General features: G+C 36.4%; 1 protein-coding gene across 1 annotated transcript; it reads right to left on the reverse strand.

Moving 5' to 3' along the window:
• Window positions 1–26917: 26917 nt before the first annotated feature.
• LOC132695920 (uncharacterized) lies at window positions 26918–55110 on the reverse strand. The gene is made up of 3 exons (XM_060660485.1): window positions 55076–55110; window positions 27623–28669; window positions 26918–26939 (listed from the first exon to the last, which is right to left on the reverse strand). The coding sequence occupies exons 1-3, from the start codon at window positions 55108–55110 to the stop codon at window positions 26918–26920; spliced, it is 1104 nt and encodes a 367-aa protein (XP_060516468.1).
• Window positions 55111–72089: the final 16979 nt, after the last annotated feature.

The following is a 72089-nucleotide window of genomic DNA, read 5'->3' on the forward strand; positions in this document are numbered from 1 at the left end:
GATGCCTTAACCGACAGTCCAAGGCTAAATCTGTTTGAAAGTCCAACTATTTTTGGTGATGTACCATGCGTTGAAATATAAGGCCATTATATTTTTATAAATTTATGTACTCAGTCGCCATATTTGAGAAAAATTTCTGGGCTGAGCTGATAATTAAAAAATATATATTTCAAGCAAAACCATGGTCGTTCGCAGTAGGTAGGTTTCGAACCTACGCTGCCATAGAGAATCTGATTTCTAGTCAGATTAACCGACAGACCAAGGCTAAATCTGTTTGAAAGTCGAACTATTTCTGGTGATGTGCCATGCGTTGAAATGTAAGGCCTTTATATTTTTATAAATTTATGTACTCAGTCGCCATATTTGAGAAAAATTTCTGGGCTGATCTCTTAACTAAAAAATACATATTTCAAGCAAAACAATGGCCGTTTGCATTAGGTAGGTTTCGAGCCTACGCTGCCATGGAGAATCTGATTTCTATTCAGGAGCCTTAACCGACAGACCAAGGCTAAATCTATTTGAAAGTCTAACTATTTCTGGTGATGTGCCATGCCTTGAAATATAAGGCCATTATATTTTTATTAATTTATGTACTCAATCCCCATATCTGAGAAAAATTTCTGGTCTGAGCTGTTAATAAAAAATATATATTTCAAGCAAAAGAATTTCCATTTGCAGTAGGTAGGTTTCGAACCTACGCTGCCATAGAGAATCTGATTTCTAGTCAGACGCCTTAACCGACAGACCAAGGCTAAATCTGTTTGAATGGCGACCTATTTCTGGTGATGTGCCTTGCGTTGAAATATAAGGCCATTATATTTTTATAAATTTATGTACTCAATCCCCATATTTGAGGAAAATTTTTGGGCTGAGCTGTTAATTAACAAGCATATAATTCAAGCTAAACAATTTCCGTTTGCAGTAGGTAGGTTTCGAACCTACGCTACCATAGAGAATCTGATTTCCAGTCGGACGCCTTAACCGACAGACCAGGGCTAAATCTGTTTGAAAGTAGGACTATTTATGGAGATGTACCATTTGAAATATAAGGGCATTATATTGTTTTAAATGTATGCACTCAATCCCCATAATTGACAAAATTTTCTGGACTGAGCTGCTAATTACAAAAATTATATTTCAAGCAAAACAAATGGTCGTTTGCAGAAGGTAGGTTTCGAACCTACGCTGCCATGGAGAATCTGATTTCTAGTCAGATGCCTTAACCGACAGACCAAGGCTAAATCTGGTTGAAAGTCGAACTATTTCTGGTAATGTGCTATGCATTGAAATATAAGTCCAATATATTTTTATAAATTTATGTACTCAATCCCCATATTTGAGAAAAATTTCTGTGCTGAGCTGTTAATTAGAAAATATAAATTTCAAGCAAAACAATTTCCGTTTGCAGTAGGTAGGTTTCGAACCTACGCTGCCATAGAGAATCTGATTTATAGTCAGACGCCTTGAACGACAGACCAGGGCTAAATCTGTTTGAAAGTAGAACTATTTCTGGTGATGTGCCATTTGAAATAAAAGGGCATTATATTGTTTTAAATGAATGCACTCAATCCTCATAATTGACAACATTTTCTAGACTGAGCTGCTAATTACAAAAATTATATTTCAAGCAAAACAAATGGTCGTTTGCAGTAGGTAGGTATCAAACCTACGCTGCCATGGAGAATCTGATTTCTAGTCAGACGCCTTAACCGACAGACAAGGGCTTAATCTCTTTGAAAGTCGAACTCTTTCTGGTGGTGTGCCATGCGTTGAAATATAAGTCCATTATATTTTTATAAATTATATTTCAAGCAAAACAATGTGCGTTTGTATTAGGTAGGTTTGGAACCTACGCTGCCATAGATAATCTGATTTCTAGTCAGACGCCTTAACCGACAGATCAGGGCTAAATCTGTTTAAAAGTAGAACTATTTCTCGTCATGTGCCATTTGAAATATAAGGGTATTATAATATAAATTAACGCACTACATCCCCATATTTGAGAAAAATTTCTGGGCTGAACTGTTAACTAAAAAATATATATTTCAAGCAAAACAATGGCCGTTTGCAGTAGGTAGGTTCCGAATCTACGGTGCCATAGAGAATGTGATTTCTAGTCAGACGCCTTAACCGACAGACCAGGGCTAAATCTGTTTGAAAGTCGAACAATTTCTGGTGATGTGCCTTGCGTTGAAATATAAGTCCAATATATTTTTATAAATTTATGTACTCAATCCCCATATTTGAGAAAAATTTCTGGGCTGAACTGTTAACTAAAAAATATATATTTCAAGCAAAACAATGGCCGTTTGCATTAGGTAGGTTCCGAACCTACGCTGCATATAGAATTTGATTTCTAGTCAGACGCCTTAACCGACAGACCAGGGCTAAATCTGTTTGAAAGTAGAACTATTTCTGGTGATGTGCCATTTGAAATATAAAGGCATTATATTGTTATAAATTTATGCACTCAATCCCCATAATTGACAAAATTTTCTGGGCTGAGCTGCTAATTACAAAAACTATATTTCAAGCAAAACATTGGTCGTTTGCAGCAGGTAGGTTTCGAAAATACGCTGCCATGGAAAATCTGATTTCTAGTCAGACTCCTTAACCGACAGACCAGGGCTAAGTCTGTTTGAAAGTAGAACTATTTCTGGTGATGTGCCCTTTTGAATATAAGGGCATTATATTATAAATTTATGCACTACATCCCCATATTGTAGAAAAATTTCTGGGCTGAGCTGTTAAATAAAAAATATATATTTCAAGCAAAACAATTTCCGTTTGCAGTAGGTAGGTTTCGAAACTACGCTGCCATAGAGAAACTGATTTCTAGTCAGACGCCTTAACTGACAGACCAGGGCTATATCGGTTTGAAAGTCGAACTATTTCTGGTGATGTGCCATGCGTTGAAATATAAGGCCAATTTATTTTTATAAATTTATGTAATTAATCCCCATATTTTATAAAAATTTCTGGGATGAGCTGTTAATTAAAAAATATATATTTCAAGCAAAACAATGGCCGTTTGCAGTAGGTAGGTTTCGAACCTACGCTGATAGAGAGAATCTGATTTCCAGTCAGACTCCTTAACCGACAGACCAGGGCTAAATCTGTTTGAAAGTAGGACTATTTATGGAGATGTGCCGTTTGAAATATAAGGGCATTATATTGTTTTAAATGTATGCACTCAATCCCCATAATTGACAAAATTTTCTGGACTGAGCTGCTAATTACAAAAATTATATTTGAAGCAAAACAAATGGTCGTTTGCAGTAGGTAGGTTTCGAACCTACGCTGCCATGGAGAATCTGATTTCTAGTCAGACGCCTTTACCGACAGACCAAGGCTAAATCTGGTTGAAAGTCGAACTATTTCTGGTAATGTGCTATGCGCTGAAATATAAGTCCATTATATATTTATAAATTTATGTACTCATTCCCCATATCTGAGAAAAATTTCTGGTCTGAGCTGTTAATAAAAAATATATATTTCAAGCAAAAGAATTTCCATTTGCAGTAGGTAGGTTTCGAACCTACGCTGCCATAGAGAATCTGATTTCAAGTCAGACGCCTTTACCGACAGACCAAGGCTAAATCTGTTTGAAAGTCGAACTATTTCTGGTGATTTGCCATGCGATGAAATATAAGGCCATTATATATTTATAAATTTATCTACTCAATCCCCATATCTGAGAAAAAATTCTGGTCTGAGCTGTTAATTAAAAAATATATATTTCAAGCAAAACAATGGCCGTTTGCAGTAGGTAGGTTTCGAACCTACGCTGTCATAGAGAATCTGATTTCAAGTCAGACGCCTTAACCGACAGTCCAAGGCTAAATCTGTTTGAATGTCCAACTATTTTTGGTGATGTACCATGCGTTGAAATATAAGGCCATTATATTTTTATAAATTTATGTACTCAGTCGCCATATTTGAGAAAAATTTCTGGGCTGAGCTGATAATTAAAAAATATATATTTCAAGCAAAACCATGGTCGTTCGCAGTAGGTAGGTTTCGAACCTACGCTGCCATAGAGAATCTGATTTCTAGTCAGACGCCTTAACCGACAGACCAAGGCTAAATCTGTTTGAAAGTCGAACTATTTCTGGTGATGTGCCATGCGTTGAAATGTAAGGCCTTTATATTTTTATAAATTTATGTACTCAGTCGCCATATTTGAGAAAAATTTCTGGGCTGATCTCTTAATTAAAAAATACATATTTCAAGCAATACAATGGCCGTTTGCATTAGGTAGGTTTCGAGATTACGCTGAAATGGAGAATCTGGTTTCTATTCAGAAGCCTTAACCGACAGACCAAGGCTAAATCTATTTGAAAGTCTAACTATTTCTGGTGATGTGCCATGCCTTGAAATATAAGGCCATTATATTTTTATAAATTTATGTACTCAATCCCCATATCTGAGAAAAATTTCTGGTCTGAGCTGTTAATAAAAAATATATATTTCAAGCAAAAGAATTTCCATTTGCAGTAGGTAGGTTTCACACCTACGCTGCCAGAGAGAATCTGATTTCTAGTCAGACGCCTTAACCGACAGACCAAGGCTAAATCTGTTTGAATGTCGAACTATTTCTGGTGATGTGCCTTGCGTTGAAATATAAGGCCATTATATTTTTATAAATTTATGTACTCAATCCCCATATTTGAAGAAAATTTTTGGGCTGAGCTGTTAATTAACAAGCATATAATTCAAGCTAAACAATTTCCGTTTGCAGTAGGTAGGTTTCGAACCTACGCTACCATAGAGAATCTGATTTCCAGTCAGACGCCTTAACCGACAGACCAGGGCTAAATCTGTTTGAAAGTAGGACTATTTATGGAGATGTACCATTTGAAATATAAGGGCATTATATTGTTTTAAATGTATGCACTCAATCTCCATAATTGACAAAATTTTCTGGACTGAGCTGCTAATTACAAAAATTATATTTCAAGCAAAACAAATGGTCGTTTGCAGTAGGTAGGTTTCGAACCTACGCTGCCATGGAGAATCTCATTTCTAGTCAGATGCTATGCATTGAAATATAAGTCCAATATATTTTTATAAATTTATGTACTCAATCCCCATATTTGAGAAAAATTTCTGGGCTGAGCTGTTAATTAGAAAATATATATTTCAAGCAAAACAATTTCCGTTTGCAGTAGGTAGGTTTCGAACCTACGCTGTCATAGAGAATCTGATTTATAGTCAGACGCCTTGAACGACAGACCAGGGCTAAATCTGTTTGAAAGTAGAACTATTTCTGGTGATGTGACATTTGAAATATAAGGGCATTATATTGTTTTAAATGAATGCACTCAATCCCCATAATTGACAACATTTTCTAGACTGAGCTGCTAATTACAAAAAATATATTTCAAGCAAAACAAATGGTCGTTTGCAGTAGGTAGGTATCAAACCTACGCTGCCATGGAGAATCTGATTTCTAGTCAGACGCCTTAACCGACAGACAAGGGCTAAATCTCTTTGAAAGTCGAACTCTTTCTGGTGGTGTGCCATGCGTTGAAATATAAGTCCATTATATTTTTATAAATTATATTTCAAGCAAAACAATGTGCGTTTGCATTAGGTAGGTTTGGAACCTACGCTGCCATAGATAATCTGATTTCTTGTCAGACGCCTTAACCGACAGATCAGGGCTAAATCTGTTTGAAAGTAGAACTATTTCTGGTCATGTGCCATTTGAAATATAAGGGTATTATAATATAAATTAACGCACTACATCTCCATATTTGAGATAAATTTCTGGGCTGAACTGTTAACTAAAAAATATATATTTCAAGCAAAACAATGGCCGTTTGCAGTAGGTAGGTTCCGAACCTACGGTGCCATAGAAAATGTGATTTCTAGTCAGACGCCTTAACCGACAGACCAGGGCTAAATCTGTTTGAAAGTCGAACAATTTCTGGTGATGTGCCTTGCGTTGAAATATAAGTCCAATATATTTTTATAAATTTATGTACTCAATCCCCATATTTGAGAAAAATTTCTGGGCTGAACTGTTAACTAAAAAATATATATTTCAAGCAAAACAATGGCCGTTTGCATTAGGTAGGTTCCGAACCTACGCTGCATATAGAATTTGATTTCTAGTCAGACGCCTTAACCGACAGACCAGGGCTAAATCTGTTTGAAAGTAGAACTATTTCTGGTGATGTGCCATTTGAAATATAAAGGCATTATATTGTTATAAATTTATGCACTCAATCCCCATAATTGACAAAATTTTCTGGGCTGAGCTGCTAATTACAAAAATTATATTTCAAGCAAAACATTGGTCGTTTGCAGCAGGTAGGTTTCGAAAATACGCTGCCATGGAAAATCTGACTTCTAGTCAGACTCCTTAACCGACAGACCAGGGCTAAGTCTGTTTGAAAGTAGAACTATTTCTGGTGATGTGCCCTTTTGAATATAAGGGCATTATATAATAAATTTATGCACTACATCCCCATATTGGAGAAAAATTTCTGGGCTGAGCTGTTAAATAAAAAATATATATTTCAAGCAAAACAATTTCCGTTTGCAGTAGGTAGGTTTCGAAACTACGCTGCCATAGAGAAACTGATTTCTAGTCAGACGCCTTAACTGACAGACCAGGGCTATATCGGTTTGAAAGTCGAACTATTTCTGGTGATGTGCCATGCGTTGAACTATAAGTCCATTATATTTTTATAAATTTATGTAATTAATCCCCATATTTTATAAAAATTTCTGGGCTGAGCTGTTAATTAAAAAATATATATTTCAAGCAAAACAATGGCCGTTTGCAGTAGGTAGGTTTCGAACCTACGCTGATAGAGAGAATCTGATTTCCAGTCAGACTCCTTAACCGACAGACCAGGGCTAAATCTGTTTGAAAGTAGGACTATTTATGGAGATGTGCCGTTTGCAATATAAGGGCATTATATTGTTTTAAATGTATGCACTCAATCCCCATAATTGACAAAATTTTCTGGGCTGAGCTGCTAATTACAAAAATTATATTTGAAGCAAAACAAATGGTCGTTTGCAGTAGGTAGGTTTCGAACCTACGCTGCCATGGAGAATCTGATTTCTAGTCAGACGCCTTTACCGACAGACCAATGCTAAATCTGGTTGAAAGTCGAACTATTTCTGGTAATGTGCTATGCGCTGAAATATAAGTCCAACATATTTTTATAAATTTATGTACTCAATGCCCATATTTGAGAAAATTTTCTGGGCTGAGCTGTTAATTAGAAAATATATATTTCTAGCAAAACAATTTCCGTTTGCAGTAGGTAGGTTTCGAACCTACGCTGCCCTAGAGAATCTGATTTATAGTCAGACGCCTTGAACGACAGACCAGGGCTAAATCTGTTTGAAAGTCGAACTATTTCTGGTGATGTGCCCTGCGTTGAAATATAAGGCCATTATATATTTATAAATTTATGTACTCATTCCCCATATCTGAGAAAAATTTCTGGTCTGAGCTGTTAATAAAAAATATATATTTCAAGCAAAAGAATTTCCATTTGCAGTAGGTAGGTTTCGAACCTACGCTGCCATAGAGAATCTGATTTCAAGTCAGACGCCTTTACCGACAGACCAAGGCTAAATCTGTTTGAAAGTCGAACTATTTCTGGTGATTTGCCATGCGATGAAATATAAGGCCATTATATATTTATAAATTTATGTACTCAATCCCCATATCTGAGAAAAAATTCTGGTCTGAGCTGTTAATTAAAAAATATATATTTCAAGCAAAACCATGGTCGTTCGCAGTAGGTAGGTTTCGAACCTACGCTGCCATAGAGAATCTGATTTCTAGTCAGACGCCTTAACCGACAGACCAAGGCTAAATCTGTTTGAAAGTCGAACTATTTCTGGTGATGTGCCATGCGTTGAAATGTAAGGCCTTTATATTTTTATAAATTTATGTACTCAGTCGCCATATTTGAGAAAAATTTCTGGACTGATCTCTTAATTAAAAAATACATATTTCAAGCAATACAATGGCCGTTTGCATTAGGTATGTTTCGAGATTACGCTGAAATGGAGAATCTGATTTCTATTCAGAAGCCTTAACCGACAGACCAAGGCTAAATCTGTTTGAAAGTCCAACTATTTTTGGTGATGTACCATGCGTTGAAATATAAGGCCATTATATTTTTATAAATTTATGTACTCAGTCGCCATATTTGAGAAAAATTTCTGGGCTGAGCTGATAATTAAAAAATATATATTTCAAGCAAAACCATGGTCGTTCGCAGTAGGTAGGTTTCGAACCTACGCTGCCATAGAGAATCTGATTTCTAGTCAGACGCCTTAACCGACAGACCAAGGCTAAATCTGTTTGAAAGTCGAACTATTTCTGGTGATGTGCCATGCGTTGAAATGTAAGGCCTTTATATTTTTATAAATTTATGTACTCAGTCGCCATATTTGAGAAAAATTTCTGGGCTGATCTCTTAATTAAAAAATACATATTTCAAGCAATACAATGGCCGTTTGCATTAGGTATGTTTCGAGATTACGCTGAAATGGAGAATCTGATTTCTATTCAGAAGCCTTAACCGACAGACCAAGGCTAAATCTATTTGAAAGTCTAACTATTTCTGGTGATGTGCCATGCCTTGAAATATAAGGCCATTATATTTTTATAAATTTATGTACTCAATCCCCATATCTGAGAAAAATTTCTGGTCTGAGCTGTTAATAAAAAATATATATTTCAAGCAAAGGAATTTCCATTTGCAGTAGGTAGGTTTCGAACCTACGCTGCCAGAGAGAATCTGATTTCTAGTCAGACGCCTTAACCGACAGACCAAGGCTAAATCTGTTTGAATGTCGAACTATTTCTGGTGATGTGCCTTGCGTTGAAATATAAGGCCATTATATTTTTATAAATTTATGTACTCAATCCCCATATTTGAGGAAAATTTTTGGGCTGAGCTGTTAATTAACAAGCATATAATTCAAGCTAAACAATTTCCGTTTGCAGTAGGTAGGTTTCGAACCTACGCTACCATAGAGAATCTGATTTCCAGTCAGACGAATTAACCGACAGACCAGGGCTAAATCTGTTTGAAAGTAGGACTATTTATGGAGATGTACCATTTGAAATATAAGGGCATTATATTGTTTTAAATGTATGCACTCAATCTCCATAATTGACAAAATTTTCTGGACTGAGCTGCTAATTACAAAAATTATATTTCAAGCAAAACAAATGGTCGTTTGCAGTAGGTAGGTTTCGAACCTACGCTGCCATGGAGAATCTCATTTCTAGTCAGATGCCTTAACCGACAGACCAAGGCTAAATCTGGTTGAAAGTCGAACTATTTCTGGTAATGTGCTATGCATTGAAATATAAGTCCAATATATTTTTATAAATTTATGTACTCAATCCCCATATTTGAGAAAAATTTCTGGGCTGAGCTGTTAATTAGAAAATATATATTTCAAGCAAAACAATTTCCGTTTGCAGTAGGTAGGTTTCGAACCTACGCTGCCATAGAGAATCTGATTTATAGTCAGACGCCTTGAACGACAGACCAGGGCTAAATCTGTTTGAAAGTAGAACTATTTCTGGTGATGTGACATTTGAAATATAAGGGCATTATATTGTTTTAAATGAATGCACTCAATCCCCATAATTGACAACATTTTCTAGACTGAGCTGCTAATTACAAAAATTATATTTCAAGCAAAACAAATGGTCGTTTGCAGTAGGTAGGTATCAAACCTACGCTGCCATGGAGAATCTGATTTCTAGTCAGACGCCTTAACCGACAGACAAGGGCTAAATCTCTTTGAAAGTCGAACTCTTTCTGGTGGTGTGCCATGCGTTGAAATATAAGTCCATTATATTTTTATAAATTATATTTCAAGCAAAACAATGTGCGTTTGCATTAGGTAGGTTTGGAACCTACGCTGCCATAGATAATCTGATTTCTTGTCAGACGCCTTAACCGAGAGATCAAGGCTAAATCTGTTTGAAAGTAGAACTATTTCTGGTCATGTGCCATTTGAAATATAAGGGTATTATAATATAAATTAACGCACTACATCTCCATATTTGAGATAAATTTCTGGGCTGAACTGTTAACTAAAAAATATATATTTCAAGCAAAACAATGGCCGTTTGCAGTAGGTAGGTTCCGAACCTACGGTGCCATAGAGAATGTGATTTCTAGTCAGACGCCTTAACCGACAGACCAGGGCTAAATCTGTTTGAAAGTCGAACAATTTCTGGTGATGTGCCTTGCGTTGAAATATAAGTCCAATATATTTTTATAAATTTATGTACTCAATCCCCATATTTGAGAAAAATTTCTGGGCTGAACTGTTAACTAAAAAATATATATTTCAAGCAAAACAATGGCCGTTTGCATTAGGTAGGTTCCGAACCTTCGCTGCATATAGAATTTGATTTCTAGTCAGACGCCTTAACCGACAGACCAGGGCTAAATCTGTTTGAAAGTAGAACTATTTCTGGTGATGTGCCATTTGAAATATAAAGGCATTATATTGTTATAAATTTATGCACTCAATCCCCATAATTGACAAAATTTTCTGGGCTGAGCTGCTAATTACAAAAATTATATTTCAAGCAAAACATTGGTCGTTTGCAGCAGGTAGGTTTCGAAAATACGCTGCCATGGAAAATCTGACTTCTAGTCAGACTCCTTAACCGACAGACCAGGGCTAAGTCTGTTTGAAAGTAGAACTATTTCTGGTGATGTGCCCTTTTGAATATAAGGGCATTATATAATAAATTTATGCACTACATCCCCATATTGGAGAAAAATTTCTGGGCTGAGCTGTTAAATAAAAAATATATATTTCAAGCAAAACAATTTCAGTTTGCAGTAGGTAGCTTTCGAAACTACGCTGCCATAGAGAAACTGATTTCTAGTCAGACGCCTTAACTGACAGACCAGGGTTATATCGGTTTGAAAGTCGAACTATTTCTGGTGATGTGCCATGCGTTGAAATATAAGGCCAATTTATTTTTATAAATTTATGTAATTAATCCCCATATTTTATAAAAATTTCTGGGCTGAGCTGTTAATTAAAAAATATATATTTCAAGCAAAACAATGGCCGTTTGCAGTAGGTAGGTTTCGAACCTACGCTGCCATAGAGAATCTGATTTCTAGTCAGACGCCTTAACCGACACACCAAGGCTAAATCTGTTTGAAAGTCGAACTATTTCTGGTGATGTGCCATGCGTTGAAATATAAGGCCAATTTATTTTTATAAATTTATGTAATTAATCCCCATATTTTATAAAAATTTCTGGGCTGAGCTGTTAATTAAAAAATATATATTTCAAGCAAAACAATGGCCGTTTGCAGTAGGTAGGTTTCGAACCTACGCTGCCATAGAGAATCTGATTTCTAGTCAGACGCCTTAACCGACACACCAAGGCTAAATCTGTTTGAAAGTCGAACTATTTCTGGTGATGTGCCATGCGTTGAAATATAAGGCCAATTTATTTTTATAAATTTATGTAATTAATCCCCATATTTTATAAAAATTTCTGGGCTGAGCTGTTAATTAAAAAATATATATTTCAAGCAAAACAATGGCCGTTTGCAGTAGGTAGGTTTCGAACCTACGCTGCCATAGAGAATCTGATTTCTAGTCAGACGCCTTAACCGACAGTCCAATGCTAAATCTGTATGAAAGTCGAACTATTTCTGGTGATGTGCCATGCGTTAAAATATAAGTCCATTATATTTTTATAAATTTATGTACTCAAGCCCCATATTTGAGAAAAATTTCTGGGCTGAGCTGTTAATTAAAAAATATATATTTCAAGCAAAACAATGGCCGTTTGCAGAAGGTAGGTTTCGAACCTACGCTGCCATAGAGAATCTGATTTCTAGTCAGACGCCTTAACCGACAGACCAGGGCTAAATCTGTTTGAAAGTAGAACTATTTCTGGTGATGTGCCATTTGAAATATAAATGCATTATATTGTTATAAATTTATGCACTCAATCCCCATAATTGACAAAATTTTCTGGGCTGAGCTGCTAATTACAAAAATTATATTTCAAGCAAAACATTGGTCGTTTGCAGCAGGTAGGTTTCGAAAATACGCTGCCATGGAAAATCTGATTTCTAGTCAGACTCCTTAACCGACAGAACAGGGCTAAGTCTGTTTGAAAGTAGAACTATTTCTGGTGATGTGCCCTTTTGAATATAAGGGCATTATATTATAAATTTATGCACTACATCCCCATATAAGCAAAGCAATTTCCGTTTGCAGTAGGTAGGTTTCGAAACTACGCTGCCATAGAGAAACTGATTTCTAGTCAGACGCCTTAACTGACAGACCAGGGCTATATCGGTTTGAAAGTCGAACTATTTCTGGTGATGTGCCATGCGTTGAAATATAAGGCCAATTTATTTTTATAAATTTATGTAATTAATCCCCATATTTTATAAAAATTTCTGGGCTGAGCTGTTAATTAAAAAATATATACTTCAAGCAAAACAATGGCCGTGTGCAGTAGGTAGGTTTCGAACCTACTCTGCCATAGAGAATCTGATTTCTAGTCAGACGCCTTAACCGACAGACCAGGGCTAAATCTGTTTGAAAGTAGAACTATTTATGGAGATGTGCCATTTGAAATAAAAGGGCATTATATTGTTTTAAATGTATGCACTCAGTCCCCATAATTGACAAAATTTTCTGGACTGAGCTGCTAATTACATAAATTATATTTCAAGCAAAACAAATGGTCGTTTGCAGTAGGTAGGTTTCGAACCTACGCTGCCATGGAGAATCTGATTTCTAGTCAGACGGCTTAACCGACAGACCAAGGCTAAATCTGTATGAAAGTCGAACTATTTCTGGTGATGTGCCTTGCGTTGAAATATAAGGCCATTATATTTTTATAAATTTATGTACTCAAGCCCCATACTTGAGAAAAATTTCTGGGCTGAGCTGTTAATTAAAAAATATATATTTCAAGCAAAACAATGGCCGTTTGCAGTAGGTAGGTTTCGAACCTACGCTGCCATGGAGAATCTGATTTCTAGTCAGACGCCTTAACCGACAGACCAAGGCTAAATCTGTTTGAAAGTCGAACTATTTCTGGTGATGTGCCATGCGTTGAAATATAAGTCCAATATATTTTTATTAATTTATGTACTCAATCCCCATATTTGAGAAAAATTTCTGGGCTGAGCTGTTAATTAGAAAATATATATTTCAAGCAAAACAATTTCCGTTTGCAGTATTTAGGTTTCGAACCTACGCTGCCATAGATAATCTGATTTATAGTCAGACGCCTTGAACGACAGACCAGGGCTAAATCTGTTTGAAAGTAGAACTATTTCTGGTGATGTGCCATTTGAAATATAAGGGCATTATATTGTTTTAAATGAATGCACTCAATCCCCATAATTGACAAAATTTTCTGGACAGAGCTGCTAATTACAAAAATTACAAGCAAAACAAATACGCTGCCATGCAGTATCTGATTTCTAGTCAGACGCCTTAACCGACAGACCAAGGCTAAATCTGTTTGAAAGTCGAACTATTTCTGGTGATTTGCCATGCGTTGAAATATAAGTCCATTATATTTTTATAAATTATATTTCAAGCAAAACAATGTCCGTTTGCAGTAGGTAGGTTTGGAACCTACGCTGCCTTAGATAATCTGATTTCTTGTCAGACGCCTTAACCGACAGATCAGGGCTAAATCTGTTTGAAAGTAGAACTATTTCTGGTCATGTGCAATTTGAAATATAAGGGTATTATAATATAAATTAATGCACTACATCCCCATATTTGAGAAAAATTTCTGGGCTGAACTGTTAACTAAAAAATATATATTTCAAGCAAAACAATGGCCGTTTGCAGTAGGCAGGGTCCGAACCTACGCTGCATAGAAAACTTGATTTCTAGTCAGACGCTTTAACCGACAAACCAGGGCTAAATCTGTTTGAAAGTAGAACTATTTCTGGTGATGTGCCATTTGAAATATAAAGGCATTATATTGTTTTAAATGAATGCACTCAATCCCCATAATTGACAAAATTTTCTGGGCTGAGCTGCTAATTACAAAAATTATATTTCAAGCAAAACATTGGTCGTTTGCAGCAGGTAGGTTTCGAAAATACCCTGCCATGGAAAATCTGATTTCTAGTCAGACTCCTTAACCGACAGACTAGGGCTAAGTCTGTTTGAAAGTAGAATTATTTCTGGTGATGTGCCCTTTTGAATATAAGGGCATTATATTATAAATTTATGCACTACATCCCCATATTTGAGAAAAATTTCTGGGCTGAGCTCTTAAATAAAAAATATATATTTCAAGCAAAACAATTTCCGTTTGCAGTAGGTAGGTTTCGAAACTATTGTGCCATAGAAAATCTGATTTCTAGTCAGACGCCTTAACCGACAGACCAGGGCAATATCGGTTTGAAAGTCGAACTATTTCTGGTGATGTGCCATGCGTTGAAATATAAGGCCAATTTATTTTTATAAAATTATGTAATTAATCCGAACATTTTATAAAAATTTCTGGGCTGAGCTGTTAATTAAAAAATATATATTTCAAGCAAAACAATGGCCGTTTGCAGTAGGTAGGTTTCGAACCTACGCTGCCATAGAGAATCTGATTTCTAGTCAGACGCCTTAACCGACACACCAAGGCTAAATCTGTTTGAAAGTCGAACTATTTCTGGTGATGTGCCATGCCAATTTATTTTTATAAATTTATGTAATTAATCCCTATATTTTATAAAAATTTCTGGGCTGAGCTGTTAATTAAAAAATATATATTTCAAGCAAAACAATGGCCGTTTGTTGTAGGTAGGTTTCGAACCTACGCTGCGATAGAGAATCTGATTTCTAGTCAAACGCCTTAACCGACAGACCAAGGCTAAATCTGTTTGAAAGTCGAACTATTCCTGGTGATGTGCCATGCGTTGAAATATAAGTCCAATATAATTTTATAAATTTATGTACTCAATCCCCATATTTGAGAAAAATTTCTGAGCTGAGCTGTTAATTAAAAAATATATATTTCAAGAAAAACAATTTCCGTTTTCAGTAGGTAGGTTTCGAAACTACGCTGCCATAGAGAATCTGATTTCTATTCAGACGCCTTAACCGACAGACCAAGGCTAAATCTGTTTGAAAGTAGAACTATTTCTGGTGATATGCCATGCGTTGAAATATAAGTCCATTATATTTTTATAAATTTATGTACTCAATCCTTATATTTGAGAAAAATTACTGGGCTGAGCTGTTAATTAAAAAATATATATTTCAAGCAAAACAATGGCCGTTTGCAGTAGGTAGGTATCGAACCTACGCTGCCATGGAGAATCTGATTTCTAGTCAGACGCCTTAACCGACAGACCAAGGCTAAATCTGTTTGAAAGTAGAACTAGTTCTGGTGATATCTTCACTAGGAAAAGGAAGATGGAGTGCAACCTCAACATTTCGATGGATGGGGTGCCTCTTTCTGCAAGCGGAAGTGTCAAGTACTTGGGCGTATGGTTGGACTCTAAGTTGACCTTCCAGGAACATATAAGATCAAGGACCAGGTCGGCCTTTGGAGCTCTGTGGGCGTGCCGGAGAGCGGTAGGGGGCACTTGGGGCCTGGGGCCGAAGATCATGCAGTGGATCTACGGTACCATGGTGGTGCCTATGCTCACGCATGGGGCAGTGGCATGGTGGCCGGGGACCAAAAGAGCGGGAGCAAGGCTAGTTCTTGACAGACTGCAGAGATTGGCTTACCTCTGCATAACGGGCGCCATGAGAACGGCGCCCACGAGGGCCCTGGAGGCTCTGGTGGGGCTGCCCTCTCTGGCGGATCGGGTGCAGATGGAGGCGGCCAGGACAGCTGTGAGGCTGGCGAGCTGCGGGCTCTGGAGGGAGGGAACCCTCAATCGGGGTCCGTACGACATTTTAGAGGGTTGTCGCGGGGATCGCGGGGTCATGGGCATGCCTAGTGACGTCATGATCCCCGAGATGACCTTCTTTGATAAATTGACCTTTCTCTTTCCATCAAGGGAAGATTGGAGGGAGGGCAGAGTCGGCTCCTGGGATGGACTTGTCTGGTACACGGACGGGTCCAGAATGGGAGATCTGGCCGGAGCTGGAGCGTACTGCGAGACAACGGGATCAAGCTTGTCGGTCCCTCTTGGCCAGTACTGCACGGTGTTTCAGGCGGAAATTTTCGCTTTATTGATGGCGGCCAGAGAGGTGCTTCGGCTCAACTACGGAAGCAGGAGAGTCTTCTTCTGCTCGGATAGTAGGGCTGCACTCATGGCGCTGAAGTCAGTGCGTACGCGCTCCTTGTTGATAAAGGAGTGCAAAGGGGTACTGAGGAGGGTGCCTGAGGAGAGAAAGGTCACGTTGGTCTGGGTTCCGGGTCACACCGGTGTCCGGGGCAATGAGGCAGCGGACGCCTTAGCCAGGGAGGGCTCCTCGCATATGCATATAGGGCCAGAGCCCCGCTTGGGGATAGCCTCGTGTGTGAGGCGGGGAGCTCTCGAAGCCTGGGCGAGAGACCGGGCCGCGGGGGGCTGGAGAGTTGCTCCGGGAATGAGGCAGGCGAGGCTTATGATGGATGGGCCCGCCCTTCCTCGGACCAGGGAGCTGCTTAGACTGACCAGGAGGGAGTGTAGAGCACTAACAGGGGCCTACACAGGACATTGCAGGCTTAGGAGGCATCTCTGCTTGCTAGGCATTGGAGACGACCCGGAGTGTAGGTGGTGCATGGAAGGGGAGGAGACCCCGTATCATCTGCTCACCGAGTGCCCTGCCTTGACATGGGCAAGATTGGGAGTCTTCGGAACGGCCCTGATCGATCCGGACTCAGTGCACGGTATTGGGCTAAAGGAGTTGCTGACCTTCTACAGGAGGGGCGGCATTCTGGACGCCCTCTAGAGCGGCCTGGGGGCACAACGGGCCCATCTGGTGGCTTAAGTGTTTGGACGCCCGCGAGGGCGCCCCCCTTTAATACCAATACCAATACCAATACCAATGGCCGTTTGCAGTAGGTAGGTATCGAACCTACGCTGCCATGGAGAATCTGATTTCTAGTCAGACGCTTTAACCGAGAGACCAAGGCTAAATCTGTTTGAAAGTCGAACTATTTCTGGTGATGTGCCATGCGTTGAAATATAAGGCCATTATATTTTTATAAATTTATGTACTCAATACCCATATTTGAGAAAAATTTCTGGGATGAGCTGTTAATTAAAAAATATATATTTCAAGCAAAATAATTTCCGTTTGCAGTAGGTAGGTATCGAACCTACGCTGCCATTTAGAATCTGATTTCTAGTCAGACGCCTTAACCGACAGACCAAGGCTAAATCTGTTTGAAAGTCGAACTATTTCTGGTGATGTGCCATGAGTTGAAATATAAGTCCATTATATTTTTATAAATTTATGTACTCAATACCCATATTTGAGAAAAATTTCTGGGCTGAGCTGTTAAATAAAAAATACATATTTCAAGCAAAACAATGGCCGTTCGCAGTAGGCAGGTATAGAACCTACGCTGCCATGGAGAATCTGATTTCTAGTCAGACGCCTTAACCGACAGACCAAATCTAAATCTGATTGAAAGTCGAACTATTTCTGGTGATATGCCATGCGTTGAAATATAAGACCATTATGTTTTTATAAATTTATGTACTCAATCCTTATATTTGAGAAAAATTTCTGGGCTGAGCTGTTAATTAAAAAATATATATTTCAAGCGAAACAATGGCCGTTTGCAGTAGGTAGGTATCGAATCTTCGCTGCCATGGAGAATCTGATTTCTAGTCAGACGCTTTAACCGACAGACCAAGGCTAAATCTGTTTGAAAGTCGAACTATTTCTGGTGATGTGCCATGCGTTGAAATATAAGTCCATTATATTTTTATAAATTTATGTACTCAATCCTTATATTTGAGAAAAATTTCTGGGCTGAGCTGTTAATTAAAAAATATATATTTCGAGCGAAACAATGGCCGTTTGCAGTAGGTAGGTATCGAACCTTCGCTGCCATGGAGAATCTGATTTCTAGTCAGACGCTTTAACCGACAGACCAAGGCTAAATCTGTTTGAAAGTCGAACTATTTCTGGTGATGTGCCATGCGTTGAAATATAAGTCCATTATATTTTTATAAATTTATGTACTCAATCCCCATATTTGAGAAAAATTTCTGGGCTGAGCTGTTAATTAAAAAATATATATTTCAAGCAAAACAATGCCGTTTGCAGCAGGTAGGTTTCGAACCTACGCTGCCACGGAGAATCTGATTTCTAGTCAGAAGGCTTAACCGACAGACCAAGGCTAAATCTGTTTGAAAGTCGAACTATTTCTGGTGATGTGCCATGCGTCGAACTATAAGGCCATTATATTTTTATAAATTTATGTATTGAATCCACATATTTGAGAAAAATTTGTGGGCTGAGCTGTTAATTAAAAAATATATATTTCAAGCAAAACAATGGCCGTTTGCAGTATGTAGGTTTCGAACCTACGCTGCCATATTGAATCTGATTTCTAGTCAGACGCCTTAACCGACACACCAAGGCTAAATCTGTTTGAAAGTCGAACTATTTCTGGTGATGTGCCATGCGTTGAAATATAAGCCTAATTTATTTTTATAAATTTATGTGTTTAATCCTCATATTTTATAAAAATTTCTGGGCTGAGCTGTTAATTAAAAAATATATATTTCAAGCAAAACAATGGCCGTTTGCAGTATGTAGGTTTCGAACCTACGCTGCCATATTGAATCTGATTTCTAGTCAGACGCCTTAACCGACAGACCAAGGCTAAATCTGTTTAAAAGTCGAACTATTTCTGGTGATGTGCCATGCGTTGAACTATAAGTCCATTATATTTTTATAAATTTATGTACTCAATCCTTATATTTGAGAAAAATTTCTGGGCTGAGCTGTTAATTAAAAAATATTTATTTCAAGCAAAACAATGGCCGTTTGCAGTAGGTAGGTTTCGAACCTACCTTGCCATGGAGAATCTGATTTAAAGTCAGACGCCTTAACCGACAGACCAAGGCTAAATCTGTTTGAAAATCGAATTATTTCTGGTAATGTGCCATGCGTTAAAATATAAGTCAATTATATTTTTATAAATTTATGTACTCAATCCCCATATTTGAGAAAAATTTCTGGTCTGAGCTGTTAATTAAAAAATATATATTTCAAGCAAAACAATGGCCGTTTGCAGCAGGTAGGTTTCCAACCTACGCTGCCACGGAGAATCTGATTTCTAGTCAGAAGCCTTAACCGACAGACCAAGGCTAAATCTGTTTGAAAGTCGAACTATTTCTGGTGATGTGCCATGCGTTGAACTATAAGGACATTATATCTTTATAAATTTATGTATTGAATCCACATATTTGAGAAAAATTTCTGGGCTGATCTGTTAATTAAAAAATATATATTTCAAGCAAAACAATGGCCGTTCGCAGTAGGTAAGTTTCGAACCTACGCTGGCATAGGGAATCTGATTTCTAGTCAGACGCCTTAACCGACACACCAAGGCTAAATCTGTTTGAAAGTAGAACTATTTATGGAGATGTGCCATTTGAAATAAAAGGGCATTATATTGTTTTAAATGTATGCACTCAGTCCCCATAATTGACAAAATCTTCTGGACTGAGCTGTTAATTAAAAAATATATATTTCAAGCAAAACAATTTCCGTTTGCAGTAGGTAGGTTTCGAAACTACGATGCCATAGAGAATCTGATTTATAGTCAGACGCCTTGAACGACAGACCAGGGCTAAATCTGTTGGAAAGTAGAACTATTTCTGGTGATGTGCTATTTGAAATATAAGGGCATTATATTGTTTTAAATGTATGCACTCAATCCCCATAATTGACTAAATTTTCTGGACTGAGCTGCTAATTACAAAAATTATATTTCAAGCAAAACAAATGGTCGTTTGCAGTAGGTAGGTTTCGAACCTACGCTGCCACGCAGAATCTGATTTCTAGTCAGACGCTTTAACCAACATTCCAAGGCTAAATCTGTTTGAAAGTCGAACTATTTCTGGTAATGTGCCATGCGTTGAAATATAAGTCCATTATATTTTTATAAATTTATGTACTCAATCCTTATATTTGAGAAAAATTTCTGGGCTGAGCTGTTAATTAAAAAATATATATTTCAATCAAAACAATGGCCGTTTGCAGTAGGTAGGTTTCGAACCTACCTTGCCATGGAGAATCTGATTTCAAGTCAGACGCCTTAACCGACAGACCACAGCTAAATCTGTTTGAAAATCGAATTATTTCTGGTAATGTGCCATGCGTTAAAATATAAGTCAATTATATTTTTATAAATTTATGTACTCAATCCCCATATTTGAGAAAAATTTCTGGTCTGAGCTGTTAATTAAAAAATATATATTTCAAGCAAAACAATGGCCGTTTGCAGCAGGTAGGTTTCCAACCTACGCTGCCACGGAGAATCTGATTTCTAGTCAGAAGCCTTAACCGACAGACCAAGGCTAAATCTGTTTGAAAGTCGAACTATTTCTGGTGATGTGCCATGCGTTGAACTATAAGGACATTATATCTTTATAAATTTATGTATTGAATCCACATATTTGAGAAAAATTTCTGGGCTGATCTGTTAATTAAAAAATATATATTTCAAGCAAAACAATGGCCGTTCGCAGTAGGTAAGTTTCGAACCTACGCTGGCATAGGGAATCTGATTTATAGTCAGACGCCTTAACCGACACACCAAGGCTAAATCTGTTTGAAAGTCGAACTATTCCTGGTGATGTGCCATGCGTTGAAATATAAGCCCAATTTATTTTTATAAATTTATGTGTTTAATCCTCATATTTTATAAAAATTTCTGGGCTGAGCTGTTAATTAAAAAATACATATTTCAAGAAAAACAATGGCCGTTTGCAGTAGGTAGGTTTCGAAACTACGCTGCCATTTATAATCTGATTTCTAGTCAGACGACTTAACCGACAGACCAGGGCTAATTCTGTTTGAAAGTAGAACTATTTATGGAGATGTGCCATTTGAAATAAAAGGGCATTATATTGTTTTAAATGTATGCACTCAGTCCCCATAATTGACAAAATCTTCTGGACTGAGCTGTTAATTAAAAAATATATATTTCAAGCAAAACAATTTCCGTTTGCAGTAGGTAGGTTTCGAAACTACGATGCCATAGAGAATCTGATTTATAGTCAGACGCCTTGAACGACAGACCAGGGCTAAATCTGTTGGAAAGTAGAACTATTTCTGGTGATGTGCTATTTGAAATATAAGGGCATTATATTGTTTTAAATGTATGCACTCAATCCCCATAATTGACTAAATTTTCTGGACTAAGCTGCTAATTACAAAAATTATATTTCAAGCAAAACAAATGGTCGTTTGCAGTAGGTAGGTTTCGAACCTACGCTGCCACGCAGAATCTGATTTCTAGTCAGACGCTTTAACCAACAGGCCAAGGCTAAATCTGTTTGAAAGTCGAACTATTTCTGGTAATGTGCCATGCGTTGAAATATAAGTCCACTATATTTTTATAAATTTATGTACTCAATCCTTATATTTGAGAAAAATTTCTGGGCTGAGCTGTTAATTAAAAAATATATATTTCAATCCAAACAATGGCCGTTTGCAGTAGGTAGGTTTCGAACCTACCTTGCCATGGAGAATCTGATTTCAAGTCAGACGCCTTAACCGACAGACCACAGCTAAATCTGTTTGAAAATCGAATTATTTCTTGTAATGTGCCATGCGTTAAAATATAAGTCAATTATATTTTTATAAATTTATGTACTCAATCCCCATATTTGAGAAAAATTTCTGGGCTGAGTTGTTAATTAAAAAATATATATTTCAAGCAAAACAATGCCGTTTGCAGCAGGTAGGTTTCGAACCTACGCTGCCACGGAGAATCTGATTTCTAGTCAGAAGCCTTAACCGACAGACCAAGGCTAAATCTGTTTGAAAGTCGAACTATTTCTGGTGATGTGCCATGCGATGAACTATAAGGCCATTATATTTTTATAAATTTATGTATTGAATCCACATATTTGAGAAAAATTTCTGGGCTGAGCTGTTAATTAAAAAATATATATTTCAAGCAAAAGAATGGCCGTTTGCAGTATGTAGGTTTCGAACCTACGCTGCCATAGGGAATCTGATTTCTAGTCAGACGCCTTAACCGACACACCAAGGCTAAATCTGTTTGAAAGTCGAACTATTTCTGGTGATGTGCCATGCGTTGAAATATAAGCCTAATTTATTTTTATAAATTTATGTGTTTAATCCTCATATTATATAAAAATTTCTGGGCTGAGCTGTTAATTAAAAAATATATATTTCAAGCAAAACAATGGCCGTTTGCAGTAGGTAGGTTCCGAACCCACGCTGCCATAGAGAATCTGATTTCTAGTCAGACGCCTTAACCGACAGACCAAGGCTAAATCTGTTTGAAAGTCGAACTATTTCTGGTGATGTGCCATGCGTTGAACTATAAGTCCATTATATTTTTATAAATTTATGTACTCAATCCTTATATTTGAGAAAAATTTCTGGGCTGAGCTGTTAATTAAAAAATATATATTTCAAGCAAAACAATGGCCGTTTGCAGTAGGTAGGTTTCGAACCTACCTTGCCATGGAGAATCTGATTTCAAGTCAGACGCCTTAGCCGACAGACCAAGGCTAAATCTGTTTGAAAATCGAATTATTTCTGGTAATGTGCCATGCGTTAAAATATAAGTCAATTATATTTTTATAAATTTATGTACTCAATCCCCATATTTGAGAAAAATTTCTGGTCTGAGCTGTTAATTAAAAAATATATATTTCAAGCAAAACAATGGCCGTTTGCAGAAGGTAGGTTTCGAACCTACGCTGCCACGGAGAATCTGATTTCTAGTCAGAAACCTTAACCGACAGACCAAGGCTAAATCTGTTTGAAAGTCGAACTATTTCTGGTGATGTGCCATGCGTTGAACTATAAGGCCATTATATTTTTATAAATTTATGTATTGAATCTACATATTTGAGAAAAATTTCTGGGCTGAGCTGTTAATTAAAAAATATATATTTCAAGCAAAACAATGGCCGTTCGCAGTAGGTAGGTTTCGAACCTACGCTGCCATAGGGAATCTGATTTCTAGTCAGACGCCTTAACCGACACACCAAGGCTAAATCTGTTTGAAAGTCGAACTATTCCTTAACCGCCTTAACCGACAGACCAGGGCTAAATCTGTTTGAAAGTAGAACTATTTATGGAGATGTGCCATTTGAAATAAAAGGGCATTATATTGTTTTAAATGTATGCACTCAGTCCCCATAATTGACAAAATCTTCTGGACTGAGCTGTTAATTAAAAAATATATATTTCAAGCCAAACAATTTCCGTTTGCGGTAGGTAGGTTTCGAAACTACGATGCCATAGAGAATCTGATTTATAGTCAGACGCATTGAACGACAGACCAGGGCTAAATCTGTTAGAAAGTAGAACTATTTCTGGTGATGTGCTATTTGAAATATAAGGGCATTATCTTGTTTTAAATGTATGCACTCAATCCCCATAATTGACTAAATTTTCTGGACTGAGCTGCTAATTACAAAAAATATATTTCAAGCAAAACAAATGGTCGTTTGCAGTAGGTAGGTTTCGAACCTACGCTGCCACGGAGAATCTGATTTCTAGTCAGACGCCTTAACCAACAGGCCAAGGCTAAATCTGTTTGAAAATCGAACTATTTCTGGTAATGTGCCATGCGTTAAAATATAAGTCCATTATATTTTTATAAATTTACGTACCCAAGCCCCATATTTAAGAAAAATTTCTGGGCTGAGCTGTTAATTAAAAAATATATATTTCAAGCAAAACAATGGTCGTTTGCAGCAGGTAGGTTTCGAACCTACGCTGCCACGGAGAATCTGATTTCTAGTCAGACGCCTTAACCGACACACCAAGGCTAAATCTGTTTGAAAGTCGAACTATTTCTGGTGATGTGCCATGCGTTGAAATATAAGCCTAATTTATTTTTATAAATTTATGTGTTTAATCCTCATATTTTATAAAAATTTCTGGGCTGAGCTGTTAATTAAAAAATATATATTTCAAGCAAAACAATGGCCGTTTGCAGTAGGTAGGTTTTGAACCTACCTTGCCATGGAGAATCTGATTTCAAGTCAGACGCCTTAACCGACAGACCAAGGCTAAATCTGTTTGAAAATCGAATTATTTCTGGTAATGTGCCATGCGTTAAAATATAAGTCAATTATATTTTTATAAATTTATGTACTCAATCCCCATATTTGAGAAAAATTTCTGGTCTGAGCTGTTAATTAAAAAATATATATTTCAAGCAAAACAATGGCCGTTTGCAGCAGGTAGGTTTCGAACCTACGCTGCCACGGAGAATCTGATTTCTAGTCAGAAGCCTTAACCGACACACCAAGGCTAAATCTGTTTGAAAGTCGAACTATTCCTGGTGATGTGCCATGCGTTGAAATATAAGCCCAATTTATTTTTATAAATTTATGTGTTTAATCCTCATATTTTATAAAAATTTCTGGGCTGAGCTGTTAATTAAAAAATACATATTTCAAGAAAAACAATGGCCGTTTGCAGTAGGTAGGTTTCGAACCTACGCTGCCATTTATAATCTGATTTCTAGTCAGACGCCTTAACCGACAGACCAGGGCTAAATCTGTTTGAAAGTAGAACTATTTATGGAGATGTGCCATTTGAAATAAAAGGGCATTATATTGTTTTAAATGTATGCACTCAGTCCCCATAATTGACAAAATCTTCTGGACTGAGCTGTTAATTAAAAAATATATATTTCAAGGCAAACAATTTCCGTTTGCGGTAGGTAGGTTTCGAAACTACGATGCCATAGAGAATCTGATTTATAGTCAGACGCATTGAACGACAGACCAGGGCTAAATCTGTTGGAAAGTAGAACTATTTCTGGTGATGCGCTATTTGAAATATAAGGGCATTATCTTGTTTTAAATGTATGCACTCAATCCCCATAATTGACTAAATTTTCTGGACTGAGCTGCTAATTACAAAAATTATATTTCAAGCAAAACAAATGGTCGTTTGCAGTAGGTAGGTTTCGAACCTACGCTGCCACGGAGAATCTGATTTCTAGTCAGACGCCTTAACCAACAGGCCAAGGCTAAATCTGTTTGAAAGTCGAACTATTTCTGGTAATGTGCCATGCGTTAAAATATAAGTCCATTATATTTTTATAAATTTACGTACCCAAGCCCCATATTTAAGAAAAATTTCTGGGCTGAGCTGTTAATTAAAAAATATATATTTCAAGCAAAACAATGGTCGTTTGCAGCAGGTAGGTTTCGAACCTACGCTGCCACGGAGAATCTGATTTCTAGTCAGACGCCTTAACCGACACACCAAGGCTAAATCTGTTTGAAAGTCGAACTATTCCTGGTGATGTGCCATGCGTTGAAATATAAGCCCAATTTATTTTTATAAATTTATGTGTTTAATCCTCATATTTTATAAAAATTTCTGGGCTGAGCTGTTAATTAAAAAATACATATTTCAAGAAAAACGATGGCCGTTTGCAGTAGGTAGGTTTCGAACCTACGCTGCCATTTATAATCTGATTTCTAGTCAGACGCCTTAACCGACAAGTAGTTATTCTAGCGCGGGACTGTGACGATTCAAGGTCACCGATGGCATTTTCCATCAGCAGTGTACCAAAGCCAGTTCTTCGTAAGGGGGGTCATGTAAAAGAAGTAAAGGTCACGCCGAAGAAGTGGAAACTGTCACCATTAGGGGGTGTACACACGTGTACGGGGACCCCTGGGGGTGGGTAAGGTAATTACACCTGTGTCGAGGTGTGACGTCATAGTGCCTTTTTGGCGCCTCCCCTTGGGGAAAAAGTGGTGTCACTGATTAAAAAACATTTTATGACGTCATAGTCGCTAGTGCCTTTTTGGCAATTGTACCCCGGTAAAAAAAGGGGTTCGTAGAAAAAATAAATTTCGTAGTGCCTTTTCGGCACTACGGGGGGTGTGCTGGTGCGGGGGTTAAAAATTTTTGAGAGCCGAAAAAAGCGACCGCCGCCGCCGATGTCTCGCGCGGGCGGGATTCGAACCTCGAACCTTCGGAGATAAACGCCGCCGCCGACGCGCGCGCTGTTCCCCTAGCGTAACTGGGCCGGCACGTTATCGCGTCGTCGTCGTGTATGCGCGCTGGTCGATATAATTAAATAAGTGTGCACTCATAAAATTGATGATTTATTTAAAACATTTACATTGATAAGTTTGAATAGAAAACAAAATAATATCTAAAAAGGTTGTCGAGGTGAATACAATTAAATAAATGTGCACCGATAAAATTGATGATTTATTGAAATCATTTACATTGATAAGTTTGAATAGAAAACAAAATAATATCTAAAAAGGTTGTCGAGGTGAATACAATTAAATAAATGTGCACCGATAAAATTGATGATTTATTGAAAACATTTACAAAGTATTGACATCCGATATAAATTTGCTAAACACCACAACGTATTTCTTCTTCTTCTTCTTCTTCTATAGGGTATGTTCTAAATCCTTGTTTTTTTGGCCGCTGGTGGTGACGACGACGACGACGACGATGATGGAATAACTTCGTCGCAATATAAACTTATATTGTTCGAACGACTTGTTGATTGCGAACAATATTTTATATTACATATTGGATGATTTTTAATGGATTCTTCACAAAAGCAAAAAGATTTGTTACAGCTATTACAGTACTTGGTACCGTTATAGTAGTAGACTTTGGAGTTTTCCGAAACATCTTGTTTCACTTTTTTTTCGGTTGTTGTTGTTACGTAACGATCACTATTCATGGCTGCTGCTGCTTCGTACTTGACTAAACACTTTAACGCAAATTTTCAGTGACTCGACGTTAGAATGCTGTGAAAAAAATTGTATTAAATTATGACTACAGAAAACAAATAGGTTCTTACCTTTTAATAATGTCTTATTTAAAATTGTTGAGTTGTTGCTGCTGCTGAGGTAGATCTTTGTGGATATCGTGAAGTATTGTAGGATATTCTATATCTACTTCAAGAAGATACCCAACGTCAGAATCGTCCGACGTGTTTATGATAGAATAAAATGCGTTATTATCGATCCATTGGAACCCACCCGTCGGTAGTGGTAGTCTCATTGCCGTTCCATATAGGTTATTTACATCGAAATACATTAAATATGATGAAGGAATGTCTGGATTATAATCGTTTTCCATGTATTTATTGTTAGCCTTACCGTATCGGTTACTGCATTGTGAAATTCCACCGCGTATTCCTTTTTCGATCATCATTAATTGATCGATGTCCGTAATTAATTCTAGTTGAACATTTGAAATGAGAAGACATGCATCGTATGCCAGACCCGGTGCCGTGTAATATTTCAAACATTCCAAGCCATACGTTTTTTGACATACATTTCTGAAATTTTCGAAAACGTCCGTCAATAATAGTACGTCTGTTTTCAAATACAATTCCATATATTCGCGTAAATTTTGAATTTTGAATGTTGTCCAAATATTTTTGGCATGCTCGTAATCTTTTTTCGTAATACCGGATTTTCTAAGTTTACTATAGAAATTTTCAATCGGGGGCAATTCGACGTCGTTCAATTTTTCCCAATCATCTAGATATTCATACGGAAAGACTCCCTTTTTCTGTAACAACTGAAATTCTTCGAGATTTTCGCAAAAGCTTCTAGTAATGTTTTTTTCGCTAGGGTCTAAATAAGAACTTAACTTATCCAAACTACTAGCCATAAATCTGAACGAATCTAAAAATCGAAAATTAACGCTCGTGTTTTCGATATATTTTGTAAACGATATATATTTTTCTTTGTTACGAGGTAGTAATATTACCGAACCGGGAATTTCAGTTGCCAAGTTTTTAATAAAAAAGTGTAGATCGTATCCTAAGTTATGAAATACCACGGGTATCATATGATCGTCCTTGTAATTAAGATTGCAAGAAGAATGAGCAACTCCTCGATATTTTCCCGTGAAATGACAATGATCTTTTACTCTTAAATCATTTTCGGTAAATGGTTTTGAACAAATGTGACATGTGGTTGATGTATAAAATGATTCTTTTTCATGTTCAGTCAAAGGTGTCATTGAAACAGCATTGTTAAATATAGGATTTAATTGTAGGGCCAGTTCTTGTAATTGTCGACAAAACCAGCTCATACAATCTTTACCCGTATACAAGTTAAATTTGGAAAGATTATTATCGTAACTGCACAACAGATAATAAGAAATACTACAAGGAATATGTTTTTGATATTTTTTAATGTTTCCCGTCGCAGCGGAATCTTCGTATTTTTGTAAAATACACTCGATATCCGCGTAAATAACAAACGGTACTTTTTCTTTATTTTTAAAATGCGAAAATGTTACGTGTTTCTCTTGTTCAGTCGGGAGCGTAATTTTGGTTTTATTTAATTTTCTGCAACTAAATATGTGTTTATTTAAAGTTTGTTGTGAATAAAAATGATTTAAGCACCGATAGCAATAAAATCTGCTATGAGTCGAATCTCCGCTTTGTTTCGATAATAACCGTGATAAACTTCTAATTAATGCGAAATGAAAAACTGTCTCAAAATTGTTAATGTGATTAGAGAGATTATTGTTGTCGTCGTCGTCGTCGTCGTCGTCGTCGTCGTCGTAATCATTGGTTATATCGGTGGGAAGCATCAATAAATTAACCGTTCTTAAATAAGAGAATTGACTTAAACACGCAGGTACAATTTCCCGCTTTTCTAATGAGAAAACGTTTATGGAAATATTATTCATTTCTTCAAACTTTTTTATGTCTTTTAATTTGATTGGAAATTCAATGCCATCGTATTTTAAAACTTCACTGAAATGAGGATATGAATAGGTAATACGCGGATTTTGATTTGTACGACAAGGATGTAGCGCGGCAACGATAGACCAAAGAAAACAATATTCATCGTTATTTTGAATATTAAGAACAGCTTTTTTATTAATAATAAATTTTGGCATCGATACATAAGTTGAAAGACCGATATTTATCGGTGTATAATTATTAATGTTAACTTTTAATTGTAGAATCCGGTGAAGAGCCCAACCAGAATCCCTCTCTTGAAAATCCTCTAATTTTGTTAATATATTATTTTTAATATAATTACTATAAAATTCTTTCAAATCGGTATTATGATCGATGACGCGATTTTTGGTGGAAAAATGTTTTACATCGGTTTCGCCCGTTTGTGGTTTTACAAAATCTGCAAGAAATATTACGTTAACTTTAATTAGGGACTCCCGAAGGGCTTTTTTTATTTGACAAGAGAATGATCTAAACGCCTTGCTAAAAAATATTATAGGATCTTTAATATCTAAATTAACTATTGCTCCCGTTTTAATACGATTTTTAAAGCAAGACTCGTTATCAACCCAAATTAATTTTGCATTATTTTTTTTAACTGTTTTATGATGTTTGAATTGTTCTTTGAAATTTTTTAAAAGACTTAAATTTGATTCTATTTTTGCCACCGCTTTTCTGTCTGTCGACGATGACGATACACTTTTTAAATATTTTTTCAAAATTAAATTGTTTCTGTTCAGAAATTTTATCCACTTGCAATATTCATGTTTTGTTTTAATTAACTCACCAACTTCTTTAATTTTCAGCAGCGTTTTTTCACTCAACTCACTGATTTCAGACATTTTTACTTATACGCAGCAGACTTTTTTGTCTATTCTAATAGACGCGTATGTGATAAATAATATCACTTTGTAGAATTTTACCGCTTTTATCGGATAGCGGGGTTAGGGTCAAAACTATTATGTTTTGCGCAATTGATAAATATAACGTAATCGCTTTTAATATTATGAATGCACTGTGTTATTATCGTGCTGACGAAGTGGGAATTTTAGGATAGATAATAATTTAAAAAAATAAATGCATATAAATATATCGAACTCTACGACAAGGAATCATTGTACACAACGACTATGGACACTCCGTCAACATTAATTTTTGAGTCAACGGATCCCGCCAGACTTTCCAACAAGATGCTGGCGGTATTTTTAAAAAATTTATTCAGGTAAGTCTGTCACCTTCATTGTTTTGTTTTCCATAATTTACTAAAAATCTATCAAATTATCATAGGTATGGGAGGAAAGAGGTGAAGATTGTGAACAAGAGAGTTCACTTGTATTTGAAATATTCACCGAAGAATGAAACGGTTCAGGGAAAATTAAAAAATCTTCCCGTCCGATACCTGAGAGTGGCGGCCGATGACGAGGAAGAATTACAATTGTTATTGAAGGGGATGCGTAAATTCTCGGACGTCAATTTTTATGCGGCTGCCATAGAGGAGGACGAACCCGTACCGGCTAAAAAATTCAAGCCGGCTTCGGAAGAAGAGAAAATAAAAATTCTGGAAAACAGAATTTTAAAATCAGCCACCACTACGACGATGACGACGACTACCACCACTCCCAGTACCAGCAAAGTTGAAGATTTTTGCTTCGTTTTAGACGACGACGCGGAAGAGTTTGAAAGTCAAAAATTTAGTGTTGTTAGTAAATAAAAATATTAAAAAATATTCGAGTTATAACTTGTTTAATTTTTCCATCACATGATAAAAATAATATTAATTGTTCTTATGGTTAAAGTTAATAAAACAACAAGTTTACTACGTTGTCTTCATAATCTGAATCAATTTCATCTATAATTGATTGTTTCATTTCACTCGGTGAATCGTAATTACTAATAGGAGTCGAATTAAATGATAACTGTCTAGGCAATATTTTTCGTTTCTTTTGAATTACTGATAGCGGTAAAGTTTGTTCTTCTGCTGTGGCGGCGGCGGGCTCCTCCACTTTTACGGGAGGATGATACTTTGGAGTAGTTTGTGTTACATCACTTACTAGAGTCGTCTTCGCCGTCGTGGTGGCTGGCGTTGTTGTTCTTGTTGAATTTTGCAAAGAAGACTCGATATTTTTCAATCGTTTTGTAATAGGCTTAAACATTGTCTCTTGCATCATTTCACCACGTTTTAATTCTTCAAGTTTTTTCTTATATCCTTACGTTTAGAAATTAATCGTTTTTAGTTAGTTAGTAAATAAAAATAATAAAAAAATATTCGAGTTATAACTTGTTTAATTTTTCCATCACATGATAAAAATCATTTTAATTGTTCTTATGGTTAAAGTTAATAAAACAACAAGTTCATTTTTTAAGATAATTTTTATTAATATACCAATTTCTTAGCAATAGTACATTTTCTTTGGCACAATTAGAGAAATTATAAAAGTGATTATTACAATGAAAATTATACTGGTTATTTTCTTTTAAACTTTTAAAATTTGGACATCCAATGTCATGTAAATCGACAATATCAATATCATTGTAATAAAGCAGTGATTTTAAATAGTTTACCTTACAACTGCCTTTAACATAGATATAGTTATTTTGTACAATGTTTCTAATAAAACTAACTATACTTTCTTGAGGTAGACAGGTCTCATCTTCTTTTTCATCCCAGGATAGTCCGTGGACACGATTCGTGGCCTTCAAAAGATGATTTCTAATTTCACCTGTGAACCAGTTATACGGACAAGGTGTTTTCACCATTCTATGAAACAGTTCTCCACTGGACACGTTTATAATTGCGATTTCTCTAACGATATAATCGCTCTGTTTATACTGAAATCCTTGAACGTCGAGGATAAACATTTTTAAATGTTCTACGAGCACTACTAATTTGCAACTGAATCTTCCTCACACCTACGCAACATTATTTATATCTATCCAACTATTGTGTTTGTTATCAAACCCCAACCACTTTACAAACACTTTATCGCGTTTCCTTTTGAGAATTTTTTCAACTAGATAAACGTCTGGAAACTTCACTTTTTGCAATTGTTCGTTGTAAAATCCACCGAGAATATTGTGATTATTTTCATCTTTTAATAAATACGTAGTGGGATTGGTTAGTTGAACTTTATTTACCGTAAAAATTTCCGTTGACCAATTTGGTTGGTATTTTTTATCGAAAACACCTCGCCTCTTCGATATTCGTACGCGATCGCCAATCTTAAATTTGGTATTAAGATTTGTCATTTTTATTCGATTAAACACCGTTTCCATTAGCTTTTTTTCGTGCTTTTTTATAACATCGGCCGGTTTCATTTTAATTACGCTGTGATGTTATTATTGTAGTTTCTAACAATTTCCGATAATATGTCGATCCATTTATAGTTTCCTCGTAGACTAAACTCTTTCCACATTATATTTTTTATGGTACGGTTCACTCTTTCCACTATAGCGGCCTTTTTCTCGCTAAATACATTATAATGATTGATATGATATTTTTTCATTAAATTTTGAAAGTCTTTGTTAAAAAATTCAGCTCCAGCGTCAGTTTGTAAATTTTTTGGTTTTTTGGTGGACTTTAAAATTGTTTCCATAGCTCTGGTCACTTCCGCTCCCGACTTATTTTTTACAGGTAGCGCCCAAACAAATTTAGAAAAACAATTTATTACAATTAGTATGTATTTGTATCCACGATTCTGTTTTGCGTACGGAATCATTTCGATAAGGTCAGCTTGAAACAGATCATATAAAGATTTAATTATAGTTTTTCTACGTTTAAAGTTTATACGAGCAGGTTTATGAAGTTCCTCGACAACTTGTCGCTTGGCATCCGTAATAAATTTCGACGGCTTCATTCTATAATATCGGCTTCGCGCAATTCTTCAATTAGCGAATTTATATCATTTAAGTGACCCGTATGACCTGCAGACTGTGACGATACGAGTAGACGCAATCGATCGACTAATTCATTTGGATCGTCCCAATAAATGTAATCTTTTTTATTGGGTGTCACTTCCATTGTTGTCATTAAACCCTTTCCCCCAGTTGTTGTTGTTGGTGCAATAATATTTTTATATTTTTTCAGCTTACTTCCGTCAATTTGAGCATTGGATTTATAATGTCTTTTGTGAGCGTTCGTTTTGTATACAATTTGTTTATAATTTTCCCTGTCTTGTTCGTTAAATAAACTATTGTTAGGATACTTTTTAAATAACAATTCGTATAAACTTGAGTACCTCTGTACCGTTTACCTTGAACATAAATATCTGATCCTTGAATATCTACTTGTGAGTTACCAATAAAAAATTTTTCAGTACTTTTATCCATTCTAACGCCATACTTGTGATCAAACTCTCTATTTTCGGTATCTTCGTACATTTCTCGAATATATTTCCGTGGTAATGGATCCTATTGATCCAAATATTCAATAAAAGACACTGGTCCGATATCTTCAAATCGACTAGTAGATTCCTTGTCTATGTTTACTACGTTGTCTTCATAATCTGAATCAATTTCATCTATAATTGATTGTTTCATTTCACTCGGTGAATCGTAATTACTAATAGGAGTCGAATTAAATGATAACTGTCTAGGCAATATTTTTCGTTTCTTTTGAATTACTGATAGTGGTAAAGTTTGTTCTTCTGCTGTGGCGGCGGCTGCTGCTGCTGCGGCGGCGGCGGCGGCGGGCTCCTCCACTTTTACGGGAGGATGATACTTTGGAGTAGTTTGTGTTACATCACTTACTAGAGTCGTCTTCGTCGTCGTGGTTGCTGGCGTTGTTGTTCTTGTTGAATTTTGCAAAGAAGACTCGATATTTTTCAATCGTTTTGCAATAGGCTTAAACATTGTCTCTTGCATCATTTCACCACGTTTTAATTCTTCAAGTTTATTTCTTATATCCTTACGATTAGAAATTAATCGTTTTTTCAAAACTTTATCATTTTGTTGACTGATCATAGCGCTCGATATCACCGTCTATAGCAAGTTACGTTCTGAATGTAGAACCACTAGTGAATAACCTTTATAGGAACAGCTCTCTCTGATCAGGCGTAAACAACTTTTGATCGGGGACCTAAACAGCTCCTGAACAGGTCTAAAACAGCTCTTGATCAGGTCTAAACAGCTTCTGAACAGGTCTGAACAGCTCCTGAACAGGTCGAAACAGCTTCCGCCGCCGCCGCCGCCGCCGCCGCGATAGGACGATTAGAAATGTATGAAGCAATCAAATGTTTTCCTATATCGACCTCCTTGGTTAATATCGCAGTCTTTAAATACAGTTAGGAAACTAAACGCTTCGTTCCAGCATAAAGCACACATTTCTTTAAAACGTTCAAAAGTCATATCGGTACCGATATGATCGTTGTATGTGTTTCAAATTTAAATCGTCTTGTTTGAAAATTACGAGACAATTAGCATTGTCTCTTATAAGATGTTTAGGTATTTTAGCATACGTTTGACATAAATAAAACGAATCAATTTTATTATGTCGTCCCATACTAAAGTATTCGCGTATGACATCTTGGTTGTCGCACGCTACATCGTCGAAAATGAAAATACTGTTCGGTTTAGCCGCCGACGGATGCATAATGCTTTCACCGGCGTTAAATGTAAAATATCGAATACCTTTTATTGATTTCAGCAGTTGATCCAGGTAAATATATTTTGGTTGGTTCAAAGATCGCGAATAAATGTATACGTTTTCAAATTTTACACCGTTCTCCTGTTCGATTAAATTAATCATCACGTTAGTTTTACCGCAATTCGAAGGACCCACGATAATACATCTTATTGTTGCGGGAAACAATTTACCATGCCTCTTGTAAGATTTTTCGTGAAACGTATTATTTTCAATATCTAATGTAGTACTTTGTTTAATAAGTTTCATAATGTGATTGTTTTCTAAAACACCGTACTATTCATAATGATATAAAATAGATGACTTACAAACTTTTTATATTAGTTTGTACTAACAAAACGAACACACACGATCGTCAGCATGAAATGTTACGCATCAGGTAACGGTTTATTAAATACGGTAATCAACAAATTGCCTTTTGAAATGCATATTCCGGGGTATAATTGGTGCGGCCCCGGTACAAAAGTTGAAAAACGTCTCGCTAAAAACGATTCCGGCATAAACGGTTTGGACAATGCATGCAAACAACACGATATCGCCTATTCAACGGAAAGTGATTTAAACAAACGTCACGAGGCAGATAAAGTATTAGCTTCCAAGGCTTTAGCTAGATTTAAAGCTAAAAATTCCGGGTGGAAGGAGAAAATTGCCGCTTTAGGAGTAACGGCGGCAATGAAAACAAAATTAAAAATCGGAATGGGCATTCCAAATACAGACCGCGGCGGTGGTGGTTACTATTACCGTTCCAGGAGATTAATTCAAACTTGTTTAAAAAAACTACAAAAAACTAATAAAAGTTTATACGAAATTGAGGATTCTTTAGCCAAGAAAAGCCAGAAAGAGAAAAAGAATATTTGCAGCCAAAAGAAGGAAAAGAAGACACAGCAGCGAAAAGAAAACAACAAATCGAAACCACAGACATATGAAGATAAGAAAGATTTTGATATCGCAGACGATTATCCATTAGATAGAGTTCGACCTAAAAGCATTCTAAATGATGATGAAGATAATGAAATTTCAAAAAAGAAACCTCGTATCGTATTAGTTCATAATCGGAAAAGAAAAGCTGCCACGATTGATAGAAATGAAATAAAAAGACAAAAAGATTAAACGTAGAAGATAATGAGAAAAACATAGAAATGGATGATTCTATCAAAAGTATCGAATATTGATAATAGAAAATGAAAATTAAGTCTCGACAATGACGACGACGACGACAGTTGCGTATACACACCACCTAAAAACTTCAAATTATAAATAGTGAATAAAGATGGAAAACACTTTCAGTACTAATTAGAAGTTGTAATCGGTACAATGGTCAGAAGAAAAAACACTAATCCAAGAAAACGTAAAACAAGTGCGATACAACGACGACGGCGACGAGAGAAAAAAATTGGCTTTACAAATGCTACTAAACAAATTAAAAAACACGTTATTAAACAAAAACCTAGTACTTATGGTGATGCAATTCGTGTCGCATTAAAGGCGGCTCAGAGTTTAAAAAATAAAATCAAACCTAATCGTATCGTACCGATACCAAAAACGGGTGGTGTTTTACCGCTCATTCCGATATTTGCTGGACTTTCGGCGCTCGGTGCTCTTTCCGGTGGAGCTGCGGGTATCGCGAAAGCTGTAAACGATGCGAAATCGGCAACGAAACAATTGCAAGAATCGCAACGTCACAACAAAACCATGGAAGCGATCGCAATGGGTAAAGGCATATACTTAAAACCGTATAAAACAGGAATGGGACTTTTTCTTAAGCCATATAACCGTTAACAAATAAATAGTAAACTTAGTACCGGCGTCGCAATTGCAGTACAAATTAATAAAATGAATAAGAAGCAAATACCTAACGATTATCCGTTAACGAATATTCAGTTGGAAAAGTATGCTAAAAAGTTGTTGAAAATACCTTGGTTTAGGGGTGTTTTTATGAGAGATAATCGGCCCAGAAAAATAAGAAAAAATGAACGAGGTATAATCAACTTGGACAGTAGAAGCGGAACCGGAACCCACTGGACATGTTACAAAAAACAGGGACCTAATATCATGTATTTTGACAGTTATGGAAATCTACCTCCGCCACTGGAAGCATTGAGATATTTCAATTCGAATGGACCGTGCAATATACGATACAATTACGATGTTTATCAAAAATTTAATACCGTGAATTGTGGTCAGCTATGTTTACATTTTCTTTCCGAATAAATGATTTATTATTAGCAAACTGTTATTCATTAATCCGATAACCTTTGTACAGATCGGTCGGTATGTATACGTTTACATTATCTGGTAAAGACTCGATACTTTCGACTAAAATATATCCTCCCATCGTTTTGGACGATTCAAAAAGTTATGCAATCGGATTGATCGACTTTGTTACTTTCAACACAATTCCCAATGTAGACAATTCCAACAATAAATTTTATATCGGAAGTCAAGTTATTGCCGTACCCGAAGGTAGTTATGAAATTAACGACATTGAAAAGTTTATAATGGAGAAGATTACGGAGAAAAATGAAACATTGAAAAAAGAAAAACAAAAGAAACAACAAAAAACAAATGTGATTGAAAAGGAATTGTCGATGAATGACGAAATCGTTTTATTTATGAGGGCCAATCTTAATACACTAAAATACGAAATCAAATCCAACGAGACGATACATTTTGAAAAAGGCGATTCGATTGCAAAATTGTTGGGATTCAAAAATAGAAAACTGTCTGCCAATCAATTACACATATCCGAATTTCCGATAAATATTTCGAAAGTAAATTCTGTTTGTGTAGAATGTAATTTGATAAAGAATTCTTATAATAATAATAACTCAGTACATATACTACACATGTTTTATCCTAGTATGCCGAGCGGATTTCGTATAATCAAAAAAGTGTCAAATGTTATATATTTACCTATAAATTCTAATTACATTGACGAAATTATCCTTAAAATAGTGGATCAAGACGGTAATTTGATTAATTTTCAAAGAGAAACGATAACAGTAAGAATACATTTAAAGGAAGTGGTGTCATAAAAAATGGTGCTCCTCTATAACCTCAACATTCCAAATGGCGTTTTCACGTCGTCGAATATAAAAGAAAATACGGATCTACATAGAGTTAATCATAGTCGATCGTTGAAACCGTTAACAGTCGAAAATTCCGAATTTCTTCGCTATCTGGGATTAACATTGAAGGGAAAAAAACAAAAAGAAAAACGGCGTGTAAATTCCTCCTAAATATAACATTAACAATCCGTTCGGGTATACGAAGACTTATTGTCTTTTGCAAGTGTTTTGGAAGTTACTACAACCAGAAGAAGAAGAAGAAGAACAAAGAAGATGAGTTTTAATATTCTGAACGTAGGTGAACAAGCATTTATGGACAATTCTATTATTAATTACGAGTTACATAGCTACACTCCATACGCAAATACGACATTAAATAATTCGGATGAAATACGGATTCCTATACAGGCTCAAGACGTTTACACTTTACCGACGAATAGTTACATGTATTTCGAAGGACGAATTGTCGACAGCGAAAAAAAAGTAAGCACGACTCTTAAACCGATCAATAATTTTATAGCGTTTCTTTTCGATGAAATTCGTTATGAAATTGGAGGGATCGTTATAGACAGGGTTAGAAATCCTGGAATTACAACTACTCTCAAAGGATTGGCATCTTTCACAAAAAATGAATGTGATCGATACGAACATGCCGGTTGGAATCACTTGCAAAATCCCGAAATAACAAACAAAGATGGATATTTCAATGTAAACGTTCCTCTTAAAAATTTAATGGGATTTTTTGAAGATTTCAAAAAAATTCTAATCAATATGAGACAAGAATTGGTTTTAATTCGAAGCTCCAACGATAATAACGCCGTCATATCTACGAAAGAAAACGAAAAACCCAAAATAGAATTATATAAAGCGATATGGAGAATACCGCACATACAAGTAGCAGATGTGGAAAAGCTACGACTTCTCAAGTATATAGAGAAAGGACGAGAATTAGAATTGGCTTTTAGAAGTTGGGAATTGCACAAATATCCATTGTTACAGGAAACGACTAAACACACGTGGAACGTTAAAGCCACAAATCAACTTGAAAAACCTCGATTTGTTTTAGTTGCTTTTCAAACTCTTCGAAAAAATAATGTTTCTAAAAATATGTCCAACTTTGACCATTGTAATTTAAGTAATATAAAATTGTATTTGAATTCAGAAACATATCCATATGATAACGTTAATTTAAATTTTACTAAAAATTATATCGCCATTTTATATGAAATGTACGCACAATTTCAACAATTTTACTATTATAAGCAAATAAGCGAACCCTGTTTAACATTTAAGACGTTTTTACAGTTGGCGCCTTTCATTGTAATAGATTGTAGTAGACAAAATGAAAGTTTAAAATCTGGTTCGGTAGATATTCGGCTGGAATTTGAAACTTCTCAGAATATTCCCGCAAACACAACCGCCTATTGTCTTATCATACATGATCGTTTAATAAAATACAATCCCCTCTCTAGCACTGTCAGAATTATTTTATTTTGTACTAATTTTTTGTATAGTTATTTGCAAATTAAAATAGTTTAACATGATGGTGATCTTTTATCAAACGTTGCAAATATTATTCATTGTGTAATTTATTGTTAATCTGTCAAGTTTAAACAAAAGACATGTTCCAAACAAAAATAATTTCTAGTCTGATTGTGACTTTGAATTTCATCGATTTTGTCGTCGTGCATACTCCAATCAAAGCAAACTCAATTTTGGAGAAAGTCTACGTTGAAAATTACACTTTTCCAATTGAACGAGGAACATTCTACCTATACGAAAAATCCAAAGAAAACATAACTTTGAAGCAGTGTCCGGCATTCTATTTTGACGGAGCTTTTCCCGTAGGAACGCAAATTCGAAATTCGTTTAATAAAACTATAGGTACAGTAATTGGTCAACATTTGAATTATTATCCGATATTTCCGAGAGAAAATACGATCATGTATTGTGGAAGATACGACTTGGAAAATCTAATTGGAAATAAATCTATAATTGTTGAAAATTATGAATTTACATTAGATGATTTTAAAAAAAAAATTGTAGAACTATCTAGTCTAGATTATCAATGTTTTATTTATGCGTAAAATTATTTATATACTATTGAGAATTTAAATAAATATATTTATCGATGAATATGTTTTTATCTGCGCATCACCCAATCTCTGAAAAAAATAAGTGAAAAGTGCTACACCGTCAACTTATTCTAAATCTACGCAATCAAATAGTGAAAAATTTAGCAAATTGTAATTTTAACATATTTACTTTGTATGTACAAAATATAATGATAATAAATAATATTTGATAACCTTTGACCATTTAAATGAGATATTTTGTGTTGTTTATCTAATAAAATGTAAAATTTGCATTAAAGTGTTTAGTCAAGTACGAAGCAGCAGCAGCCATGAATAGTGATCGTTACGTAACAACAACAACCGAAAAAAAAGTGAAACAAGATGTTTCGGAAAACTCCAAAGTCTACTACTATAACGGTACCAAGTACTGTAATAGCTGTAACAAATCTTTTTGCTTTTGTGAAGAATCCATTAAAAATCATTCATTATGTAATATAAAATATTGTTCGCAATCAACAAGTCGTTCGAACAATATAAGTTTATATTGCGACGAAGTTATTCCATCATCGTCGTCGTCGTCGTCGTCACCACCAGCGGCCAAAAAAACAAGGATTTAGAACATACCCTATAGAAGAAGAAGAAGAAGAAATACGTTGTGGTGTTTAGCAAATTTATATCGTATGTCAATACTTTGTAAATGTTTTCAATAAATCATCAATTTTATCGGTGCACATTTATTTAATTGTATTCACCTCGACAACCTTTTTAGATATTATTTTGTTTTCTATTCAAACTTATCAATGTAAATGTTTTAAATAAATCATCAATTTTATCGGTGCACACTTATTTAATTATATCGACCAGCGCGCATACACGACGACGACGCGATAACGTGCCGGCCCAGTTACGCTAGGGGAACAGCGCGCGCGTCGGCGGCGGCGTTTATCTCCGAAGGTTCGAGGTTCGAATCCCGCCCGCGCGAGACATCGGCGGCGGCGGTCGCTTTTTTCGGCTCTCAAAAATTTTTAACCCCCGCACCCCCACACCCCCCCGTAGTGCCGAAAAGGCACTACGAAATTTATTTTTTCTACGAACCCCTTTTTTTACCGGGGTACAATTGCCAAAAAGGCACTAGCGACTATGACGTCATAAAATGTTTTTTAATCAGTGACACCACTTTTTCCCCAAGGGGAGGCGCCAAAAAGGCACTATGACGTCACACCTCGACACAGGTGTAATTACCTTACCCACCCCCAGGGGTCCCCGTACACGTGTGTACACCCCCTAATGGTGACAGTTTCCACTTCTTCGGCGTGACCTTTACTTCTTTTACATGACCCCCCTTACGAAGAACTGGCTTTGGTACACTGCTGATGGAAAATGCCATCGGTGACCTTGAATCGTCACAGTCCCGCGTTAGAATAACTACTCCGACAGACCAGGGCTAAATCTGTTTGAAACTAGAACTATTTATGGAGATGTGCCATTGGAAATAAAAGGGCATTATATTGTTTTAAATGTATGCACTCAGTCCCCATAATTGACAAAATCTTCTGGACTGAGCTGTTAATTAAAAAATATATATTTCAAGCAAAACAATTTCCGTTTGCAGTAGGTAGGTTTCGAAACTACGATGCCATAGAGAATCTGATTTATAGTCAGATGCCTTGAACGACAGACCAGGGCTAAATCTGTTGGAAAGTAGAACTATTTCTGGTGATGTGCTATTTGAAATATAAGGGCATTATATTGTTTTAAATGTATACACTCAATCCCCATAATTGACTAAATTTTCTGGACTGAGCTGCTAATTACAAAAATTATATTTCAAGCAAAACAAATGGTCGTTTGCAGTAGGTGAGTTTCGAACCTACGCTGCCACGGAGAATCCGATTTCTAGTCAGACGCCTTAACCAACAGGCCAAGGCTAAATCTGTTTGAAAGTCGAACTATTTCTGGTAATGTGTCATGCGTTAAAATATAAGTCCATTATATTTTTATAAATTTATGTACCCAAGCCCCATATTTAAGAAAAATTTCTGGGCTGAGCTGTTAATTAAAAAATATATATTTCAAGCAAAACAATGGCCGTTTGCAGTAGGTAGGTTTCGAACCTACGCTGCCATTTATAATCTGATTTCTAGTCAGACGCCTTAACCGACAGACCAGGGCTAAATCTGTTTGAAAGTAGAACTATTTATGGAGATGTGCCATTTGAAATAAAAGGGCATTATATTGTTTTAAATGTATGCACTCAGTCCCCATAATTGACAAAATCTTCTGGACTGAGCTGTTAATTAAAAAATATATATTTCAAGAAAAACAATTTCCGTTTGCAGTAGGTAGGTTTCGAACCTACGATGCCATATAGAATCTGATTTCTAGTCAGACGTCTTAACCGACAGACCAAGGCTAACTCTGTTTGAAATGGGTTGAAATATAAGGCCATTATATTTTTATAAATTTATCTACTCAATCCCCATATTTGAGAAAAATTTCTGGGCTGAGCTATTAATTAAAAAATATATATTTCAAGCAAAACAATGGCCGTTTGCAGTAGGTAGGTTTCGAACCTACCTTGCCATGGAGAATCTGATTTCAAGTCAGACGCCTTAACCGACAGACCAAGGCTAAATCTGTTTGAAAATCGAATTATTTCTGGTAATGTGCCATGCGTTAAAATATAAGTCAATTATATTTTTATAAATTTATGTACTCAATCCCCATATTTGAGAAAAATTTCTGGTCTGAGCTGTTAATTAAAAAATATATATTTCAAGCAAAACAATGGCCGTTTGCAGCAGGTAGGTTTCGAACCTACGCTGCCACGGAGAATCTGATTTCTAGCCAGAAGCCTTAACCGACAGACCAAGGCTAAATCTGTTTGAAAGTCGAATTATTTCTGTTGATGTGCCATGCGTTGAACTATAAGGCCATTATATTTTTATAAATTTATGTATTGAATCCACATATTTGAGAAAAATTTCTGGGCTGAGCTGTTAATTAAAAAATATATATTTCAAGCAAAACAATGGCCGTTTGCAGTAGGTAGGTTTCGAACATACGCTGCCATAGGGAATCAGATTTCTAGTCAGACGCCTTAACCGACACACCAAGGCTAAATCTGTTTGAAAGTCGAACTATTCCTGGTGATGTGCCATGCGTTGAAATATAAGCCCAATTTATTTTTATAAATTTATGTGTTTAATCCTCATATTTTATAAAAATTTCTGGGCTGAGCTGTTAATTAAAAAATACATATTTCAAGAAAAACAATGGCCGTTTGCAGTAGGTAGGTTTCGAACCTACGCTGCCATTTATAATCTGATTTCTAGTCAGACGCCTTAACCGACAGACCAGGGCTAAATCTGTTTGAAAGTAGAACTATTTATGGAGATGTGCTATTTGAAATAAAAGGGCATTATATTGTTTTAAATGTATGCACTCAATCCCCATAATTGACTAAATTTTCTGGACTGAGCTGCTAATTAAAAAATTATATTTCAAGCAAAACAAATGGTCGTTTGCAGTAGGTAGGTTTCGAACCTACGCTGCCACGGAGAATCCGATTTCTAGTCAGACGCCTTAACCAACAGGCCAAGGCTAAATCTGTTTGAAAGTCGAACTATTTCTGGTAATGTGTCATGCGTTAAAATATAAGTCCATTATATTTTTATAAATTTATGTACCCAAGCCCCATATTTAAGAAAAATTTCTGGGCTGAGCTGTTAATTAAAAAATATATATTTCAAGCAAAACAATGGCCGTTTGCAGTAGGTAGGTTTCGAACCTACGCTGCCATGGAGAATCTGATTTCTAGTCAGGCGCCTTAACCGAGAGACCAGGGCTAAATCTGTTTGAGAGTAGAACTATTTCTGGTGATCTGCCATTTGAAATATAAGGGCATTATATTGTTTTAAAAGTATACACTCAATCCCCATAATTGACAAAATTTTCTGGACTGGGCTGCCAATTACAAAAATTATATTTCAAGCAAAACAAATGGTCGTTTGCACTAGGTAGGTTTCGAACCTACGCTGCCATGGAGAATCTGATTTCTAGTCAGACGTCTTAACCGACAGACCAAAGCTAAATCTGTTTGAAAGTCGAACTATTTCTGGTAATCTGCCATGCCTTCAAATATAAGTCCATTATATTTTTATAAATTTATGTACTCAATCCCCATATTTGAGAAAAATTTCTGGGCTGAGCTGTTAATTAAAAAATATATATTTCAAGCAAAACAATTTCCGTTTGCAGTAGGTAGGTATCGAACCTACGCTGCCATGGAGAATCTGATTTCTATTCAGACGCCTTAACCGACAGACCAAGGCTAAATCTGTTTGAAAGTCGAACTATTTCTGGTAATGTGCCATGCCTTGAAATATAAGTCCATTATATTTTTATAAATTTATGTACTCAATCCCCATATTTGAGAAACATTTCTGGGCTGAGCTGTTAATTAAAAAATATATATTTCAAGCAAAACAATGGCCGTTTGCAGTAGGTAGGTTTCGAACCTACGCTGCCATGGAAAATCTGATTTCTATTCAGACGCCTTATCCGACAGACCAAAGCTAAATCTGTTTGAAAGTCGAACTATTTCTGGTGATGTGCCATGCGTTGAAATATAAGTCCATTATATTTTTATAAATTTATGGACTCAATCGTTGTATTTGAGAAAAATTTCTGGGCTGAGCTGTTAATTGAAAAATAAATATTTCAAGCAAAACAATGGCCTTTTGCAGTAGGTAGGTATCGAACCTACGCTGCCATGGAGAATCTGATTTCTAGTCAGACGCTTTAACCGACAGACCAAGGCTAAATCTGTTTGAAAGTCGAACTATTTCTGGTAATGTGCCATGCCCTGAAATATAAGTCCATTATATTTTTATAAATTTATGTACTCAATCCCCATATTTGAGAAACATTTCTGGGCTGAGCTGTTAATTAAAAAATATATATTTCAAGCAAAACAATGGCCGTTTGCAGTAGGTAGGTTTCGAACCTACGCTGCCATGGAAAATCTGATTTCTATTCAGACGCCTTATCCGACAGACCAAAGCTAAATCTGTTTGAAAGTCGAACTATTTCTGGTGATGTGCCATGTACTCAATACCCATATTTGGGAAAAATTTCTGTGTTGAGCTGTTAATTAAAAAATATATAATTATATAAAAAATATATATATACGCCTTAACCGACAGACCAAGGCTAAATCTGTTTGAAAGTCGAACTATTTCTGGTGATGTGCCATGCGTTGAAATATAAGGCCAATTTATTTTTATAAATTTATGTAATCAATCCCCATATTTTAGAAAAATTTCTGGGCTGAGCTGTTAATTAAAAAATAAATATTTCAAGCAAAACAATGGCCTTTTGCAGTAGGTAGGTTTCGAACCTACGCTGCGATGGAGAATCTGATTTCTAGTCAGACGCCTTAACCGACAGACCAGGGCAAAGTCTGTTTGAAAGTAGGACTATTTCAGGTGATGTACCATTTGAAATATAAGGGCATTACATTGTTATTAATTTATGCACTCAATCCCCATAATTGACAAAATTTTCTTGGCTGAGCTACTAATTACAAAAATTATATTTCAAGCAAAACAATGGTCGTTTGCAGCAGGTAGGTTTCGAACCTACGCTGCCATAGAGAATCTGATTTCTAGTCAGACGCCTTAACCGACGGACCAAGGCTAAATCTGTTTGAAATGCGTTGAAATATAAGGCCATTATATTTTTATAAATTTATGTACACAATCCCCATATCTGAGAAAAATTTCTGGGCTGAGCTGTTAATTAAAAAATATATATTTCAAGCAAAACAATGGCCATTTGCAGTAGGTAGGTTTCGAACCTAAGCCGCCATGGAGAATCTGATTTCTAGTCAGACGCATTAACCGACAGACCAAGGCTAAATCTGTTTGAAAGTCGAACTATTTCTGGTGATGTGCCATGCGTTGAAATATAAGTCCATTATATTTTTATAAATTTATGTACTCAATCCCCATATTTGAGAAACATTTCTGGGCTGAGCTGTTTATTAAAAAATATATATTTCAAGCAAAACAATGGCCGTTCGCAGTAAACGCCTTAACCGACAGACCAAGGCTAAATCTGTTTGAAAGTCGAACTATTTCTGGTGATGTGCCATTTGAAATATAAGGGCATTACATTGTTATAAATTTATCCACTCAATCCCCATAATTGACAAAATTTTCTTGGCTGAGCTGCTAATTACAAAAATTATATTTCAAGCAAAACAGTGGTCGTTTGCAGCAGGTAGGTTTCGAACCTACGCTGCCATAGAGAATCTGATTTCTAGTCAGACGCCTTAACCGAAGGACCAGGGCTATATCTGTTTGAAAGTAGAACTATTTCTGGTGAAGTGAAATTTGAAATATAAGGGCAATATATTCTTTTAAATTTATGAACTCAATTCATATAATTGACAAAATTTTCTGGGCTAAGCTACTATTTACAAAGATTATATTTCAAGCAAAATAATGGTCGTTTGCAGTAGGTTGGTTTCGAGCCTATGCTGATAGAGAATCTGATTTCTAGTCAGACGCCTTAACCGACAGACCAAGGCTAAATCTGTTTGAAAGTAGAACTATTTCTGGTAATGTGCCATGCGTTGAAATATAAGTCCATTATATTTTTATAAATTTATGTAACCAATCCCCATATTTGAGAAAATTTTCTGGGCTGAGCTGTTAATTAAAGATATATATTTCAAGCAAAACAATGGTCGTTTGCAGCAGGTAGGTTTCGAACCTACGCTGCCATAGAGAATCTGATTTCTAGTCAGACGCCTTAACCGACGGACCAAGGCTAAATCTGTTTGAAATGCGTTGAAATATAAGACCATTATATTTTTATAAATTTATGTACACAATCCCCATATCTGAGAAAAATTTCTGGGCTGAGCTGTTAATTAAAAAATATATATTTCAAGCAAAACAATGGCCATTTGCAGTAGGTAGGTTTCGAACCTAAGCTGCCATGGCGAATCTGATTTCTAGTCAGACGCCTTAACCGACAGACCAAGGCTAAATCTGTTTGAAAGTCGAACTATTTCTGGTGATGTGCCATGCGTTGAAATATAAGTCCATTATATTTTTATAAATTTATGTACTCAATACCCATATTTGGGAAAAATTTCTGGGCTGAGCTGTTAATTAAAAAATATATATTTCAAGCAAATCAATGGCCGTTCGCAGTAGGTAGATATCGAACCTACGCTGCCATGGAGAATCTGATTTCTAGTCAGACGCCTTAACCGACAGACCAAGGCTAAATCTGTTTGAAAGTCGAACTATTTCTGGTAATGTGCCATGCCTTGAAATATAAGTCCATTATATTTTTATAAATTTATGTACTCAATCCCCATATTTGAGAAACATTTCTGGGCTGAGCTGTTAATTAAAAAATATATATTTCAAGCAAAACAATGGCCGTTTGCAGTAGGTAGGTTTCGAACCTACGCTGCCATGGAAAATCTGATTTCTATTCAGACGCCTTATCCGACAGACCAAAGCTAAATCTGTTTGAAAGTCGAACTATTTCTGGTGATGTGCCATGCGTTGAAATATAAGTCCATTATATTTTTATAAATTTATGGACTCAATCGTTGTATTTGAGAAAAATTTCTGGGCTGAGCTGCTAATTAAAAAATATTTATTTCAAGCAAAACAATGGCCGTTTGCAGTAGGTAGGATTCGAACCTACGCTGCCATGGAGAATCTGATTTCTAGTCAGACACCTTAATCGACAGACCAGGGCTAAATCTGTTTGAAAGTCGAACTATTTCTGGTAATGTGCCATGCCTTGAAATATAAGTCCATTATATTTTTATAAATTTATGTATTCAATCCCCATATTTGAGAAACATTTCTGGGCTGAGCTGTTAATTAAAAAATATATATTTCAAGCAAAACAATGGCCGTTTGCAGTAGGTAGGTTTCGAACCTACGCTGCCATGGAAAATCTGATTTCTATTCAGACGCCTTATCCGACAGACCAAGGCTAAATCTGTTTGAAAGTCGAACTATTTCTCGTGATGTGCCATGCGTTGAAATATAAGTCCATTATATTTTTATAAATTTATGGACTCAATCCTTATATTTGACAAAAATTTCTGGGCTCAGCTGTTAATTAAAAAATAAATATTTCAAGCAAAACAATGGCCGTTTGCAGTAGGTAGGTATAGAACCTACGCTGCCATGGAGAATCTGATTTCTAATCAGACGCTTTAACGGACAGAGCAAGGCTAAATCTGTTTGAAAGTCGAACTATTTCTGGTAATGTGCCATGCCTTGAAACATAAGTAAATTATATTTTTATAAATTTATGTACTCAATCCCCATATTTGATCGAACCTACGCTGCCACAGAGAATCTGATTTCTAGTCAAACGCCTTAACCGACAGACCAGGGCTAAATCTGTTTGAAAGTCGAACTATTTCTGGTTATGTGCCATGCGTTGAAATATAAGTCCATTATATTTTTATAAATTTATGCACTCAATACCCATATTTGGGAAAAATTTATTTGCTGAGCTGTTAATTAAAAAATATATATTTCACGCAAATCAATGGCCGTTCGCAGGAGGTAGGTATCGAACCTACGCTGCCATGGAGAATCTGATTTCTAGTCAGACGCCTTAACCGACAGACCAAGGCTAAATCTGTTTGAAAGTCGAACTATTTCTGGGGATGTGCCATGCGTTGAAATATAAGGCCAATTTATTTTTATAAATTTATGTAATCAATCCCCATCTTTTAGAAAAATTTCTTTGCTGAGCTGTTAATTAAAAAATATATATTTCAAGCAAAACAATTTCCGTTTGCAGTAGGTAGGTTTCGAACCTACGCTGCCATAGAGAATCTGATTTCTAGTCAGACGCTTTGAACGACAGACCATTGCAAAGTCTGTTTGAAAGTAGGACTATTTCTGGTGATGTACCATTTGAAATATAAGGGCATCATATTGTTATAAATTTATGCACTCAATCCCCATAATTGACAAAATTTTCTTGGCTGAGCTGCTAATTACAAAAATTATATTTCAAGCAAAACAATGGTCGTTTGCAGAAGGTAGGTTTCGAACCTACGCTGCCATAGAGAATCTGATTTCTAGTCAGACGCCTTAACCGACGGACCAAAACTAAATCTGTTTGAAATGCGTTGAAATATAAGGCCATTATATTTTTATAAATTTATGTACACAATCCCCATATCTGAGAAAAATTTCTGGGCTGAGCTGTTAATTAAAAAATATATATTTCAAGCAAAACAATGGCCGTTCGCAGGAGGTAGGTTTCGAACCTAAGCTGCCATGGAGAATCTGATTTCTAGTCAGACGCCTTAACCGACAGACCAAGGCTAAATCTGTTTGAAAGTCGAACTATTTCTGGTTATGTGAAATGCGTTGAAATATAAGTCCATTATATTTTTATAAATTTATGCACTCAATACCCATATTTGGGAAAAATTTCTGGGCTGAGCTGTTAATTAAAAAATATATATTTCAAGCAAATCAATGGCCGTTCGCAGGAGGTAGGTATCGAAACTACGCTGCCATGGAGAATCTGATTTCTAGTCAGACGCCTTAACCGACAGACCAAGGCTAAATCTGTTTGAAAGTCGAACTATTTCTCGTGATGTGCCATGCGTTGAAATATAAGTCCATTATATTTTTATAAATTTATGGACTCAATCCTTATATTTGACAAAAATTTCTGGGCTCAGCTGTTAATTAAAAAATAAATATTTCAAGCAAAACAATGGCCGTTTGCAGTAGGTAGGTATAGAACCTACGCTGCCATGGAGAATCTGATTTCTAGTCAGACGCTTTAACGGACAGAGCAAGGCTAAATCTGTTTGAAAGTCGAACTATTTCTGGTAATGTGCCATGCCTTGAAACATAAGTAAATTATATTTTTATAAATTTATGTACTCAATCCCCATATTTGATCGAACCTACGCTGCCACAGAGAATCTGATTTCTAGTCAAACGCCTTAACCGACAGACCAGGGCTAAATCTGTTTGAAAGTCGAACTATTTCTGGTTATGTGCCATGCGTTGAAATATAAGTCCATTATATTTTTATAAATTTATGCACTCAATACCCATATTTGGGAAAAATTTCTGGGCTGAGCGGTTAATTAAAAAATATATATTTCACGCAAATCAATGGCCGTTCGCAGGAGGTAGGTATCGAACCTACGCTGCCATGGAGAATCTGATTTCTAGTCAGACGCTTTAACGGACAGAGCAAGGCTAAATCTGTTTGAAAGTCGAACTATTTCTTGTAATGTGCCATGCGTTGAAATATAAGTCCCTTATATTTTTATAAATTTATGTACCCAATCCCCATATTTGAGAAAAATTTCTGGGCTGAGCTGCTAATTAAAAAATATTTATTTCAAGCAAAACAATGGCCGTTTGCAGTAGGTAGGTTTCGAACCTACGCTGCCATGGAGAATCTGATTTCTAGTCCGACGCCTTAATCGACAGACCAGGGCTAAATCTGTTTGAAAGTAGAACTATTTCTGGTGATGTACCATTTGAAATATAAGGGCATTATATTGTTTTAAATGTATGCACTCAATCCCCATAATTGACAAAATTTTCTGGACTGAGCTGCTAATTACAAAAATTATATTTCAAGCAAAACAATTTCCGTTGCAGTAGGTAGGTTTGGAACCTACGCTGCCATGGAGAATCTGATTTTTAGTCAGACGCCCTTATCGACAGACCAAATCTAAATCTGTTTGATAGTCGAACTATTTCTGGTGATGTGCCATGCGTTGAAATATAAGGCCATGATTTTTTTATAAATTTATGTACTCAATCCCCATATCTGAGAAAAAATTCTGGGCTGAGCTGTTAATTAAAAAATATATATTTCAAGCAAATCAATTTCCGTTTGCAGTAGGTAGGTTTCGAACCTACGCTGCCATGGAGAATCTGATTTCTAGTCAGACGGCTTAACCGACAGACCAAGGCTAAATCTGTTTGAAAGTCGTACTATTTCTGGTAATGTGCCATGCGTTGAAATATAAGTCCATTATATTTTTATAAATTTATGTACTCAATCCCCATATTTGAGAAAAATTTGTGGGCTGAGCTGTTAATTAAAAAATATATATTTCAAGCAAAACAATTTCCGTTTGCAGTAGGTAGGCTTCAAACCTACGCTGCCATAGAGAATCTGATTTCTAGTCAGAAACCTTAACCGACAGACCAGGGCTAAATCTGGCATTATATTGTTCTAAATGTATGCACTCAATCAACATAATTGACAAAATTTTCTGGACTGGGCTGCTATTTACAAAAATTGTATTTCAAGCAAAACAAATGGTCGTTTGCAGTAGGTAGGTTTCGAACCTACGCTGCCATGGAGAATCTGATTTCTGGTCGGACGCCTTAATCGACAGACCAAGGCTAAATATGTTTGAAAGTCGAACTATTTCTGGTGATGTGCCATGCGTTGAAATATAAGTCCATTATATTTTTATAAATTTATGTACTCAATCCCCATATTTGAGAAAAATTTGTGGGCTCAGCTGTTAATTAAAATATATATATTTCAAGCAAAACAATTTCCGTTTGCAGTAGGTAGGTTTCGAACCTACGCTGCCATGGAGAATCTGATTTCTAGTCAGACACCTTAACCGACAGACCAAGGCTAAATCTGTTTGAAAGTCGAACTATTTCTGGTGATGTGCCATGCGTTGAAATATAAGGCCGTTATATTTTTATAAATTTATGTATTGAATCCCCATATTTGAGAAAAATTTCTGTTCTGAGCTGTTAATTAAAAAATATATATTTCATGCAAAACAATGGCCGTTTGCAGTAGGTAGGTTTCGAACCTACGCTGCCATGGAAAATCTGATTTCTGGTTGGACGCCTTAACCGACAGACCAAGGCTAAATATGTTTGAAAGTCGAACTATTTCTGGTGACGTGCCATGCGTTGAAATATAAATCCATTAAATTTTTATAAATTTATGTACTCAATCCTTATATTTGAGAAAAATTTCTGGGCTGAGCTGTTAATTAAAAAATATATATTTCAAGCAAAACAATGGCCGTTCGCAGTAGGTAGGTTTCGAATCTACGCTGCGTTGGAGAATCTGATTTCTAGTCAGACGCCTCAACCGACAGACCAAGGCTAAATCTGTTTGAAAGTCGAACTATTTCTGGTGATGTGCCATTTGAAATATAATAGCATTACATTGTTATAAATTTATGCACTCAATCCCCATAATTGACAAAATTTTCTTGGCTAAGCTGCTAATTACAAAAATTATAATTCAAGCAAAACAATTTCCGTTTGCAGTAGGTAGGTTTCGAACCTACGCTGCCATAGAGAATCTGATTTCTAGCCAGAAACCTTAACCGACAGACCAGGGCTAAATCTGGCATTATATTGTTCTAAATGTATGCACTCAATCCCCATAATTGACAAAATTTTCTGGACTGGGCTGCTAATTACAAAAATTGTATTTCAAGCAAAACTAATGGTCGTTTGCAGTAGGTAGGTTTCGAACCTACGCTGCCATGGAGAAATTGATTTCTAGTCAGACGCCTTAACCGACAGAACAAGGCTAAATCTGTTTGAAAGTCGAACTATTTCTGGTAATGTCCATGCGTTGAAATATAAGTCCATTATATTTTTTATAAATTTATGTACTCAATCCCCATATTTGAGAAAAATTTGTGGGCTGAGCTGTTAATTAAAAAATATATATTTCAAGCAAAACAATTTCCGTTTGCAGTAGGTAGGTTTCGAACCTACGCTGCCATAGAGAATGTGATTTCTAGTAAGAAACGTTAACCGACAGACCAGGGCTAAATCTGTTTGAAAGTAGAATTATTTATGGTGACGAGCCATTTGAAATATAAGGGCATTATATTGTTCTAAATGTATGCACTCAATCCCCATAATTGACAAAATATTCTGGACTGAGCTGCTAATTACAAAAATTATATTTTAAGCAAAACAAATGGTCGTTTGCAGGAGGTAGGTTTCGAAAATACGCTGCCATGGAGAATCTGATTTCTAGTCAGACGCCTTAACCGACAGACCAAGGCTAAATCTGTTTGAAAGTCGAACTATTTCTGGTGATGTGCCATTTGAAATATAAGGGCATTACATTGTTATAAATTTATGCACTCAATCCCCATAATTGACAAAATTTTCTTGGCTGAGCTGCTAATTACAAAAATTATAATTCAAGCAAAACAATTTCCGTTTGCAGTTGGTAGGTTTCGAACCTACGCTGCCATAGAGAATCTGATTTCTAGTCAGAAACCTTAACCGACAGACCAGGGCTAAATCTGGCATTATATTGTTCTAAATGTATGCACTCAATCCCCATAATTGACAAAATTTTCTGGACTGGGCTGCTAATTACAAAAATTGTATTTCAAGCAAAACAAATAGTCGTTTGCAGTGGCGAACCTATGCTGATAGAGAATCTGATTTCTAGTCAGACGCCTTAGCCGATAGACCAAGGCTAAATCTTTTTGAAAGTCGAACTATTTCTGGTGATGTGCCATGCGTTGAAATATAAGTCCATTATGTTTTTATAAATTTATGTACTCAATCAAAAGCAAAACAATGGTCGTTTGCAGTAGGTAGGTTTCGAACCTACGCTGCCATGGAGAATCCGATTTCTAGTCAGACGCCTTAACCGAGAGACCAGGGCTAAATCTGTTTGAAAGTCGAACTATTTCTGGTGATGTGCCATTTGAAATATAAGGGCATTACATTGTTATAAATTAATGCACTCAATCCCCATAATTGACAAAATTTTCTTGGCTGAGCTGCTAATTACAAAAATTATATTTCAAGCAAAACAATGGTCGTTTGCAGCAGGTAGGTTTCGAACTTATGCTGATAGGGAATCTGATTTCTAGTCAGACGCCTTAACCGACAGACCAAGGCTAAATCTGTTTGAAAGTCGAACTATTTCTGGTAATGTGCCATGCGTTGAAATAGAAGTCCATTATATTTTTATAAATTTATGTACCCAATTCCCATATTTGAGAAAAATTTCTGGGCTGAGCTGCTAATTAAAAAATATTTATTTCAAGCAAAACAATGGCCGTTTGCAGTAGGTAGGTTTCGAACCTACGCTGCCATGGAGAATCTGATTTCTAGTCAGACGCCTTAATCGACAGACCAGGGCTAAATCTGTTTGAAAGTAGAACTATTTCTGGTGATGTGCCATTTGAAATATAAGGGCTGTTACGTTTGAAATTTGAGACACCCGGTAAACTCATGTTGATGGCAAAATACGAAAGCGTGGAAAAAAAGAAATGACGCACCGAGAGAAAAAAAGGCAGCGCGATAAGCCGTGACCGCGGTGATCGCTCTTAAATTTTGCACGAGTCATAACTAGGTTGCTTAGTGAACAGAAAAGTTATTCTGGCGTTTTACGGATTTTTCACTTTGCATCCCGCTTTGGCGACTTTTGTGGTACTCTGGTTGTTTTAAGAAGTTCCAAAGCTTATCTTGAATAGATATTGGGTTTTGTAGAGAAACGTCTCGTGTTTTGGGTTTGTTTTTTGTGCTGATACGAGGTAAGTTCTCTTTTTATTGTGTGCGTAGTTCTCGGTAGTTGTTCTGATCGTTTTTTTTTGGACAATTTATTTTAACTCATTTATAAAGGAAAAAAAAAAGGGTCAATTTCCTTTACAGTAAAAGCATAATGATTTACTTTCAAAATTTAAACTCTTGAGATAAATAAGATAAATTACTTGAAATCAAAAACCAATAAAATATAAAATTGTAGTTGTAGAATCTTTATCAATTCGTATCACTTCTTGATTTTTTTTTTCTTTTCCATTCTTAGGCGTTTTTATTTTTTTTGGCAATTTGCTTTTTGTGGTCCCGGACGGATACGAGAAACAGAAGGTTGCTATTTATCCGGAAAAGGCCATGTATTGGTTGATATTATAATAGTACGCCTAGAACATCCGGAAAATTGTGAAGAGCAAACGCCTTAGTTTCGGGAATCTTCGGAATTAACCTGAGAGTTCTACACCGACGTCCGTACTCCAGATAAGTACCACGTAGTGGAATTAGTTTTTTTATTTTCGCATACACGTAAAAGGAAATAAATCGATTCGACAAAAAGGACTGGTGTAGTGCCCAACTTAAGTTTTATTGCGAATTCTATAATTTTGTTTGTACATCTAAGATATTACCTGAACGATGAGTTGAAAAGAGGTTACTGACGGTTCCTTTTTTTTTGTCGTTAAGGGGTTACCCTCTTTTTATACTCGTCTATACTCTCGAGAGATTATTTACGCTGTAGGAAAATAAAACGTGTAAAGTTGTTTAATGTAATTACATATTGCGATCTTGTATACCGATCCCAGTGCGGCGGATAACTCTTCCCCCCCATTTCGACATTAAATCGAATAACTGAATGTCATGGAGTGTTTTTGTTTCTTTTTTTTTTGTAATAACCGTAGCTAATGTCACCAGTGCGAATTAGGTTTGGTGATGTCAGTGTTTTTAGGGGTATATAAGTAAAGAAATCACCTGGCGCCCTATAAAAAAAAAATACTCTTTATAAGTTGGTACTTAAATCGTGAATTTACCCACTCCCGCTCCGGCTGTAGCTGAGCGGCGCATACCCCTCAAATGTTACCTGGATGGTGATACGGCCACGGGGAAAAAAATAGGCAAATAGGAACAATATTTCTCGTTATAGGTAACATTTATTTTTGGCGCCCAACGTGGGGCCATTAAATACACAGTGACCATAAATATATGGGGCCATTAAATATACAGTGCCATTAAATATACAGTGCGTATAAATATATGGGGCATATAAATATATGGGGTCTGTATTTTGCCGCCCAGTGTTAGCCATCTAAGACTTTAGCGGTAATCGCTGAATTCGTGGAAGAAAACTGGGAACGTATATTTATAACAAACATTTCACGTTGCAAAATTAATTCGAACATTGAAGTTTTTGAATATGTATGATGTTTTTTTTTTGTTATTTATATTATGTTTCTATAGGTTAATATGTGTAACTTAAATAAATTGATTCTCTCTTTGGTAGCTTAGTTGGGCACTGGTATAAATTTTAAGTTGTAAAAGAGCTCTGAGAGATTACTATTTCGTTGACGGATTGATAATTCCAAAGCGTGCGAAATCTGTTAAATCTAAATAGCATTTATTCAATCCTCTTTTAGTTAATTTTCTCAAGAGTTTTGAACCGCGGAGTAGAACTGTCGTGCCGCGCCATCACTAACTTTTTCCTTTCTTTTTTTTTTGTCGCTTCCCATTCCTTTTCTTTATATACAAAATGGATGTTAGTCGTCTAGTTCGTAGTGAACTCGAGTATGAGCTCCGTGTTAACGTTAATGCGCAAAAAGTTGTTGGATTTATTAAAAACGGAAAAGTTTGGAGAATTAGTTACAGTACAGAACTTCAGACCGGACGTAACGTCAGAAATTTCTGAGGTCAACAAGACCGTCGTCGAACTAGAGACACTCTTAGATAATCGTGTTAAAGTTCAGCATAGTCATGAACACAGAATTGTGGAAGCAAGAATACAGCATCTCTATGGGCGTTTAGGTCGAATAAAAATCCCTGAAGATGATCTGGACAAAGATGCACTGAATTCTGCTATGGCTAATTTATACCACCAATTGTCGGAGATGGAGTCGAGAATGGACAAATTGTTTAACAATACGGGTAGCGGAGACACATCCCCCTCAATCGTATGTCCTCCGTCGTCAGAGTTTCCCATACCCGCAGCTACTACTTCAGTATCAGGACCCTCCAGGGAAGAGATCAGTTGCAGTGCACAAGTGGAATCTATGTTTCACCGGGGATAAGGACAGCCTTTCAGTTGGCGCTTTTTTGGAATGTGTCGAAGAATTAATGGTTTCTAGAGGCGTTGAGGAAGGTGAATTGGTATCATGCCTGATTGATATACTGAGTGGATCAGCTCTTATCTGGTACCGATCAGTAAGATCTAAAATAAAAAGTTGGACAGACTTTAAAGAACTATTAACAAGGGAATTTCTTCCTTTTGATTATGAGACTGAACTGTGGTCAGGGATACGACAAAGTGTCCAAGGACCCAATGAAAGAAGTGGAGCATATTTCGCAATAATGCTGAACCTGTTTAATCGACTGCCGCACCCAATATCAGAAGAAGAGAAATTGGCTACTCTTCGTCGGAACATTGCACCGTACTTCATCCATGGAGTCGGTTTGGCAGATATTAAAACAGTTGAAGACCTACAGGAAGCTTGTAGAAAATTGGAAAACGCGAAATACTTAGCTTCAAACTTCCGCGCAGTCACCACCCGGGTCTGTCTTTTAGAACCTGATTTAGCCTATCCTAGTGGACTTCAACGGCCCAGTAGGTCTCAAAATCCTGAAACCAGCGGTACCAAGCTCAACAGTTTACTTTGCTGGAACTGTGAAGAATCGGGCCATGCCTTCAGCAAATGTCCAAAAGCACGCCAGGAGACCTTCTGCTTTAGATGTGGGACGAAAGGTGTTACCAAATTTTCCTGTAAAAACTGCCAGGGAAACGGCAACCGAGGTCAGCAAAACACCGGCCGCAGACCTCAGTAATTCCAAAACCGGTGAATTCCTCATGGCAAGCCTGGTTGGACTTTGTGAAAATTGAAATGAAACGTACAAAAATTAATGCCATGTTTTCCTCTGCTAAAAATGACCCCCGACCCTACTTAAAGGTTAAAATTTTTGACGAACATTTTTTTGGTTTGCTGGATTTAGGTGCTTCCCAAACCGTCATCGGTTTTCCTGGTTGGGAAAAGTTACAGAAGAGTAATCTTAGGGGCGAAAAAAATAATTGTAACGTTATGGTAGCAAATGGAGAAAACTGTGACGTCTTGGGTTCAGTTTGTCTCCCCATAGAATTAAATGGTAAGGTAGTAGTCGTTAAAGCTTTAGTAGTTTTAGATATTAATATAGAAATAGTACTTGGGGTAGATTTTTGGAAAGATATGAATATAGTGGCTTCTTTCTCAGACAATTCCTGGTGTTTCGGAGCGCCCTCCCAAGCAAAGGAAATCTGCTTAATTTCAGTTTCAGCTTCTGAAAGGGAAAAGGTAAATTCCCTCGTTTCGGAATTTGTATCAAAAATGGACAGCAAATTAGGTTGTGCAAACGGTGTAGAACATGTCATCGACACTGGTTTTCATCCACCCATAAAACAACGCTATTACCCAGTTTCCCCTTATATCATGAAAGAAATTCACGAGGAGGTCCACAGAATGCTAAGTCTTGGGGTGATCGAACCTTCTAACTCTGCTTGGTCTTCACCCGTGGTTATGGTGAAAAAAGACTCTGGGAACTATAGATTCTGTGTTGATTTTAGGGCGATAAACAAAATTACCATTAAGGACGCATACCCTCTCCCATATGTAAATAGTATTCTTGATCGATTAAGAGACGCTAAGGTACTTTCTTCTATAGATCTCAAAAGTGCGTTTTGGCAAATACCATTAGAAGAATCCAGTAAGGCGAAGACTGCCTTTACAGTCCCTGGTTATGGTGGAGGATTGTATCAATTCACGCGAATGCCGTTTGGGTTGGCAAATGCCCCGGCCACCTTTCAAAGATTTGTCGATAGAGTACTAGGAAGTGACCTCGAAGACCTGGTATTCGTATACCTTGATGACATCATAATTGCCACTAGAGATCTTGAATCACATCTGGCTGTTCTCAGAAAGGTGTTCGATCGACTGCTGGCTGCGGGGTTAACTATTAATCCTGAAAAGTGCGATTTTGTTAAGACGGAGCTAAAGTATCTGGGTTATGTCGTAGATTCCCAGGGTTTGCGTACTTGTCCCTCTAAAGTCGAGAGCATGCTGAATTATCCTACACCTAAAAATGTTAAACAAGTCCGAAGTTTTCTGGGATTAGTCTCGTGGTACCGCAGATTCATCAAAGACTACGCCTCGCTCGCGGCCCCACTTACGAAGTTGACCCGTAAGTCTAGCAAATTTATTTGGTCAGAAGAGGACGATTTAGCCTTTCTAAAAATAAAACAATGTCTGGTGAGTGCTCCTGTTTTAGCATGTCCCGATTTCGATAGAGAGTTTATCCTTCAATGTGACGCTTCTAAAGTTGGTTTGGGCTGCGTGTTAACTCAAAACTTTGAGGACGGTGAACACGTAATCGCCTATGCCTCCCGACCGTTAACTACACAGGAAGCAAAGTTTTCAGTGACTGAACTGGAATGTCTCGCGGTTTTGTGGAGCGTCGAAAAATTCCGCCCGCATATCGAAGGTGTGAAATTCACGGTTATTACAGATCACTATTCGTTATTATGGCTGCACAAACTTCAGAATCCTTCTGGTCGCTTAGCACGTTAGTCGTTAAGACTGCAGGGATATACATTCGATATTGCGCATCGCAAACGGAAATCTCATCTCGTTCCTGACGCACTGTCGAGGGCGATAGGTCTGATCGATGTAACGAGAGTTGACCATGATCCATGGGACACAAAGATGTTAAATAACGTCGACAAAGACCCGTCGAAGTTTCCGAAGTGGTGTGTTAGAGAAGGTAAACTCTACAAGCTTAGCTCTCTTGGTTCCCCATCCCTAAACAGTGACTTCGATTGGAAAATGGTTGTTCCCAAATCCCTTCGGGATACTGTTCTTGTCGAATGTCACAACGCTCCAACCGCTGGTCATTTGGGCTACTTCAAGACTAAGAAGCGTGTCCAATCTCTATATTTTTGGCCCCAAATGGACGCCGATATTGCGAGGTATGTTCGCAAGTGCGATATATGTAAAGCTCAGAGTACGAAACGTTTCTACCCCCTGGGAGGTTGTCAGCACTGACTTACAAGGTCCCTTCCCTATGTCTAGCAAAAGGAATCGCTATATCCTCGTGGTAACTGATTTATTCACAAAGTTCGTCTTACTCTTTCCGATTCGCTCCGCTACAAGTCAGGCTGTGGTCGACCATATCGAAAGGGATGTTTTCATGATCTTCGGTGTTCCCCGAGTAGTTATATGTGACAACGGTAAGCAGTACGTCAGTGATAAATTCAAAAGGATGATCTCTTCATATGGTAGTAAAGTCTTGTACAATGCATATTATCATCCTCAGGCAAATCCGACTGAAAGGGTAAATCGAGTTATTAAAACCATGATCAGATCATATATTAAGGACAACCATCGCAACTGGGACCAACATATACATGAATTTGGGTTCGCATTACGGACTTCCGTCCACGAAGTCACCGGGTATACTCCCGCTTTCCTAAATTTCGGTAGAGAACTCTGTCTGTCGGGTAAACAGCATAGCAAGTTTCAAGATTCCGACCATAGTAATAGTTCGGCTCTTAACTTTGACAAGCGCCAAAATTTGGTTGAGCATCTGGGCGATCTTCAAAAGATATGTGAGCAGGTCAAATCTCGCCTAGTGAAAGCCTATGGTCAGAGTGCTGAAAGGTACAATCTGCGTCGAAGACCCCTTTCTCTGGATGTTGGACAGATTGTCTGGAAAAAGAACTATGTCCTATCAAGCGCTGGAAATTATTTTACCTCCAAGTTGTGCCCAAATATATTAAGTGTAAGGTAGTTGAGAAGAAATCACCTAACGTGTACGAAATCAAGGATTTCGAGTCAGGTAGACGATTAGGTCAATGGCATATTCAGGATATTAAAGTTGATTAGGTAGTAATTTTTTTTTTAAGTGAGGGGGGAGTTGTTACGTTTGAAATTTGAGACACCCGGTAAACTCATGTTGATGGCAAAATACGAAAGCGTGGAAAAAAAGGAACGACGCACCGAGAGAAAAAAAGGCAGCGCGATAAGCCGTGACCGCGGTGATCGCTCTTAAATTTTGCACGAGTCATAACTAGGTTGCTTAGTGAACAGAAAAGTTATTCTGGCGTTTTACGGATTTTTCACTTTGCATCCCGCTTTGGCGACTTTTGTGGTACTCTGGTTGTTTTAAGAAGTTCCAAAGCCCATCTTGAATAGATATTGGGTTTTGTAGAGAAACGTCTCGTGTTTTGGGTTTGTTTTTTGTGCTGATACGAGGTAAGTTCTCTTTTTATTGTGTGCGTAGTTCTCGGTAGTTGTTCTGATCGTTTTTTTTGGACAATTTATTTTAACTCATTTATAAAGGAAAAAAAAAAGGTCAATTTCCTTTACAGTAAAAGCATAATGATTTACTTTCAAAATTTAAACTCTTGAGATAAATAAGATAAATTACTTGAAATCAAAAACCAATAAAAAATAAAATTGTAGTTGTAGAATCTTTATCAATTCGTATCACTTCTTGATTTTTTTTTTCCATTCTTAGGCGTTTTTATTTTTTTTTGGCAATTTGCTTTTTGTGGTCCCGGACGGATACGAGAAACAGAAGGTTGCTATTTATCCGGAAAAGGCCATGTATTGGTTGATATTATAATAGTACGCCTAGAACATCCGGAAAATTGGGAAGAGCAAACGCCTTAGTTTCGGGAATCTTCGGAATTAACCTGAGAGTTCTACACCGACGTCCGTCCTCCAGATAAGTACCACGTAGTGGAATTAGTTTTTTTATTTTCGCATACACGTAAAAGGAAATAAAACGATTCGACAAAAAGGACTGGTGTAGTGCCCAACTTAAGTTTTATTGCGAATTCTATAATTTTGTTTGTACATCTAAGATATTACCTGAACGATGAGTTGAAAAGAGGTTATTGACGCTTCCTTTTTTTTGTCGTTAAGGGGTTACCCTCTTTTTATACTCGTCTATACTCTCGAGAGATTATTTACGCTGTAGGAAAATAAAACGTGTAAAGTTGTTTAATGTAATTACATATTGCGATCTTGTATACCGATCCCAGTGCGGCGGATAACTCTTCCCCCCCCATTTCGACATTAAATCGAATAACTGAATGTCATGGAGTGTTTTTGTTCCTTTTTTTTTGTAATAACCGTACCTAATGTCACCAGTGCGAATTAGGTTTGGTGATGTCAGTGTTTTTAGGGGTATATAAGTAAAGAAATCACCTGGCGCCCTATAAAAAAAAATACTCTTTATAAGTTGGTACTTAAATCGTGAACTTACCCGCTCCCGCTCCGGCTGTAGCTGAGCGGCGCATACCTCTTAAATGTTACCTGGATGGTGATACGGCCACGGGGAAAAAAAAAATAGGCAAATAGGAACAATATTTCTCGTTATAGGTAACAGGGCATTATATTGTTTTAAATGTATGCACTCAATCCCCATAGTTGACAAAATTTTCTGGACTGAGCTGCTAATTACAAAAATTATATTTCAAGCAAAACAATTTCCGTTGCAGTAGGTAGGTTTGGAACCTACGCTGCCATGGAGAATCTGATTTTTAGTCAGACGCCCTTATCGACAGACCAAATCTAAATCTGTTTGATAGTCGAACTATTTCTGGTGATGTGCCATGCGTTGAAATATAAGGCCATGATGTTTTTATAAATTTATGTACTCAATCCCCATATCTGAGAAAAAATTCTGGGCTGAGCTGTTAATTAAAAAATATATATTTCAAGTAAAACAATTTCCGTTTGCAGTAGGTAGGTTTCGAACCTACGCTGCCATGGAGAATCTGATTTCTAGTCAGACGCCCTTATCGACAGACCAGGGCTAAATCTGTTTGAAAGTAGAACTATTTCTGGTGATGTGCCATTTGAAATATAAGGGCATTATATTGTTTTAAATGTATGCACTCAATCCCCATAATTGACAAAATTTTCTGCACTGGGCTGCTAATTACAAAAATTGTATTTCAAGCAAAACAAATGGTCGTTTGCAGTAGGTAGGTTTCGAACCTACGCTGCCATGGAGAATCTGATTTCTAGTCAGACGCCTTAACCGACAGACCAAGGCTAAATCTGTTTGAAAGTCGAACTATTTCTGCTAATGTGCCATGCGTTGAAATATAAGTCCATTATTGTTTATAAATTTATGTATTCAATCCCCATATTTGAGAAAAATTTGTTTGCTGAGCTGTTAATTAAAAAATGTATATTTCAAGCAAAACAATTTCCGTTTGCAGTAGGTAGGTTTCAAACCTACGCTGCCATAGAGAATCTGATTTCTAGTCAGAAACCTTAACCGACAGACCAGGGCTAAATCTGGCATTATATTGTTCTAAATGTATGCACTCAATCCCCATAATTGACAAAATTTTCTGGACTGGGCTGCTAATTACAAAAATTGTATTTCAAGCAAAACAAATGGTCGTTTGCAGTAGGTAGGTTTCGAACCTACGCTGCCATGGAGAATCTGATTTCTAGTCAGACGCCTTAACCGACAGACCAAGGCTAAATCTGTTTGAAAGTCGAACTATTTCTGCTAATGTGCCATGCGTTGAAATATAAGTCCATTATTTTTTATAAATTTATGTATTCAATCCCCATATTTGAGAAAAATTTGTTTGCTGAGCTGTTAATTAAAAAATATATATTTCAAGTAAAACAATTTCCGTTTGCAGTAGGTAGGTTTCGAACCTACGCTGCCATGGAGAATCTGATTTCTAGTCAGACGCCCTTATCGACAGACCAGGGCTAAATCTGTTTGAAAGGAGAACTATTTCTGGTGATGTGCCATTTGAAATATAAGGGCATTATATTGTTTTAAATGTATGCACTCAATCCCCATAATTGACAAAATTTTCTGCACTGGGCTGCTAATTACATAAATTGTATTTCAAGCAAAACAAATGGTCGTTTGCAGTAGGTAGGTTTCGAACCTACGCTGCCATGGAGAATCTGATTTCTAGTCAGACGCCTGAACCGACAGACCAAGGCTAAATCTGTTTGAAAGTCGAACTATTTCTGGTGATGTGCCATGCGTTGAAATATAAGGCCATTATATTTTTATAAATTTATGTATTGAATCCCCATATTTGAGAAAAATTTCTGTTCTGAGCTGTTAATTAAAAAATATATATTTCAAGCAAAACAATTTCCGTTCGCAGTAGGTAGGTTTCAAACCTACGCTGCCATAGAGAATCTGATTTTTAGTCAGAAACCTTAACCGACAGACCAGGGCTAAATCTGGCATTATATTGTTCTAAATGTATGCACTCAATCCCCATAATTGACAAAATTTTCTGGACTGGGCTGCTAATTACAAAAATTGTATTTCAAGCAAAACAAATGGTCGTTTGCAGTAGGTAGGTTTCGAACCTACGCTGCCATGGAGAATCTGATTTCTAGTCAGACGCCTTAACCGACAGACCAAGGCTAAATCTGTTTGAAAGTCGAACTATTTCTGATTATGTGTAATGCGTTGAAATATAAATCCATTATATTTTTATAAATTTATGTACTCAATCCTTATATTTGAGAAAAATTTATGGGCTGAGCTGTTAACTAAAAAATATATATTTCAAGCAAAACAATTTCCGTTTGCTGTAGGTAGGTTTCAAACCTACGCTGCCATAGAGAATCTGATTTCTAGTCAGAAACCTTAACCGACAGACCAGGACTAAATCTGGCATTATATTGTTCTAAATGTATGCAATCAATCCCCATAATTGACAAAATTTTCTGGACTGGGCTGCTAATTACGAAAATTATATTTCAATCAAAACAATGGTCGTTTGCAGTGGCGAACCTATGCTGATAGAGAATCTGATTTCTAGTCAGAAACCTTAACCGACAGACCAGGGCTAAATCTGTTTGAAAGTAGAATTATTTCTGGTGATGAGCCATTTGAAATATAAGGAAATTATATTGTTTTAAATGTATGCACTCAATACCCATAATTGACAAAATTTTCGGGACTGAGCTGCTAATTACAAAAATTATATTTCAAGCAAAACAATTTCCGTTTGCATTAGGTAGGTTTCGAACCTACGCTGCCATAGAGAATGTGATTTCTAGTCAGAAACCTTAACCGACAGACCAGGGCTAAATCTGTTTGAAAGTAGAATTATTTCTGGTGATGAGCCATTTGAAATATAAGGAAATTATATTGTTTTCAATGTATTCACTCAATACCCATAATTGACAAAATTTTCGGGACTGAGCTGCTAATTACAAAAATTATATTTCAAGCAAAACAAATGGTCATTTGCAGTAGGTAGGTATCGAACCTACGCTGCCATGGAGAAACTGATTTCTAGTCAGACGCCTTAACCGAGAGACCAGGGCTAAATCTGTTTGAAAGTCGAACTATTTCTGGTGATGTGCCATGCGTTGAAATATAGGTCCATTATATTTTTATAAATTTATGTACTCAATCCCCATATTTGAGAAAAATTTGTGGGCTGAGCGGTTAATTAAAAAATATATATTTCAAGCAAAACAATTTCCGTTTGCAGTATTTAGGTTTCGAACCTACGCTGCCATAGAGAATCTGATTTCTAGTCAGAAACCTTAACCGACAGACCAGGGCTAAATCTGGCATTATATTGTTCTAAATGTATGCACTCAATCCCCATAATTGACAAAATTTTCTGGACTGGGCTGCTAATTACAAAAATTGTATTTCAAGCAAAACAAATGGTCGTTTGCAATAGGTAGGTTTCGAACCTTCGCTGCCATGGAGAATCTGATTTTTAGTCAGACGCCTTAACCGAGAGACCAGGGCTAAATCTGTTTTAAAGTAGAACTATTTCTGGTGATGTGCCATTTGAAATATAAGGGCATTATATTGTTTTAAATGTATGCACTCAATTCCTAAAATTGACAAAATTTTCTGGACTGAGCTACTAATTACAAAAATTATATTTCAAGCAAAACAATTTCCGTTTGCAGTAGGTAGGTTTCGAACCTACGCTGCCATGGAGAATCTGATTTCTGGCCAGACACCTTAACCGACAAACCAAGGCTAAATATGTTTGAAAGTCGAACTATTTCTGGTGATGTGCCATGCGTTGAAATATAAGTCCAATATATTTTTATAAATTTATGTACTCAATCCCCATATTTGAGAAAAATTTGTGGGCTGAGCTGTTAATTAAAAAATATATAATCAAGCAAAACAATTTCCGTTTGCATTAGGTAGGTTTCGAACCTACGCTGCCATAGAGAATCTGATTTCTAGTCAAACGCCTTAACCGACAGACCAAGGCTAAATCTGTTTGAAAGTCGAACTATTTCTGGTGATGTGCCATGCGTTGAAATATAAGGCCAATTTATTTTTATAAATTTATGTAATCAATCCCCATATTTCATAAAAATTTCTGGGCTGAGCTGTTAATTAAAAAATATATATTTCAACCAAAACAATGGCCGTTTGCAGTAGGTAGGTTCCGAACCTACGCTGCCATAGAGAATCTGATTTCTAGTCAGACGCCTTAACCGACAGACCAATGCTAAATCTGTATGAAAGTCGAACTATTTCTGGTTGTGTGCCTTGCGTTGAAATATAAGGTCATTATATTTTTATAAATTTATGTACTCAATCCCCATATCTGAGAAAAATTTCTGGGCTGAGCTGTTAATTAAAAAATATATATTTCAAGCAAAACAATGGCCGTTTGCAGCATATAGGTTTCGAACCTACGTTGCCATGGAGAATCTGATTTCTAGTCAGACGCCTTAACCGAGAGACCAGGGCTAAATCTGTTTTAAAGTAGAACTATTTCTGGTGATGTGCCATTTGAAATATAAGGGCATTATATTGTTTTAAATGTATGCACTCAATCCCCAAAATTGACAAAATTTTCTGGACTGAGCTACTAATTACAAAAATTATATTTCAAGCAAAACAATTTCCGTTTGCAGTAGGTAGGTTTCGAACCTACGCTGCCATGGAGAATCTGATTTCTGGCCAGACGCCTTAACCGACAGACCAAGGCTAAATATGTTTGAAAGTCGAACTATTTCTGGTGATGTGCCATGCGTTGAAATATAAGTCCATTATATTTTTATAAATTTATGTACTCAATCCCCATATTTGAGAAAAATTTGTGGGCTGAGCTGTTAATTAAAAAATATGTAATCAAGCAAAACAATTTCTGTTTGCATTAGGTAGGTTTCGAACCTACGCTGCCATAGAGAATCTGATTTCTAGTCAAACGCCTTAACCGACAGACCAAGGCTAAATCTGTTTGAAAGTCGAACTATTTCTGGTGATGTGCCATGCGTTGAAATATAAGGCCAATTTATTTTTACAAGTTTATGTAATCAATCCCCATATTTCATAAAAATTTCTGGGCTGAGCTGTTAATTAAAAAATATATATTTCAACCAAAACAATGGCCGTTTGCAGTAGGTAGGTTCCGAACCTACACTGCCATAGAGAATCTGATTTCTAGTCAGACGCCTTAACCGACAGACCAAGGCTAAATCTGTTTGATAGTCGAACTATTTCTGGTGATGTGCCATGCGTTGAAATATAAGTCCATTATATTTTTATAAATTTATGTAGTCAATCCCCATATTTGAGAAAAATTTCTGGTCTGACCTGTTAATTAAAAAATATATATTTCAAGCAAAACAATGGCCGTTTGCAGCATATTGGTTTCGAACCTACGCTGCCATGGAGAATCTGATTTCTAGTCAGAAGCCTTAATCGACAGACCAAGGCTAAATCTGATTGAAAGTCGAACTATTTCTGGTGATGTGCCATACGTTGAAATATAAGGCCATTATATTTTTATAAATTTATGTATTGAATCCCCATATTTGAGAAAAATTTCTGTTCTAAGCTGTTAATTAAAAAATATATATTTATATGAAAAATATATATATACGCCTTAACCGACAGACCAAGGCTAAATCTGTTTGAAAATCGAACTATTTCTGGTGATGTGCCATGCGTTGAAATATAAGGCCAATTTGTTTTTATAAATCTATGTAATCAATCCCCATATTTTAGAAAAATTTCTGAACTGAGCTGTTAATTAAAAAATATATATTTCAAGCAAAACAATTTCCGTTTGCAGTAGGTAGGTTTCGAACCTACGCTGCCATAGAGAATCTGATTTCTAGTCAGACGTTTTGAACGACAGACCAGGGCAAAATCTGTTTGAAAGTAGAACTATTTCTGGTGATATGCCATTTGAAATATAAGAGCATTATATTGTTCTAAATGTATGCGCTCAATCCCCATATTTGACAAAATTTTCTGGACTGGGCTGCCAATTACAAAAATTATATTTCAAGCAAAACAAATGGTCGTTTGCAGTAGGTAGGTTTCGAACCTACGCTGCCATGGAGAATCTGATTTCTAGTCAGACGCCTTAACCGAGAGACCAGGGCTAAATCTGTTTGAAAGTAGAACTATTTCTGGTGATATGCCATTTGAAATATAAGAGCATTATATTGTTCTAAATGTATGCGCTCAATCCCCATATTTGACAAAATTTTCTGGACTGGGCTGCCAATTACAAAAATTATATTTCAAGCAAAACAAATAGTCGTTTGCACTAGGTAAGTTTCGAACCTACGCTGCCATGGAGAATCTGATTTCTAGTCAGACGTCTTAACTGACAGACCAAGGCTAAATCTGTGTGAAATGCGTTGAAATATAAGGCCAATATATTTTTATAAATTTATGTACTCAATCCCCATATCTGAGAAAAATTTCTGGGCTGAGCTGTTAATTAAAAAATATATATTTCAAGCAAAACAATGGCCAATTGCAGTAGGTAGGTTTCGAACCTAAGCTGCCATGGAGAATCTGATTTCTGGTCAGACGCCTTAACCGACAGACCAAGGCTAAATCTGTTTGAAAGTCGAACTATTTCTGGTGATGTGCCATGCGTTGAAATATAAATTTATGTACACAATCCCCATATCTGAGAAAAATTTCTGGGATGAGCTGTTAATTAAAAAATATATATTTCAAGCAAAATAATGGCCGTTCGCAGTAGGTAAGTATCGAACCTACGCTGCCATGGAGAATCTGATTTCTAGCAGACGCCTTAACAGACAGACCAAGGCTACATCTGTTTGAAAGTGGAACTATTTCTGGTGATGTGCCATGCGTTGAAATATTACTCCATTATATTTTTATAAATTTATGGACTCAATCCTTGTATTTCATAAAAATTTCTGGGCTGAGCTGTTAATTAAAAAATATATATTTCAACCAAAACAATGGCCGTTTGCAGTAGGTAGGTTCCGAACCTACGCTGCCATAGAGAATCTGATTTCTAGTCAGACGCCTTAACCGACAGACCAAGGCTAAATCTGTTTGATAGTCGAACTATTTCTGGTGATGTGCCATGCGTTGAAATATAAGTCCATTATATTTTTATAAATTTATGTAGTCAATCCCCATATTTGGGAAAAATTTCTGGTCTGACCTGTTAATTAAAAAATATATATTTCAAGCAAAACAATGGCCGTTTGCAGCATATAGGTTTCGAACCTACGCTGCCATGGAGAATCTGATTTCTAGTCAGAAGCCTTAACCGACAGACCAAGGCTAAATCTGATTGAAAGTCGAACTATTTCTGGTGATGTGCCATACGTTGAAATATAAGGCCATTATATTTTTATAAATTTATGTATTGAATCCCCATATTTGAGAAAAATTTCTGTTCTAAGCTGTTAATTAAAAAATATATATTTATATGAAAAATATATATATACGCCTTAACCGACAGACCAAGGCTAAATCTGTTTGAAAATCGAACTATTTCTGGTGATGTGCCATGCGTTGAAATATAAGGCCAATTTGTTTTTATAAATCTATGTAATCAATCCCCATATTTTAGAAAAATTTCTGAACTGAGCTGTTAATTAAAAAATATATATTTCAAGCAAAACAATTTCCGTTTGCAGTAGGTAGGTTTCGAACCTACGCTGCCATAGAGAATCTGATTTCTAGTCAGACGTTTTGAACGACAGACCAGGGCAAAATCTGTTTGAAAGTAGAACTATTTCTGGTGATATGCCATTTGAAATATAAGAGCATTATATTGTTCTAAATGTATGCGCTCAATCCCCATATTTGACAAAATTTTCTGGACTGGGCTGCCAATTACAAAAATTATATTTCAAGCAAAACAAATGGTCGTTTGCAGTAGGTAGGTTTCGAACCTACGCTGCCATGGAGAATCTGATTTCTAGTCAGACGCCTTAACCGAGAGACCAGGGCTAAATCTGTTTGAAAGTAGAACTATTTCTGGTGATATGCCATTTGAAATATAAGAGCATTATATTGTTCTAAATGTATGCGCTCAATCCCCATATTTGACAAAATTTTCTGGACTGGGCTGCCAATTACAAAAATTATATTTCAAGCAAAACAAATAGTCGTTTGCACTAGGTAAGTTTCGAACCTACGCTGCCATGGAGAATCTGATTTCTAGTCAGACGTCTTAACTGACAGACCAAGGCTAAATCTGTTTGAAATGCGTTCAAATATAAGGCCAATATATTTTTATAAATTTATGTACTCAATCCCCATATCTGAGAAAAATTTGTGGGCTGAGCTGTTAATTAAAAAATATATATTTCAAGCAAAACAATGGCCAATTGCAGTAGGTAGGTTTCGAACCTAAGCTGCCATGGAGAATCTGATTTCTGGTCAGACGCCTTAACCGACAGACCAAGGCTAAATCTGTTTGAAAGTCGAACTATTTCTGGTGATGTGCCATGCGTTGAAATATAAGTCCATTATATTTTTGTAAATTTATGTACTCAATACCCATATTTGGGAAAAATTTCTGGGCTGAGCTGTTAATTAAAAAATATATATTTCAAGCAAAACAATGGTCATTTGCAGTAGGTAGGTATCGAACCTACGCTGCCATGGAGAATCTGATTTCTAGTCAGACGCCTTAACCGACAGACCAAGGCTAAATCTGTTTGAAAGTCGAACTATTTCTGGTGATGTGCCATGCGTTGAAATATAAGTCCATTATATTTTTATAAATTTATGGACTCAATCCTTATATTTGACAAAAATTTCTGGGCTAAGCTGTTAATTAAAAAATAAATATTTCAAGCAAAACAATTTCCGTTTGCAGTAGGTAGGTATCGAACCTACGCTGCCATGGAGAATCTGATTTCTAGTCAGACACTTTAACGGACAGGGCAAGGCTAAATCTGTTTGAAAGTCGAACTATTTCTGGTAATGTGCCATGCCTTGAAATATAAGTAAATTATATTTTTATAAATTTATGTACTCAATCCCCATATTTGAGAAACATTTCTGGGCTGAGCTGTTAATTAAAAAATATATATTTCAAGCAAAACAATTTCCATTTGCAGTAGGTAGGTAGCGAACCTACGCTGCCATTTAGAATCTGATTTCTAGTCAGACGCCTTAACCGACAGGCCAAGACTAAATCTGTTTGAAATGCGTTAAAATATAAGGTCATTATATTTTTATAAATTTATGTACACAATCCCCATATCTGAGAAAAATTTCTGGGATGAGCTGTTAATTAAAAAATATATATTTCAAGCAAAATAATGGCCGTTCGCAGTAGGTAAGTATCGAACCTACGCTGCCATGGAGAATCTGATTTCTAGCAGACGCCTTAACCGACAGACCAAGGCTAAATCTGTTTGAAAGTGGAACTATTTCTGGTGATGTGCCATGCGTTGAAATATTACTCCATTATATTTTGTAAATTTATGGACTCAATCCTTGTATTTGAGAAAAATTTCTGGGCTGAACTGTTAATTAAAAAATAAATATTTCAAGCTAAACAATGGCCGTTTGCAGTAGGTATGTATCGAACCTACGCTGCCATGGAGAATCTGATTTCTAGTCAGACGCTTTAATCGACAGACCAAGGCTAAATCTGTTTGAAAGTGAACTATTTCTGGTAATGTGCCATGCCTTGAAATATAAGTCCATTATATTTTTATAAATTTATGTACTCAATCCCCATATTTGAGAAACATTTCTGGGCTGAGCTGTTAATTAAAAAATATATATTTCAAGCATAACAAAGGCCGTTTGCAGTAGGTAGGTTTCGAACCTACGCTGCCATGGAAAATCTGATTTCTATTCAGACGCCTTATCCGACAAACCCAAGCTAAATCTGTTTGAAAGTCGAACTATTTCTGGTGATGTTCCATGTACTCAATACCCATATTTGAGAAAAATTTCTGTGTTGAGCTGTTAATTAAAAAATAAATATTTCAAGCAAAACAATGGCCGTTTGCAGTAGGTAGGTTTCGATTTCTATTCAGACGCCTTATCCGACAGACCAAAGCTAAATCTGTTTGAATGTCGAACCATTTCTGGTAATGTGCCATGCCTTGAAATATAAGTCCATTATATTTTTATAAATTTATGTACTCAATCCCCATTTTTGAGAAACATTTCTGGGCTGAGCTGTTAATTAAAAAATATATATTTCAAGCAAAACAAAGGCCGTTTGCAGTAGGTAGGTTTCGAACCTACGCTGCGATGGAGAATCTGATTTCTAGTCAGACGCCTTAACCGACAGACCAAGGCTAAATCTGTTTGAATGTC

This window comes from Cylas formicarius, unplaced genomic scaffold (genome assembly GCF_029955315.1).
Source record: "Cylas formicarius isolate icCylForm1 unplaced genomic scaffold, icCylForm1.1 PGA_scaffold_15__1_contigs__length_358677, whole genome shotgun sequence".
Classification (NCBI taxonomy): domain Eukaryota; kingdom Metazoa; phylum Arthropoda; class Insecta; order Coleoptera; family Brentidae; genus Cylas; species Cylas formicarius.

Bases quoted from the DNA above. Each gene is read 5' to 3' on its own strand.
- LOC132695920 (XM_060660485.1), bottom strand. From the start codon at position 55,110: ATGGGGGGGAAGAGTTATCCGCCGCACTGGGATCG. The intron at 28,670-55,075 runs GTATACAAGATC...CAATAATCTCTC, and splicing joins TATCCGCCGCACTGGGATCG to TAATCACATTAACAATTTTG. The intron at 26,940-27,622 runs ACTTAGAAAATC...TTTTTTTCACAG, and splicing joins ATTGAAAATTTCTATAGTAA to CATTCTAACGTCGAGTCACT.